This window comes from Phoenix dactylifera, chromosome 6, assembly GCF_009389715.1.
Source record: "Phoenix dactylifera cultivar Barhee BC4 chromosome 6, palm_55x_up_171113_PBpolish2nd_filt_p, whole genome shotgun sequence".
In the NCBI taxonomy this organism is placed as follows: Eukaryota; Viridiplantae; Streptophyta; class Magnoliopsida; order Arecales; family Arecaceae; genus Phoenix; species Phoenix dactylifera.
In genome coordinates, this window is record NC_052397.1 from 8,704,671 (window position 1) to 8,776,759 (window position 72,089).

A 72,089-nucleotide genomic window follows, 5' to 3' on the forward strand; every position below is an offset into this window, starting at 1 on the left:
CTTATCTCAATATGTTTAGTTCTTGAATGCTGAATTGGATTTTTAGTTAGATTAATGGCACTTGTATTATCACAATTAATGGGAATTTTATCTTGTTTAATGCCATAATCTTCCAATTGTTGTTTGATCCACATGATTTGAGCACAACAACTTCCGGCTGCAACATATTCAGCTTCAGCTGTAGATAATGCAACCGAGTTTTGTTTCTTGCTAAACCATGAGATTAAGTTTTCTCCTAGGAATTGACATGACCCGCTGGTGCTTTTTCTATCAAGTTTACGTCCAGCAAAGTCTGAATCTGTGTATCCTATTAAGTTCAGGCTAGATTCTTTAGAATACCATAGACCTATATTTTTTGTTCCTATTAGGTATTTAAAGATTCTCTTGACTGCAATTAGATGAGATTCCTTAGGATTAGACTGATATCTAGCACACATGCATACACTAAACATGATATCAGGTCTACTTGCAGTGAGATACAATAAAGATCCTATCATACCTCTATACATCTTTTGATCTACAGATTTACCTGATTCATCTTGGTCTAGTTTGCATGATGAGCTCATGGGTGTGCTGATTGACTTGTTTCCCTCCATATCAAACTTCTTAAGCATCTCCTTGATGTATTTAGCTTGATTGATGAAGATCCCTTCTTTTGATTGTTTGATTTGAAGCCCGAGAAAATAGTTCAGCTCTCCCATCATGCTCATTTCAAACTCACTCTGCATCAAGTCAGCAAATTCTTCGCAGAGGCGATTGTTAGTAGCACCGAAAATAATATCATCAACATAAATCTGCACTAATAACATATCTTTGTTTTTCTTCTTCAAAAATAGTGTTGTATCTACATTTCCCCTAGAGAATTCATGATCTAGCAGAAATTTGCTAAGTCTTTCATACCATGCTCTAGGTGCTTGTTTCAAACCATAAAGTGCTTTGTTCAGTTTATACACATGATTAGGGTATTGATGATTTTCAAAACCAGGAGGTTGTTCTACATACACCTCCTCATTAATATACCCATTTAGAAAAGCACTTTTTACATCCATTTGAAATAGTTTAAAATCCTTAGAGCATGCAAATGCTAGTAGCAGTCTAATTGCCTCAAGTCTAGCTACAGGAGCAAAGGTTTCATCAAAATCTATACCTTTTTCTTGATTATACCCCTTTGCTACTAATCTAGCCTTATTCCTAATTACAATTCTATTTTCATCAAGTTTATTTTTATATATCCATTTGGTACCTATAATTGAATATTCAGAGGGTCGTTCAACTAGGTTCCATACCTTGTTCCTAGTAAATTGGTTTAATTCTTCTTGCATTGCATTTATCCAATTTACATCTTTTTCAGCTTCTTCTATGTGTTTGGGTTCAAAATGTGAAACAAAAGCTAGATGATTGTTTAGGTTCCTAAGAGATGCTCTAGTCCTAACAGGTTGAGATGGATCATCTAAAATTAATTTCTTAGGATGCCCGTGAGCATACCTCCAAGCCTTAGTTAGCCCATGATCCACAATAGCCTCTTGACTTGATGATGCATTTCCAAGTAATTTTTGTTCATTATCTTGTAATGTCATCTCATCAATCTTTTCTTCAAGAATTTCAGCATCATCATCAAGATTAACTTTCTTACTAGAAGAGGTATCACTAGAATCATCAAAAACAACATGTATAGATTCTTCTATAACTAGGGTTCTTTTATTGAAACTCTATAGGCTTTACTAGTTGTAGAGTACCCCAAAAATATACCCTCATCAGATTTGGAGTCAAATTTTCCTAAATTATCTTTCCCATTATTATGAACAAAACACCTACATCCAAAGACATGAAAATAGTTCACTTTTGGTTTTCTGTTTTTCCAAAGTTCATAAGGTGTTTTCTTTATAATGGGTCTCAATAAAACTCTATTTAATATATGACAAGAGGTATTGATGGCTTCTCCCCAAAAGTACTTAGGGAGGTTACTTTCACATAACATGGTTCTAGCCATTTCCTCTAGAGTTCTATTTTTTCTTTCCACAACTCCATTTTGTTGTGGTGTCCTAGGTGCAAAAAAGTTATGAGTTATCCCCTTTTTACTATAAAACTCATCAAATAAGTGATTTTCAAATTTAGTTCCATGGTCACTTCTAATAGCTATGACTGAAGTATCTCTAGCATTTGTTACTTCCTTATAAAATTTCTTAAAGACTGAAAATGCTTGATCTTTATGAGCTAAGAACATGACCCAAGTGTATCTAGAATAATCATCTACAATAACTAGACCATATTTATTTCTACCTAGACTTGTGGTTCTAGTTGGTCCGAATAGATCCATGTGTAGTAGTTCTAGAGGTCTAGAGGTAGAGACACAACTTATTGATTTAAAGGAGTTCCTTGATTGTTTGCCATATTGACAAGCTCCACATATTTTATTCTTTTCAAACTTTAGTTTTGGCAAACCTATCACGGAATCTCTTTTAACTAGCTTTGATATTGTGTCCATGCTTGCATGACCTAACTTACGGTGCCATAACCAACTAGCATCATTATCCTTAGTTTCATTAACAACTAAACATGGGTTATGTTTGGCAAGATCCTCAAGGTCTACTACATACACATTCCCACGTCTTATTCCTTTAAAAACTAAACTATTGTCATTTGAGTTGGTTATGATGCATAAGGTTGGTTTGAACAAAACATCAAAACCTCTATCACATAATTGACTAATGCTAAGTAGATTATGCTTAAGACCATCAACATATCGAACATTATCAATAAAGATTGAAGGAGTAATTTGTACTTTACCTATACCAATGATGTGACCTTGGTTATTGTCTCCAAATGTCACAGCACCTCCCTTCTTAGGCTCAAAGGTGAAGAATTGATCCTTGTCACCCGTCATGTGTCTTGAGCAGCCACTATCCAAGTACCAACAATTTTTATCGACCTTGGCTGCAAGACACTCCTACACAAGCAAATCATACAATTTTAGGTACCCAAGTTTTCTTGGGTCCTTCATGGTTAGTAATGTTGGTTCCTTTTGGAACCCAAACCCTTTTAATTCTTCTTTTAGTTTTTCTTTTTCTATAATCACACACATTTGCTTTATGTCCTAATGTTCCACAGCAAAAACATGTTATTTTCTTAGTTTTACTTTCGCCAGCTTTAACAAAGAAATTACTAAGGAGTTTTTGCTTATTTTAAGGTTTATACCCTAAACCAGCTCTATTGAATACAGCTCGTTGACTATTAAGTATCATCTTTAATTTTTTTGAGCTATATGTAAATTTTTCTACAAAAAATTTGTACTTTTCAAGTTCTAGTGTCAATTTTTGTTTTTCTGTTTTTAGATTATTTAGGTCTTTTGTGAGACTCTCTTTTATAATATGATTATTATTTTTAAGTTCTAATATTTCTTTGTTCAGCCTATCGTTATCTTTAGTTAAGGTATTAGTCTTTTGAATTAAGATTTGATTGTTTGTCTTAAGTTCTGAATTTTCTTTAACAATAATATCTTTTTCCTTAACTAATGTATCATACTTACGGAGGTGAGTTTGGTTAGTTAGTTTTAATTCTTTGTTTTTAAGGTTTATTGTCTTGTACTCATCCATTAATTCATTGAAGGCATCATATAATTCATCGAAAGTAAACTCTAAATGTGTTCCGGATGTTACCTCATTGTCGTTAGCCATAAAACACAGATTGGCCTTTTCTTCTTGTTCTTCATCCGATGATGATGATGATGTGTCGGAGTCCGATAGGGTGGAGACGAGGACTTTCTTCTTCTTGTACTTGCTCCCCTTCTTCAGCAAAGGACACTCAGTTCTGAAGTGCCCCGGCTTTTTACACTCATAACATCCAATCCCCTTATTTTCTCTTTCCTTACCTTTATCCTTGTAATAGAAATTTGAGGGGCCTCTCCTTTGATGTGAGGACTTCTTTCGGTTGATGAATCTTCTGAACTTACGCACGAGAAGAGCCTCATCATCATCTCCCTCATGTCTTCCTCTTCACTGTTGCTGCTGCAAGATAAGTCTTTATTAGTAGAAATAGATTTGAGGGCTATTACCTTTTTCTTGTGGGAGGACTCTTCTTCGCTGTGTTGTTTCATTGTGAGCTCGTGCGTCATTAGAGATCCAAGAAGCTCCTAAAGTGGAGCTTGTTGAAGTCCTTGGCTTCTTGGATTGCCGTCACCTTGGCTTCCCATGACCTTGGTAGACAGCGAAGAATCTTCCTGACAAGCTCACTGTTAGTATAATTTTTGCCAAGGCTTTTTAGGCCATTGACAATATCAGTAAATCTAGTGAACATGCAAGTGATTGTTTCATTAGAATCCATCTTAAATAATTCATACTTATGAACTAATATATTTATTTTGGATTCTTTGACTTGATTCGTGCCCTCATGGGTCACTTCAAGTCTATCCCAAATCTCTTTTGCAGAATTGCAAGTAGAGACTCTATTGAATTCATTTCTATCTAATGCACAGTAAAGCACATTCATTGCTTTGGCATTGAGTTGTGCCTTCCTAAAGTCATTGTCATCCCAATCCTTTTCAAGTTTGGGTACAGTGACACCCTCTACATAGATGGACGGGATGTATGGTCCATTTAGTATAATGGTCCACATCTCATAGTCTTGGGCTTGGATAAATATTCTCATCCTAGCCTTCCAATATGAGTAGTCGGATCCATTAAAGAACGGAGGTCTTTGGGTAGACTGTCCCTCAATGTGGGAAGATCCAAATGGGGTTGTCATTTTGATCTTTTACTATTTGGGTAAAAGAGTTCAGGCTCTGATACCACTTGTTGCCCAGATAGACAACCCAAGAGGGGGGGTGAATTGGGTTTTAAAATAATTATTATAATTAAATGGTTTGTGAGATACTAATTACTCCTTTTTGCAAGTTGATTAATTAGATGCTATGTGCAGTGAATGAAATGAAAGTAAGAGAGACAAATGCAATCACAAACACAATGATTTTATAGTGGTTCGGAGCTAACCCTTGCTCCTACGTTCACTCTCCAAGCCTCACTTGGGAATTCACTATAACCCCTCGGATTACAGCCGGTTGTTTTACAAGCTCACAACCAAACTTGTTGTTTTACGAGGTCCCAACGAACTCGGTCGGTTTTCCCAGGCTCACCGACTAGAACCACCCCGATTGTTTTTCCGGGATCACAATCGAACCCTTACACGTTGGTTTCAACCTAGGCTCACCAACAAACCTATATACCCTTGATTCAATCCCCTGATTGAATCAAGTAAGAACCAAATGGAAAGAAAGAACAAAGAGAAAAAGTACAGCTTCTAGGAAAGCAGATATTCAGCAATATAAACAATAGAGAAGTTAAGAGCCCTCAAACTATTTTATGACGATGAGGAGGAGGGCTTCTTGAACTCTGGGTCTTCTCTTGAATGTCTTGAAGACTTGAAGGCAGATGGAGACTTCTTTAATGCTGGAAAGAGTTGGTTGAATGGAGTTAATAGCTCTCTTCCTTCTTTTTCGTTGAAATCTCTTTGGCAGATGAAGTTATTGTGTTTTCTTTGAAAGAAATGTTACTTCTCTACCTTGCTACAGTTCTCTATGGCTATTTAAGCCATTCCCATCGGAAACTAGCCGTTAGACACACTTTACTAGCCGTTCTGCACATTCTGCACATCCTGACAATGTGTCCGTTGGGATCGGAGTCGACTCGTGCGATCTAGAGTCGACTCGGCTGTAGCAGGAGTCGACTCATGCTTTTCTGGAGTCGGCTCGGTAACTGTTCCGGATTTGAATTAAAGTGGTCTTCTCGACTGAGAGTCGACTCGACTTATCCTGGAGTCGACTCCCCAAAGTCTGGAGCTGACCTGGCACTTTTGGAGTCGACTCATCCCAAGGAATCCATAGATGTATTCTTCAACTTGGCTCACTCGAGTCGACTCGTGAATTCTGGGAGTCGACTCGGCGCTCAGAGCCCGAACTCCCGATCTTCTGTCTTTTGGCTCGTGCAGTCTTGGAGTCGACTCGAACTGTTCCAGAGTCGACTCGGCTCTCAGTATCCGAAAAACAGTCTTCTATCTTTTTGGAGTAGCGCTGCCTTGGAGTCGACTCGAACTTTCTTGGAGTCGACTCGCGTCTCAGAGACAAAAATACTGTCTTCTGTCTTTTTGGGGTCGCGCTGTCTCGGAGTCGACTCGGCCTTTGCGGGAGTCGACTCGGCCCTCAGTGTCCGAAAGTTGCTCTCTGACTTTTGCCTTGTATTACACTGAGAGTCGACTCTTGCTTCCTTTGGAGTCGACCTGCCAACCATCGGAGTCGACTCGCGTTTCTCAGGAGTCGACTCGGCTCTCAGGGTCTAAAATACCTTCTCTGACTTTCTGTCTGTGACTCCCTGGAGTCGACTCATACTAGCCTGGAGTCGACTCGGCAAGCATCGAAGTCGACTCGCGCTCTTCAGGAGTCGACTCGCTGACAGGTTTTGAGTTGTACCTTTCTGTTCGTCTGTTTGTTCTCAGTCGGAGTCGACTCGTAATGCATAGGAGTCGACTCGAGCCTGTGCCAGTGCCTCTAATACGCTTGGAGTCGACTCGTAATATCCCTGAGTCAACTCGAGTCTCAGACTTTGGTTCATATAGGCTTCTTAACTTATCCAAATTGTCTTGAACCAAATTTAGAGACACTTGACCATAAATTTACTAAGATGTCACTGAAACACTAGATTGAATTCATTAGTAAACATAAGATATACTCAAATGCTTTGAGCTCATCAAAATCAAATAGGGTTATGATCAATCACTCCACAAGGATGAACAGGTTAAGTAAAAAGGGAATCCTCAATGTTAATGATTGTGAATCATTCACAACCTGTGAGTCATGTCTTCTTGGTAAGATGACCAAATCACCTTTTACCGGAAAAGGTGAACGAGCCAGTGACTTATTGACCCTTGTACATTCTGATGTATGTGGGCCAATGAGCACAAATGCTAGATGTGGGTATTCATATTTCATTACGTTTACAGACGACCTTTCTAGGTATGGTTATGTCTATTTAATGAGACATAAATCTGAATCATTTGAAATGTTTAAATTATATCATAATGAAGTAGAAAAACAAACTGGAAAGAGTATTAAAACTCTTCGATCAGATCGAGGAGATGAATACCTCACCAGTGAGTTTTTGACATATCTAGGAGAAAATGGGATTCTCTCTCAATGGACTCCTCCTGGTACACCACAGTATAACGGTGTATCAGAAAGGAGAAATCGAACTCTGTTAGACATGGTTCGATCCATGATGGGGTTTGCGAGTCTGCCCATATCCTTTTGGGGATATGCACTTGAGTCAGCCTGCTACATTCTAAATAAGGTTCCAAGTAAGTCTGTAAATAAAACACCACATGAGATGTGGACTGGACGTAAGCCAATGCTCTCTCACCTTAGGGTTTGGGGGTGTCCGGCATATGTCAAATGTTTGAAAACAGACAAACTTGAACCCAAGTCTGACAGATGTTTCTTTGTTGGTTATCCTAAAGAAACTAAAGGATATTACAAAAGTTTGCTGAAGAACAAAAGTAGTTCGTAAGCAATAGAGCTGTTTTCTTAGAGAAAGAATTCCTTAGTGAAGGAACTAAAAGCTCTAATGTTGAGCTTAGGAAAGTTCAACATGTAAAAGACCTGACACCATCCACTAAACCAATTGAGTCGGATTTGATTAGATCAGATCCAGAACCCATCTTAGATGCACCATTAAGGCGATCAGGTAGAGTACCACGTCAGCCGAACAGATACTACGGTTTCTTGGTCCGGGATGGAGATCCTGTCGAACTTGATGAAAATGATGAGGATCCGATCACCTATATGGATGCTATGCAGAGGCATGACTCTGATGCATGGCTTGGAGCCATGCAATCCGAAATGGAATCCATGAAGGTCAATGATGTATGGACATTAGTTGACCCACCCGAAGGGATTAAACCCATAGGGTGTAAGTGGATTTTCAAAAGAAAACGAAGCGCAGACGGAAAAGTAGAGACCTATAAAGCCCGTCTGGTTGCCAAGGGATATCGTCAACGTTATGGTATTGACTATGACGAGACGTTTTCTCCTGTGGCAATGCTCAAATTCATTCGGATTATGCTTGCAATAGCAGCACACTTAGATTATGAGATCTGGCAGATGGATGTTAAAACCGCTTTTCTAAATGGAGATTTAGAAGAGGAGGTGTATATGATGCAACCTGAAGGTTTTATATCTGCAGATGAGTCTAAGGTGTGCAAGCTCCAAAAATCCATTTATGGATTAAAGCAAGCTTCACGGAGTTGGAACATACGATTTGATAAGGTGATCAAATCATATGGCTTCATTAAGAATGAAGAGGAACCTTGCATTTATAAATGGGCAAATGATTCAGTTATCATATTTCTTGTTTTGTATGTGGATGACATTCTTTTAATCGAGAATAACATTCCTGCATTACAAGGAATAAAGGTTTGGCTATCATCTCAATTTGCTATGAAGAATTTGGGAGAAGCATCTTACATCCTAGGGATGAAGATCTATAGAGATAGATCTAGAAGATTGCTTGGATTATCCCAATCCACATACATTGATGCTATACTGAAGAGGTTCAGTATGATTAATTCCAAGAAATGCTATCTTCCAATAGGCCATGGAATTAACCTCTCTAAAAGGGATTGTCCGACAACCTCTCAAGAAAGAGAGAGTATGGATAGAATTCCATATGCTTCGGCAGTGGGATCTATAATGTATGCCATGACATGTACTAGACCAGATGTGGCATACTCACTAGGAGTAGTGAGTAGATACCAGTTTGATCCAGGTAGCAACCACTGGAAGGTTGTAAAAACCATCCTTAAGTATTTGAGAAATACTAAAGATCAGTGGCTTGTCTACGGTGATTCTGACTTAAAACTTGAGGGATATACCGATTCAAGTTTTCAGTCAGATCAAGATGATAGCAAGAGCGTGTCGGGATATATCTTCACTCTTAAGGGTGGGGCCATCTGCTGGAAGAGTTCCAAGCAGCATACAGTGGCAGATTCTACATGTGAAGCAGAATACATTGCAGCATCTGATGCAGCCAAGGAAGCCGTATGGTTGCGCTAGTTCATCACCGAGCTGGGAGTGGCACCTTCCATTGATGGTCCAGTTCCTATATTTTGTGATAACACTGGAGCCATAGCTCAGGCAAAGGAACCTAAAGCACATCAGTGGACCAAGCATATTCTGCGACGCTATCATCTGGTTCGAGAGATTATAGAACGAGGTGATATTGATCTTCAGAAGATTGACACAAAAAAAAATCTGGCTGACCCATTTACCAAAGTCCTCGGCATTAAAGAGTTCAACGAACACAAGTCGAAGATGGGTATTAGATACTGTGCCGATTGGCTTTAGGCTAAGTGGGAGTTGTTGAGAATTGTATCCTAAATGTCAATCGTCAGCATATTGATGATAGAATTTTATAAATGAATTGACAAATCAATAAAGTATTTTTTGGCATTATTCATCATTTTACATCTTCAAATGAACTCTTATATGATGAAGTCCTTAGGACTTATTAATGATAAAGGAGGATTTATCTTCGAGTCCTTAAACTAGTTCGCGACCAAATGATATGTTGTTACAAGGACGACAGCATTATCAAGATTAGGTTGTTGTGTGACATATACGTTGGTTGTCCTCTTAACCAAGAAGTGTGGAGACACTGGTATGCCACACAGGTGAAGTGTAGGAGTATATTTCACTGAACGTGATCAATTCCGGAATGCTCTACTGTCAAGAGATGTTCCGAGTGGATATGGGTATAAGTTTGGCCCTCTGATCTGAGACCGCAACTTGTGACTAGCAAGCAACTCATTGTACTTTGGTACTGGACTACCTGGATTTCTAATTCAGTGACGGAAGGTCACTGGGTGCAGTCAAGTACTTACGTAGTCAGTTGTGAGTCGAGATGGAATTGACCCCTCCTGGAAACAGGAGATAATGTCTTGTGATTAATTTAGCAAAACCTTGGCCAGGGTAATCCCAGTGAGGAGTCACGGGATATCTAAAGTTAATCACATAATGGATGTACTAATTATAGGGTTGATAGTGAGCTCTAAGTCATCCTGGCATTAGGAGTCAAAGGGATTGAATTATACAGTAACCATAGTCCAAGGTTCCAGAATATTTGCTTCGCATATATTCGGCCTATCCGGACGTCGGGTACCATTGCTAGATGGTCACATCGATTAGTGTAGGAAGTCGTTCCTATACTACCGGCTTAGGTTCGAACCTATGAGGTCACACGCATAGAAGATTCCTGATTGATCAAGAAGGCTGATGAATGATTAAGAATCATTCAGGGATAATTTGGTCAATTTGATTGGCAAATTATCTTATAAAATAATTAAAGTAATTATCGGAGGATTAATTAGTAATTAGATTGCTAATATAACTCAATTGGATTGAGTAATTAGACTAAGGATGAGCCAAATTGAATTAGATTCAATTCTGGGCTCAATCAGGGTTTTTGACCTGATTGGATTAGGTCTGAATCAAGAGGACTTAGGTTGACCAAATTAAATTAGATTAAATTTGTGCTTAATTAAGGATTGACCTAATTGGATTAGGTTCAACCCATGGTAATTGGATCATTCTAATTGTTAGGATTTAATTAAATTAAATGGGTTCGATCTGAAACTGTTCGGATCTTGAATTCCACTTGTCACATATCCATGCATGGCGCCATAAATTGATTTTTAATATGATTAAAAATTAATTTAATTTATTTAATGGTGCCATGGGACACTTGGCAACATCAGAGACCTCTTTCATCATTAGATGGGTCGAAATAAAGAAATAAATTTATAAAAAGAATTGGATAAGATCAAATTCTCTCTCTTCATGACATATGTCATCCTTATCTTTATCTCACTTCTAATTAAGGTTGAATTTCGAATTTAATCATCACAAAATCACCACGTGACCCTCTAATCTGTTTGGGGGCATGGGAATTTCGAAATTGAAAGAAGAAAGTGACAACATGATGAATGGTTTAGATTAGATCAAGCTTCATCATGTAATGGCACATGAACTTGAATTTTGAATTCAAAATTCAAAACCCCACAAAATCCTCCACAAATATGGGATGGTTGGCATGAAGTTAGGTAGGAGAGCAACATTAAAAGGACCTCCATCATCTGGTGGTCGAATTCAAAGAAAAAAAGAGAGAAAAAGAAGAAGAAAAAAGGGAAAAGAAAAGAGAGGAACCCTAGTTCATGCATGGAAAAATTCTGCATTCAATCTAGCTAAATTCTTCCTCCTCTAAGTCCATCGCGCCATTAGTGTTAGGGGTCCCTGATAAGAGTCTTTAGATCAGATCTAAGTCCTCTTCAATCCCTTTAAACCTTTCCTCCAAGTTCTTCCAAGAAGGCGGATCAAAAGTTGATAGCGTTTGGAAGATCAAATTTCAGCCTCAAGAAATTCTGCGCAAGCTAGCACTTCCGCAGGATTGGATCTCTTCAGGAATTTCGCGTGGACTTCTCGTAGAGGCCATTCGTGTGCGTGGCTGCGAAGTCGAGGATCAGATCCACAAGTTTCATCCATCATAAAAGGTATTATCCTACATTAATCTTTTATTATGGTGTCAAGATCTAGGTCTGATTCCCCGAGGTTTTACCCTCTTTTGGGGCTCCTCACGGAGATATCTCCAGAATCCATTCAATGGATATTCGGAGATTAATCGGAATAGAGTTCTTAAGTTTCAGATCTGATAGTTAATCATGCATGAAAGTTTTAGCATAATTGTTTAAACGATTCCGGCATAATCCTATGTGTTCTTAATGTGCTGATTTCTAGATTTGATCTTGTAAGCATGCATGAATTAAATTGTTTGATTCATTTTTCCGCTGCATTTTTGAAACTTAAAAAGAACTACGTATGGCTTGATCCCCCTTATGAAGGGGTACGTAGGCAACCCGATCAGGTTCAGCCATGGTTTTCAAAAAAAAAAAAAAACAGCATGCTTAACACCGAAGAACCTAGGATTCACTATCAATGCCAAATCGTGAAAATATATTTTCTTTCAGAAATTTCAAAACAGGTTTGTGATCATTGGTTCTACAGGCGACAGCTTCTACCTATTTATACACATACTCAACACCAACTAAAATATACTCATATCCAAAAGATGGTGGAAATGGTCCCATGAAATCGATGCCCCAACAATCGAAAATTTCCATAATAGTAATGGGTTAAAGAGGCATCATTTGCCTACGAGTTAGACTTCCAATACGTTGACATGGATCACATGTCCTACAAAACTTGTGGGCATCTTTAAACATTGTAGGCCAATAGAAACCACATTGCAATACCTTTGCAGTAGTTTTCTTAGAGGCAAAGTGTCCACCATAAGCATCAGTGTGGCAGAAAGAGAGTATGCTTTGTATATCATAATCCGATATGCATCGTCTAAAGATTTAATCATTGCAATATTTAAACAAATAGGGTTCATCATAGTAATAATTTCTCACTTCGCGCAAAAATATTTTTCTATCTGTCGACCCCCAATGCTCTGGAATCCAGTTCTTAACAAAAAATTTACAATGTCAGCATACCATGGCACAGTAGAGAGTGCAAACAACTGCTCTTCAAGGAATGAATCCTTGATAGAAAACTATGGCACCGAATCATGAAAAACTAGCCATGATAAATGGTCAGCAACCACATTCTCTACTCTCTTTTTATCTTTGATAGTCATGTCAAATTCTTAGAGTAGAAGTATCTATCGTATTAAGCATGGTTTGGATTCTTTCTTATCCAGCAGATATTTTAGTGCTGCATGGTCCGTGAAGATAATAATAGGAGCATCAAGGATATAAGAACGAAATTTGTCTAATGCAAATACTACTGCAAGCAATTCCTTTTCGGTAGTGGTGTAATTCATTTGAGCTTCGTTTAAGATTTTGCTTGCATAGTAAATGACATATGGCTTATTATCCTTGCGTTGTCCTAGGACAGCTCCTATCGCATAGTCACTAGCGTCGCACATGATCTCAAAAGGTGGGTGCGGTGCTAAGCATAGACTTTAATTTTTCGAATGCAACTTAATAGGTTTCAGTCCAATTGAACGGGGTATCAAGGGATAGGAGGTTACACAATGGTCGAGCTATGACACTAAAGTCCTTGATGAACCTCCTATAAAATCCGGCGTGACCCAAAAATGATTTAACATCTCTAACCGTCTTGGGTGCAAGTAGCTTAGCGATTAAATCGATCTTAGCTCTATCTACTTACATGCCCTTCGATGAAACAATATGTCCTAGGATAATTTTCTTTGGCACCATGAAGTGGCATTTCTCCCAATTCAGAATCAAATTCTTTTCTATACATCGAGCTAAGACTGCCTGTAAATGTGACAGGCAATCATCAAATGAGTCGCCAAAGACAGAGAAGTCATCCATGAACACTTCCAAAAACTTCTCGTTCATGTCATCAAAGATGCTGAGCATGCATCTTTGGAATGTTGCAGGTGCATTACACAATCCGAATGGCATCCGACGAAAAAAAAATGTGCCAAAAGGACAAGTAAAGGTAGTCTTCTCTTGATCTTCTGGTGAAATCTCGATTTGGTAATATCCAGAATAGCCATCGAGAAAATAATAGAAATCGTGCCCCGCAACTCTCTCCAACACTTAGTCTAGGAAGGCTAGAGGGAAGTGATCTTTTCTTATGACCAAATTCAGCTTTCGGTAGTCGACACACATGCGCCAACTCGTCGGAACACGAGTTGGGACTAGTTCACCTTGTTCATTTTCTATTACCGTCAAAACTGATTTCTTAGGAACGACTTGAGTAGGGCTTACCCACTTGCTGTCGGAAATTGTTGGGAACCCGCCCATGACGCAGAAAATTAAATAAAATTTCAGATGGCAGCGAAAGTGGCATGCGCGGGATCAACGTTCATCTCATGAACGTTATTCAAAAACCGTTCGTAACTAGATTAGGATTAAAAACTTTTTAAATAATTATGAAGATCAGATCTTCACCTTGTGCGGGTAGATGATCACCGCAAGCTGATGATCATGATTTTGGAAGAAGGCTCGCTTGAAGCCGCACACGCATCCGGCCTCTACGGATATCCACACGAAGCAAAAACTGATCCAAGCTTCTTTGTCTCCCCGGGGTGCTAGCTCCCTTGCAGAGACAACTTTAATGGCTGATGTCCTCCCTTTGAATCAACCTTTGATTGTGCTTGGGAGAAGAAAGAAGAAGGATGAAGAGAAGAAGAATCAAAGCACTTTGCAGCCCTTTTCTTTCCCTTGCGTTGGATGAAGCAAAGGAGGAGGGAGGAGGCCGCCAAGCTTCTTTCTTTTCCTCTTCTTGTTTGCGGCTGAACCAAGGAAAGGGGAGAGGGAGGCATACGGCCACAAGGAGGAGGACTTCCATTGAATGCCCTAGGTGCCTCCCATACCCCTTTATAAAGCAAGTGGAGCTCCTAACTTTTAGGAGCTCCTTGATTGATTTCCAAGGGGGGCGCCGGCCCCTCTTGTCTTGCCGCACCAAAGAAGAGAAGGAGGAGGGGGCGTACGGCCCTCCTCTTGGTTAGCCCTAGTCCTCCTCTAAGGAGGATTAGGGGGCCTCCTAATGGCTAAGTCCTAATCTAATTAGGCTTAGTCTAAGGGTGAACCAATTGGGTTTAATCTAGGTAAGTCCTAATCCAATTAGAACTCAATGAATCATGCCTCAATTGAAACCTTCAATCCTAATCTAATTAGGAGTCATCTTGATTCATTAGATTAATAATTAATTTGGGACTTAAGAAATCCTAATCCAATTAGGACTTATTTAATTTTAGTCCTAATCCAATTAGGACTCTAATTTGAATCCGAAGTCCTAATCTAATTAGGACTTCTAGGAATCCTATTCTGATGACCCAAAGATTGATTCATAGATTGATTTTGATGATCACAACACCTTGAAGTATAGATACTAATGTTTATGTTGCAAGGAGAAAGATATTTATTTTGCAAGGAACATAGCAAGTTGGAAGAACACAAGAAGGCCTCCAAAAGCACTCAAGAAAAGTTAGAAGAAAGCTACAATTCATTGGCCCAACTTTAAAGTTCAAAAGATTCAAATTGGAGGAGCAAATTCAAAGGAAAATTCAAAAGAATAGTCTTCGAGTCGACTCCTGAGGAATTCGAGTCGACTCCAATGGTTGCCGGGTCGACTCCAAAGAAAGCGAGAGTCGACTCTCAGTGGTACACAAGGGAAAACTCAGAGAAGCAGTTTTTGGACACTGAGATTCGAGTCGACTCCCACAAAGTCCGAGTTGACTCCAAAGACAGCGCAACCCCAAGACAGAAGACGGTATTTTCGTCTCTGAGAGGCGAGTCGACTCCAAGACAAGTCGAGTCGACTCCAAGGCAGCGCGGCTCCAAAATACAGAGGATCAGTTTTCCGACTCTGAGATTCGAGTCGACTCCCAGACAGCTCGAGTCGACTCCAAGGCAGCGCTACACTAAGATGGCAGAAGACCAACTTTCGGAAACTGAGAGCCGAGTCGACTCCAAGGAAGTTCGAGTCGACTCCAAGACTGGATGAGCCAAAAGACAGAGAATCGGAAGTTCGGGCTCTGAGATTCGAGTCGACTCCCAGGACAGTCGAGTCGACTCGAGTGGACAAAATTCAAATTTGGATCCACGGACTACAGAGGATGAGCCGACTCCAAAATTGCCAGGTCAGCGCCAGAAGTTGGCGAGTCGACTCCGGGTTAAGTCGAGTCGACTCCCAGTCAAGACGGCAACTTTAATTCAAACTTGGAACAGTTGCCGAGTCGACTCCGGAAAAGCTCGAGTCGACTCCTGCTACAGCCGAGCCGACTCCTGATCGCGCGAGTCGACTCCAAACCCAACGGTCATATTGTCAGGAGCTGCAGACTGGTTCCAACGGCTCTATTTTTGGCTCTAACGGCTATATTCTTGTTTCCACGTTATCAAAAGCTATAAAAACAAGAAGAGAGCTAGGAGAGAATGTATGGAAGTGGGAGAGATCATCTAGGAAAGAGATCTCAAAGAGATTGCAAAGGAAAATCTCCCACAAGCACAAAAGGGCCATCCAAAACGAAATAGAGAGAAGAAGAGCATCCAAGTGAATCCGAAAGCTTCCTCTCCATCCGTGTGCTGCCTCGGGGATCCTCTACTTCATGCCAAATCAGAGGAGGATCAAGTAAAGAAGAAGCCGAGCTCCTCCATCTTCAAAACTCGTTTGAGGGCTTCTCTTTACTCTATTTGTTTATATTGTCACATCTGCTTGCTTAAGAAGCTTTGATTTGTTTTTATTCTTTGTTTTAATATCTGGTAACTTGATTCAATCAAGGAATTGAATCAAGAGGTTAAAGGTTTGTTGGTGAGCCAAAGGGAAAACCAACGGTGTAAGGTTTGTTGGTGAGCCAAAGGGAAAACCAACGGGATTAAGGTTTGTTGGTGAGCCGAGGGTAAAACCAACGTGTAAGGGTTTGATTGTGAGCCCGGGAAAACAATCGGGGTTGGTTCTAGTCGGTGAGCCTGGGAAAACCGACCGAGTTCATTGTGCGCTCGTAAAACAACAAGTTGGGTTGTGAGCTTGTAAAACAACCGACTGTAATCTGTAGGATTATAGTGAAATTCCCAAGAAGTCTTGGGGAGTGGATGTAGGTGCTGGGGTGCACCGAACCACTATATGTTTGCTGTGTTTGTAATGTTTTTTTGTCATTATCTAACTCACACACTTACTCACTTAGATAAATTGCTTGCTTAACTATTATCCGCGAATTCTTTAGTTGCAAGCATACTCAATCAAGTCACATTCTATACATCAAACTGTCGCTAAGTTCAACTTTCACTGCGCATATATACAACTTAGCATAATTAATCAAAAAGTGCTAGAAGTAGCTTAAAAGTTTTAAAAGACCCAATTCACCCCCCCTCTTGGGTTGTATCTACTGGGCAACAAGTGGTATCAGAGCAGGTGCTCAAATATTATTTGTAGTCTTAACCGACTAGAGCCAAAGATCATGACAACTCAAATAGATAGTTTTCTAGGAGAAGGACAATCAATTGATACACCTCCACTGTTTAATGGTATAAACTACCCACATTGGAAAATACGCATGCGCATTTTCATTCAATCACAAAACTACTATCTATGGAAAATCATAATAAATGACCTTCACACACTCTCTCATATTAATGAGAAGGACTTAGCACAATTAAATGCTAATGCTATGAACATATTATATTGTGCTATTCAAGAAACAAAGTTTAATGAAATTTCTGCATGCTTATCTGCTAAGGAGATCTGGGATACTTTAGAAAATATTTATGATAAATCTCAGATTAGCTCTCATATGCTTCAATTATATACTAACAATGAGACTGCAGAAAAGGGTGATGAATCTTCCTCAATCGAGTCGACTCCAAGTAGCTCAGAGTCGACTCCCAAGTTAGTCGAGTCGACTCCAATAAGGTCCGAGTCGACTCCGAGGCAAATCAGCTTCCTAAAGACAAAGAAAAAGAGGAAGCAAGAAGAAAGGAAGAAAGAGATAAAAAGGAAGAAAGCCTTGACCAAGAAAGAGTCAAGCCAAAAAATAAAGGTTAGGAGCAACAATGATGATATTAGCTCCAAGAAACTACAAGAGGTAACTGACTTGTGCTTTATGGCACAAGAAGACAAGGTAAAATCTGAATCTACTCTTACCTCAAATGATTTTCAAGAAGAATTCTCTTATGATGAATTATTAAATGCTTTTCATGAGTTGTATAGTGATTGTAGAAAATTATCTGTAAAGAATAAAAATCTTAAGAAACTAAATTCTGAAAATGAAAGCTTAAGGTCATTTTCAGAAGAATTGATTCAGAAAAATCATAGCTTAATTAAAGAAAATCAAAACTTAAGTAAAGAAATTAACCAATTAAGATGTTTTATTAACAAATTCACTGTGAGTTCAGAAAGATTAAAAATGATGTTTGAAAGCCAACATGCTGATTTTGATAAATCAAAATTTAGCTTGACTCCTTCACTTAGCCATAAATCTTTAGATAAAAGGGTTATCAATTCACCAAGCAAACCCTTAAATAAGATAACCTATTTCAAATATGAAAAGAATGGGCATAACAACTTTTCCCATCATTCTAACACAATTAAATCAAATGGTAAAGTTATTAGAATTAAACAAATTTGGGTTCCAAAAGGAACCTTATGTCCTAACTCTCAAGGACCCAAGCAAGCTTGGGTACCCAAAATGAAAATATGAGGATGTAGACATAGGTGTGCCAAGATACCCATGGACCAAATAGATTCATACAAATGGGTGTTCTAGACACATTGAAACTCAAAAAAAAATATAGTCTTTTAGTAAACGTAATAATAATAAGAATAAGGAAATTAGTAATTCTTGCATCTCATCATTATTCTTGTTCTAGTATTTGATTAAAGTATGAATTGCATGTGTTTTGTGATATAGAAAATATTTTTGGAAAATATAACCAAATCACTTCACATTATAAGATACTTTACTCACCATTGGATAAAGTTGCTAAATGATTAATCATTATTAAAGATAACTCTATGAATTCTCTATATGCTTGATTAAGAATTATTATCCACGGCATTATCCTTATTGACAATAAACACGAGAATGTGTACTTGGTGTACCTTTTGAATACATGTGCTTAAATACTAAGATCAAAGAATTCTTTTTGGCATGAAAACTTACCTTATGCTAGTATGGACCTAATTTCAAAAGACTTTGTCATAGGCTTACTTAGATTATATTCTGATAGGTCAAAGTTTGCTATGCATGATAACTAAGGAAACAAACAAAAATCATTTCTAAATCTAAAGATGTTGTTTCCATCTCTAAGTTTTTCAAAAGCTTACATTGGATTTATTCTTGGAAAAATAAAACTGAAGTAATTTTCTGTATTTACTAAATCTTGTAAAAGTGTTTCAAATAATAAAGGTTTCCAAACTGTGAAGATAAAGAGTATCATGGCACAGTGTTGAAAACCAAAATCCTGATAAAAGTTATACAGAAAATAATATTAAATCCAATGATTTCAGCACCAAGGACACCATAAGTAAAATAGAATTAATAGAATTCTTGAAGAAATAAAAAAGACAATTATGTATGATAGTCATCTACTCAAACAATTTTTTAAAAGACTATCATCACTGCTTGTCATACATATGACTTCTATTAAATCTATTTTTGATGAAAATTTTGATCTTCTGAAAAATGGAAAATGAACCATTGCATATCCTTTTCAGTCGTACATGTTATGCTTAATATGCTCTTATGAAAATAATGCCAAATCTGATAAAGATATTTCTATCCTTGGATATCATTCATCAAGCAATGCATATAGAGCATTCATGAAAAGATTCTAGTTGTAGAAGTATCAATTCATTTTGATTCTTTATGAGACTAGTGATTTATTATCAAGATACTAAAATTATATGGTTAATCTTTTACATATAACAATCTGAAAAACTTGTTAATAATTAGAACCAAATTGGATTTTTCAGATATGCTCTTAATAAAAAAAAATTTTGACTATTAAAAGACTAAATTAAGAAAAGATAAAATAGATCTTGATAAGATTCTTGCATAATTAGAAGTAAAAATCACCTTTATCATTTATTTGCTTTACGAGCGTTATTTTCTATCAAATGAATGTGTAGAACACACTCTTGTGTGGTTATTTCATTAAAAAGGAGATCTATGTAAAATAACCACCATACTTAAAAATACACATTACATATATGATAAAGCAGTATGAGATTTGATACAAGCATCAAAAACTTAATATATAAAAGCTTAAGTAAACTTTTTGATAGAAAGCAATAGTGATAAATCTATGGATCAAAAAGAAGAATTTGTAATATTTTATTTGCTCAAAGAATACATTGATGACATCAGTTTTGGTTCTACTAATGAAGAGTTATATGAAGATTTTACTTAGCTCATGTAAGGTGAGTTTGAAATATGTGTGATGAATGAATTAACATCTTCTCTCAAACTCCAAATTAAGACAAACAGGAAAGGGGATCTTCATTGACCAACGTTAGTCCACAAGAAAACTCTTATAGAAGATTGGCATGAAGAAGGTATATCTATGACCCCATCTTGTAGAATTTGAAAAGGATGAGCAAAGTAGATCTATTGTGTTAAAGCTGTATTGAAGCATGATAGAATAATTATTTTATCATACAGCTAGTAGACCAGATTGTATGCTCATTATGTGACCGTGTGCAAGACTTCAATCTAACTTTAATTAATCATATTTTATTGATATCAAATAAATCATAATCTGAATTTTGATAGAAACAAATGTTTAAGATAAATTGATTAAAACATAGTTAACATATCTTATTGATAATTATCTTAAGCAAATAGAATCTAAACTAAATTGACTTGAACTATCTTGGTTAATGAATCTATCTCTTTAGTTCAAATGATATGTGCTTGCTTATATTTAGGCAATCTCTTGAGTAAAGTGACTCAACATGCAACTATTGTCATATCTCATATTGAGTCATCTAATTAAAAAATATATATATGTTGGATGAATGCTTTGTATCTTAAAGAAACTAATGACCTTCCTTCAAGAAAGAAAAATGAGAAATTTCAACTTGAAGGATATCTTCATGTAAGATACACTAAACATTCACATGCAAACAAGAGAGAGGATCCTCTTCAGCCAAAAGTTCACACATAAGAAATCTAGTTTGGCTTGAAGAACATATAATGAATAGGTAATTTTAGATACCTTTCTCACAAATTAATTGAGCAAAGTCAATAACTTAAATCCTATTATGGCATGATTAAATTCTTTAATTATTAATTTTTGATATCATGTCTATATGTGTATTGACTGACTTATACTTTTAGAAATTATTTCATGGTTTGCCCAAACTAAAATATATCTTTGCCTATGTCATAACCATGAAATACACAAGTATATGCTTAAAATTTTGATGTAAAATAACTTGTGAGAAGTTATGAATCCTTGAGCATAATGAAAATGTTGTTTGCATAATATACATCTATATGATACATAAGATTATCTCTTTATTCTACTCTTTCTTGTAAATTACTTGAGAATGACAAAAAGGGAGAGAGATAAAGAAAAGAAAATGGACATTGTTCAAGAGATGAAAAATCTGAGTAAAGGCAAATACTCCAATCTTAAGGAAAAGCAAAACAAACATAGTATACTCGGAACATTTGTGAGACGTTTGGAAGAGATAAAATCTGTAACTAATTACACTCAAACAGGAAAAGTTAGAAGTGAACATTTTAACCTTTCTATATTGCTCATCATAGGGATGGTGCCAATGGGGAGGCTAGTGGTAGTACCCGGCACTATTTGACCCAACTATTCGGTGTAGGGCATATTAGGGACGGCACAAGAGGGAGGCTAGTGGTAGTACCTCGTGCCCCTTCCCAACTCCACCGGATAGGGAGCAAATAGAGTATAGAGCATAAGAAAGTAAAAATGAAAAACAAAGTAAATGAAAGTATACAAGAAAGAATCAATTCAAATTTTTAGTCACATTGAAACACACTTTAAGGATGAAATCAGTGCAAAATTATATTTAAATAGGGGGAGTTTATTTGAAAAGAATTGATTTTGATACTTGACATGCTTGTTCTTAATATTAATGTATGACTTAACACACACTATATTTTGCATGTGGCATGATATTTTAAATTATGGGTTCTCAATATCTTTTGTAGTACTCCATACTTGGACAACTTGATTGAATGTTTGAAATACTACATAACATTTTTTGCTTAGTTTTATTGAAAAGAAATTTCAGATTTATTGTTAGCAATCATCTCTAAAATCTGAAAGTTGAATAAAGAAGAAGAGAAGGATATCTCTATTTAGGGAAAATAAACTTTATTCTATCCTTCAACTTGCCTAAATTTGGTATATAATGTTCAAATTCGTACCAAAACTCAACATTTAATACAAAGATTCTGAATATGCTCTTATATGTTTGAAATATGTATTTTCAATCGTAATCATTTAAGATGAGCTATAATGTGGAAGATACATATCTCAAAGTATGAGCTTGAGAGCCTCTATTGAAAATCCTATGTAATTCAGAATCTGATTTTGTATAAAAACTTAAACTAAATGTGATTTTTAAATAAAGTCTTACTTTACGAAAAACAGAATTAATTTTCTTTGGTGATTGCTCCGATACGCATCCGAAACATATCATTTCTTACCTTCAAAGTATACTAATTTTGATTCAAATGATGTGTCTTACGATGATCTTGATTGCAAGTAAATATTTTTAAAATATATGACTTTATTTTAATATTTAAAAAATTTATTGAGCTTCATGTATACATTGCTGAAGAACTGTGATTAAGAAATTGAGTTCTATAAATACACATACCTCAATGATCATCTATATGTTTTTCTCTCCTACATTCTTAGAAACTATCATCAGAATATATATATATAGAGTGAATACTATAAATTTTGAATAATTCTAGATCACTCTACATTCTCGATAACATAGAATTTCAGTTTTATTCACGTTTATTATTAAATTCTGAAATTCAACCAAAGAAAAGAATGATTAAAGAAGAATGCATCTTTTAAGGGGGAGCTTTAGATATTCAGTATCTTATCCTAAAGTCACTTCAATTTGATGCATACCTTGCACTTTATGGATTGATTTTGATGAACCTCCTTATATTGCAAGACATGCTTTAATTACCTTGAGATGAGTTCTATAAAGGTTGTCTTATCTCAAACCTTGAGTCTTGTGAAAATAAGCTGAAACTTATAGAAAATATATTTTTGAGATTGACGATTTTATTGAACATTATCTTCAAATTTTAAAACTCTTAGATGGAATGATCAATTGAGGGGGAGAAAGAAAATTTCAGAAGGAGAGGTCTGATGGAACTTAATTGCATAAATTTATAAAGGAGAGAGAAAGAATACTAAATGAAAAGTGATCCTAATACTCTCCAATATGTATCATCTGAAATTTAAATCTGAAAACCTTTATGATACACCTTGAGGCGTGTTATTTGGTTAGTATATCTTATGCATAAATCATGAACCAAATTGCAAGTTGATCTTAAGAGCCTTTAACTTAATGACAAAGGGGGAGAATAACGTGTTGAATGGTCTTGAGTATCTCTTAGAAAATTTATTTTGAAATTCACTAATAAGTCCTAATTAGCTTGCTCTTTAGAACGTCAATTCTGTGCCAATTCATATTTTTATATATGTATCAAATTGTGCTTATTTTCTAAAGGAATAAAAGAACTTTGAAGACATTAAAAATTAATGATCCAACATGATGATATGTCTCTCAAATATATAAGTTTTGATCTTTTACTCTGAAAATTAACTAAAATTGCTCTCATGTTTGATAAAATACTTAATAGATTGGGCAAAAGGTCTTAAATGAACAAGCTTTCATACTTATTATTGAAGAGAGGTTAGATTTCCACTCGTGTTTTTTTTGAATATCATTTGTAGTACTTCTTGGATTAACCTAAGGAAGATTCCACCTACACTTGAATAGAAAACTATCTGTGGTATCAAATTAGAAAACTTCTTGAAATCACATTTAATGTGTTCTGTTCTGAAATTATCTTAATTGGCTCTGATCTGTGCTCATTAATCTGATTCCAATATTATTGCCTTGAGTTATATGATTCATATCCTTGCAATAATTTAACATTCAAATCAGAGTACAATAAGGAAAAGAAATATATGAGTATTCTGATCTTTGTGCTTAATGTTTTCCTATCTTTTTGATGTTGTCAAAAAGGGGGAGAAATATCTAAGTATATGCTCATAATGCTTTATGTTTTGAATTGAATACAAATCAGCTGGAATTGACATATATTGATTATCTTAAGTGAGCATAATGCTTTATGTTTTGAATTGAATACAAATCAGCTGGAATTGACATATATTGATTATCTTAAGTTGATTAAATCTAAAGCATTATCATGAAGTATGTTTTTTAAATATATATGTTGTCTACTTCATGCAACTTTGCTATGTATTACTTCTAGAAAACAATATCTTTTATATTGCATATACTCCAAGTTTTGTCATCATCAAAAAGGGGGAGATTGATGACCCAAAGATTGATTCATAGATTGATTTTGATGATCACAACACCTTGAAGTATAGATACTAATGTTTATGTTGCAAGGAGAAAGATATTTATTTTGCAAGGAACATAGCAAGTTGGAAGAACACAAGAAGGCCTCCAAAAGCACTCAAGAAAAGTTAGAAGAAAGCTACAATTCATTGGCCCAACTTTAAAGTTCAAAAGATTCAAATTGGAGGAGCAAATTCAAAGGAAAATTCAAAAGAATAGTCTTCGAGTCGACTCCTGAGGAATTCGAGTCGACTCTAATGGTTGCCGGGTCGACTCCAAAGAAAGCGAGAGTCGACTCTCAGTGGTACACAAGGGAAAACTCAGAGAAGCAGTTTTTGGACACTGAGATTCGAGTCGACTCCCACAAAGTCCGAGTCGACTCCAAAGACAGCGCAACCCCAAGACAGAAGACGGTATTTTCGTCTCTGAGAGGCGAGTCGACTCCAAGACAAGTCGAGTCGACTCCAAGGCAGCGCGGCTCCAAAATACAGAGGATCAGTTTTCCGACTCTGAGATTCGAGTCGACTCCCAGACAGCTCGAGTCGACTCCAAGGCAGCGCTACACTAAGATGGCAGAAGACCAACTTTCGGAAACTGAGAGCCGAGTCGACTCCAAGGAAGTTCGAGTCGACTCCAAGACTGGATGAGCCAAAAGACAGAGAATCGGGAGTTCGGGCTCTGAGATTCGAGTCGACTCCCAGGACAGTCGAGTCGACTCGAGTGGACAAAATTCAAATTTGGATCCACGGACTACAGAGGATGAGCCGACTCCAAAATTGCCAGGTCAGCGCCAGAAGTTGGCGAGTCGACTCCGGGTTAAGTCGAGTCGACTCCCAGTCAAGACGGCAACTTTAATTCAAACTTGGAACAGTTGCCGAGTCGACTCCGGAAAAGCTCGAGTCGACTCCTGCTACAGCCGAGCCGACTCCTGATCGCGCGAGTCGACTCCAAACCCAACGGTCATATTGTCAGGAGCTGCAGACTGGTTCCAACGGCTCTATTTTTGGCTCTAACGGCTATATTCTTGTTTCCACGTTATCAAAAGCTATAAAAACAAGAAGAGAGCTAGGAGAGAATGTATGGAAGTGGGAGAGATCATCTAGGAAAGAGATCTCAAAGAGATTGCAAAGGAAATCTCCCACAAGCACAAAAGGGCCATCCAAAACGAAATAGAGAGAAGAAGAGCATCCAAGTGAATCCGAAAGCTTCCTCTCCATCCGTGTGCTGCCTCGGGGATCCTCTACTTCATGCCAAATCAGAGGAGGATCAAGTAAAGAAGAAGCCGAGCTCCTCCATCTTCAAAACTCGTTTGAGGGCTTCTCTTTACTCTATTTGTTTATATTGTCACATCTGCTTGCTTAAGAAGCTTTGATTTGTTTTTATTCTTTGTTTTAATATCTGGTAACTTGATTCAATCAAGGGATTGAATCAAGGGGTTAAAGGTTTGTTGGTGAGCCAAAGGGAAAACCAACGGTGTAAGGTTTGTTGGTGAGCCAAAGGGAAAACCAACGGGATTAAGGTTTGTTGGTGAGCCGAGGGTAAAACCAACATGTAAGGGTTTGATTGTGAGCCCGGGAAAACAATCGGGGTTGGTTCTAGTCGGTGAGCCTGGAAAAACCGACCGAGTTCGTTGTGCGCTCGTAAAACAACAAGTTGGGTTGTGAGCTTGTAAAACAACCGACTGTAATCTGTAGGATTATAGTGAAATTCCCAAGAAGTCTTGGGAAGTGGATGTAGGTGCTGGGGTGCACCGAACCACTATATGTTTGCTGTGTTTGTAATGTTTTTTTGTCATTATCTAACTCACACACTTACTCACTTAGATAAATTGCTTGCTTAACTATTATCCGCGAATTCTTTAGTTGCAAGCATACTCAATCAAGTCACATTCTATACATCAAACTGTCGCTAAATTCAACTTTCACTGCGCATATATACAACTTAGCATAATTAATCAAAAAGTGCTAGAAGTAGCTTAAAAGTTTTAAAAGACCCAATTCACCCCCCCCCCCTCTTGGGTTGTATCTACTGGGCAACATATTCTAAGTAGGAATCCATATTGAAATCAAAATCCTAATCTAATTAGGATTGTAGGAATCCTACTCCAAGTAGGACTCCCAGTCCTACTCCAAGTAGGACTCCCAGTCCTAATCCAATTAGGACTCTAAAAATCCTACTCCAAGTAGGATTTGTGTTTAAATCCAATTAATTAATTCTCATTATTTCTTCTTTAACTGATTATCAATCGGATTGATTACTCGTGATTCATAATCACATTTCAACCATCGGATCGGTCAATATCTCTTGTGTGTGTGCCCCATAGGTTCTATTCTGACTGGTAGTGAGATATATTGCGATCTCTATCACAATATCATTGAAAACTCCTTTCAATGGGTTGGAATGATTCCAAACTCAACTTATTAGGATTTATCGATCATCGAGATATTCCCTGTGAGTCTCACCATCCACCAGTGACACCTAGCAGAATGTAGTGGCCACCCAGTAGAATAGAATGATGAATCTCTAGGTGCAGTTATCGTATGATACAGTCCTATTATCGTGGATCCCTACAGGACGGAGGTCATGGACAACTCTTCAAACCCCATCGTCTGTCATATGTCAAGATTTATTCGACTTAAGTTCGAAAGTGGAAAACTCTTTCTCCACTATGCATACTGCCCCGGCTAAGGTCTTACGAACTCAGTCTTATAAATCACATAGGATCTCTCCTTATCTACCAAGGTCGATAGATTCCATATAGGTGCATACCCTACTCCTACAGTGAACCTATTGTTAGATGTATGCCCTAGAAGCCAATCTGGCTGACACATTGTTAATTTTAGGGACATAATTTTGTACTTGACTATTTATTATTGAATAAATAAAAGGCATCTTTTTATTCATATCGTTTATGTGTCTATGAATCGTCCAAGAATTAATAAGATGATGATGCATATTCTTAAGAGTTAAGAATTTGAGCTATGCATCATTGGTGATTAATTTCTGAATGCTCCTGATCAATGGATCATCACGAGGATCGTGATCGATCCGATCAGTGCACACATTGCTTTCCTTATGGATGGACGAGACTCGAGTCCACAGTGTGGCGACACTGAAGTAATAGTGCATGTGCTTGTTAAGAACAAGGGTATTGAGCATGACCAAAACAAGAAGTCACTTGGATGTTTATCGACTCGTCAGTGACTTGCTTGATGTTGCAGTAGTGTGATTGGTTCTTTGACCTGCGATGCTTCGGCTACTCACAGTGAGGTTATTGTAGTTTGACTAGACATATACATGGTCTCTAGCCATATGGGTCCATGCAGTGTAGATTGGCTGCAGTAGGTTCACTGTAGGAGTAGGGTATGCACCTATAAGGAATCTATCGACCTTGATAGATAAGGAGAGATCCTATATGATTTATAAGACTGAGTTCGTAAGACCTCGGCATGGGCAGATTGTATAGTGGAGAAAGAGTTTTCCACTCTAGAGCTTAAGTCGCTTGACATATGACAGACGATGGGGTTTGACGAGTTGTCCATGACCTCCGTCCTGTAGGGATCCACGATAGTAGGACTGTATCATACAATAACTGTACCTAGAGGTTCATCATTCTATTCTGCTGGATAGCCACTACATGCTGCTAGGTGTCACTGGTGGATGGTGAGACTCACAGGGATTATTTCGATGATCGACAAAACCTAATGAGTAGAGTTGGAATCGTTCCGACCCATTGAAAGGAGTTTTCAATGACATTGTGATAGAGATCACAATATATCTCACTACCAATCAGAATAGAACCTATGGGGTCACACACACTAGAAGTATTGACCGATCCGATGGTTGAAAAGTGATTATGAATCACGAGTAATCAATTCGATTGATAATAAATTGAAGAAGGAACAATGGGAATTAATTAATTGGACTTAAACACGAAACCTACTTGGAGTAGGATTCCTGGAGTCCTAATTGGATTAGGACTGGGAGTCCTACTTGGAGTAGGACTGAGATTCCTACTTGGAGTAGGATTCCTGCAATCCTAATTAGATTAGAATTTTGAATTCAATTTGGATTCCTACTTAGAATAGGATTCCTAGAAGTTCTAATCGGATTAGGATTTCGGATTCAAATTAGAGTCCTAATTGGATTAGGACTAAAATTGAATAAATCCTAATTGGATTAGGATTTCTTAAGTCCTAATTAATTATTAATCTAATGAATTAACAAGACTCCTAATTGGATTAGGATTGAAGAGTTCAATTGAGTCAAAATTGATTTAAGTTCTAATTGGATTAGGACTTACCTAGATTAGACCCAAAATTGGTTTACCCTTGGACTAAGCCTAATTAGATTAGGGCTTAGCCACATTAGGGCATCCCAATCCTCCTTAGAGGAGGATTAGGGCTAACCAAGAGGGAGGGGCGCAAGTGCGGCAAGAAAAGAGGGGCCGGCGCCCCTCTTGGAAATAAGTCAAGGGCTCCTAACTTGTAGGAGCCCTTCATGCCTTTAAAAGGTGAAGTGGTTGGCACCCTAAGGGCATTCATTGAAGCCCTATTCCTCTTCAATTCATGGCCCCCTTCCTCCCTTTGGTCTTCAGCCGCAAGCAAGGAAGAACAATAAGAAGGCCTTGGCGGCCTCCTCCCCTTCCCTTCCTTCTTCCAACGCAGGGAAAAGAAAAGGCTGTGTCTAGCCTTTGGTTCTTCTTCAAAGATCCTTTCTTCTTCTTCCTCCTTCCAAGCATAATCAAAAGTTGATTAAAAGAAAAGAAATCAGCCATCAAAAGAAGTCTCTGCAAGGAAGCTAGCACCCCGGGGAGACAAGAAAACATTGATCGGTCCTCTACTTCGTATGGATACCCGTAGAGGCCGGACGCTTGTACGGCTTCAAGCGAACTCTCTTCCAAAACCACGATCATCAGGTTGCGGTGATCACCTACCTGCACAAAGGTGAAGATCTGATCTTCCTAACGTTTCAAAAGTATTTAATCCTTATCTAACTACGAACGATTTTTGAACAACGTTCATGCGATGAACGGTTGATCCCGCACATGCCTCTTCCGCTGCGCCTGAATTTTTAAAAAATTTTCTGCAGCATGGGCGGGTTCCAACACCTATTGCAGCCAATCTACACTGCATGGATCTATATGTCTAGAGACCATGTATACGTGTAGTCAAACTACAATAACCTCACTGTGAGTAGCCGAAGCACCGCAGGTCAAAGGACTAGTCACACTACTGCAACATCAAGCAAGTCACTAACGAGTGGATAGATATCAAAGTGACTTCTTGTCTTGGTCATGCTTAGTACCCTTGTTCTTAACAAGCACATGCACTATTACTTCAGTGTCGCCACACCGTGCACTCGAGTCTCGTCCATCCATAAAGAAAGCAATGTGTGCACTGATCTCATTGGATCGATCACCGTCCTCGTGATGATCCATTGATCAGAAGCATTCAAAAATTAATCACCAATGATGCATGGCTCAAATTCTTAACTCTTAAGAATATGCATCATCATCTTATTAATTCTTGGACGATTCATAGACACATAAACAATATGAATGAAAAAGATGCCTGTTATTTATTCAATAATAAATAATCAAGTATAAAATTATGTCCTAGAATTAATAATGTGTCAGCGAGATTGGCTTCTAGGGCATACATCTAACAAAAATTGGGTAAATAATACCTACGCCAAGCAACTTGAGGACTTTTGCTTTAACCACATCTCTCATCGTAGGATTCAACCTTTATTGCATTTGTCTTATGGTTTCGGCATTGTCCTCCAAATATATCCGGTGCGTGCAAATTAAGGAGCTAATCCCCTTCAAGTCGGCAATAGACCATCCTAAGGCTCCTTTATGATTCTTTAGAACACCAAGTAATTTTTTTTCTTGGGCATGATCAAGATCTGACGAGATGATTATAGAGAAAGTGTCCTCAGGTCCAAGAAAGGCATACTTGAGTTCCTTCGGTAAAAGTTTCAACTCGAGCTTAGGTGCTTGTTCGTGGGATGGTACTATCTTTGCCTCTCGAGGTGGCAGCTATTCAAAATCTTCTACTTTTGGTCTCCACCCATTGATCATCATGGCATTCGAACAGTCCACGCTAGGTGTGACCAACAAATCATCTTCATCGGAGCCATTGGAACACCAATCAATTAAGCCATCGTCGGATGGGTTGTTAAATATTTCAGCTAACAAATATTCTTCTACGATGGTTTCAACCCAATCAATCTCCTTATTCTCTTCATGATCATTGGGTTGCTTGCACACATTAAAAATGTTCAGTTCCAGGGTCATGTTACCAAAGGAAAGCTTCATGACGCCATTCCTACAATTAATCAATGCATTAGAAGTTGCAAGAAATGGACGTCCTAAAATGACCAAAATCTGAGATTGTGAGTTCAAAGCCGGATGTGTATCCAATACGATAAAGTCGACAGAAAAGTAGAACTTGTCTACTTGAACCAATACATCCTCAATAATTCCCCTCAAAATCTTGATTGGCCTGTCAGCTAATTGCAAAGTGACGGAGGTTGGCTTCAACTCACCTAAACCAAGCTGCTCATAGACAGAATATGGCAACAAATTCACAGTCACCCCTAAATCTAATAATGCTCGCTCTATCCTAAAGTCGCCTATGATGCATGAGATGGTTGGGCGACCTGGATCTTTATATTTACGAAGAATGTTGTGCTGCAAAATAGCACTCATATTTTCAGTTAAAAATGCCTTCTTCTTAACATTTAATCGGCGCTTGACAGTACACAAGTTCTTCAAAAATTTAGCATATGAGGGTACTTGTTTGATTGCATCAAGAAGAGGTATGTTGATCTTTACTTGCTTAAAAAGCTCAAAAATTTTAGAATTAGGTTCGAGCTTTTGCAACGGCTTTAACCATTGTGGAAAAGGTGGAGGAAAAGGGCATTCAACTTTCTCGGTAGAAGTTGGGACCTCAACTTCTTCTTTGTCCTTTTCATCAGTTTTGGGCACATCAGAATTAGACATGATCTGTGGTCTCAATGGGATGGTCTGATTAATGACTTTCCCATTACGCAATATCATGATGCTCTTTGCATGCTCTGTATGCGAACTAGAAGGAGCCGTATTATTACTACCATGCACTTGTGGGTTAGGTTGGGGTTGAGCTGGAAGCTTACCCTTCTCCTAGGTACTTAGGACGGTAGTCATCATTGACAATTGGTTCCTTATATCTTCAAAATTTCGAGTATTTTGAGTATGATATTGGCTTGACCTTGTAGAAAAGATTGTATAGATTGCAAGGTATCCTCGATATTCGGCTTCTGAGAGGGTGGTGATGCAAAGTAGGATGTGCAGGTGGAGGAGCTGGATGGTATGACTGTTGAGGATGATCGTTTCTCCACCTAAAATTCGGATGATTCTTGATGAGAGCACAAAAGTGCGACCTACATGTCACCAAAATTAGTGTTTTTGCTAACCGATAATAATAAATTCACTTAAATAATATTATATTTGGGTTTGACACAGGTTAGTATAAATTAAAGTTTAAATGCGCATTTGGTAGGGTTTAGAGGGATGCATCATAGCCCCAAACCGCGCGGGCTCAATCCTGTCATGATCTGATCAAGCACATTTGCATCCAAACATCCGAACCCACGTGCGATCTCCCAGTGATCCTCGCGTTCCCTCCTTTCCGGATTAGCATCCGCACTCTTCCGAAATAAAGATTCCCACTCTCACTTCATCACAAAGAAAAAGAACTTTTTAATCTCCAATCCCATGAAGAATAGCTAAAAATAATATTCATTCCTGAAATTACTATTCATGCTGAAATCACTGTTCATATGAACAGTGTTCCGAGATGATACTGTTCATATGAACAGTGTTCCGTGAAAACACTGTTCATATGAACAGTGTTACGTAAAAACACTGTTCATATGAACAGGGTTATGGGATTTTTTTTTTCTACTTCACTGTTCTTCTTCCTCCCAGCAGCGTCTACAGCTCATTCCATTCCCGCATCCAAGTATCCGGCAGCACTCTTCAGCCTCCCACGTCCATCCCGTGATGCATCCCACGCTTCCGTGGTCCAAAGAAGGAATTCCGAGTCAGTTCCCAGCATCCCGTGATGCTTTCCAGTGATCCTGCAGCTTCCTCTTTTCCGGATCAATGTTTCCAGCTCCTCCCAAATAATCACGCGTCAAGCTCTTCTTCTTCCGCAATGATCCCAGCATCGAAATCCTAGCCAAATTCTTCCGGATTCGAAATCCCAGCGTCCCAGCCGTGATGCAAGCTCGTGATCCAGCCGTTTCCTTCCACGCCTTCCTCCCGTTTCCAATCCGGCGTCCACGAAGCTTCCGCCCGCGATCCAGCTCCTTCCGTCCGACTGCAAGCAGCTCTCTTCCGATTCGAAATTCCCAGCAATCCCGTCCGCATTCATCAATTCCGTCCGCAATCAGCTCGTGATCCAGCCATTCTCCCACGGATTCACGTCCTTCCGCGATCTTCCCTCCCGCATCACGCCCCGGAATCCTAGCAGCCCGTGATCCATTCTGCCATTCCAGATGAAGCATCCCAGACGATCCTCTCCATCATTGGCCATAAAGGGGATGGTTGATCTATAAAAGGAGCTGGGGCGATCGGCTAGAGGGGTGGTGGCCGGGGGAGCTCGGCTCTCGGCTGGGTGGGGGCCGGCTGGTCCAAGGGAAGAGAAGGGAGCTCGGCTGGTTCGCAGGAGAAGGAACAGGGGAGCCTTGTTTTCCGAGAAGAAGAAGAAGAAGAAAAAAAATAATAATAATATTTTATTTGTTTTAGGGGCTCCACCAGGAGAGAGGAGCTTCTTGTTTCATTTTCTTAGGCTTCCAATCTCCATTTTTATTTGTAATCAATTTTCTTTTATGAAATCTAGCGATTTTCTTTCATGCAATCCCTGTTCTAGGTTCAAGTTAATTTTTGTTTTCTTTTTATGAAATCTTTTAATTTTTCTTTTTATGCAATACATTAAATCTTCCTTTATGCAATTTGTTTTCACTTCAATCTTCTTATTTTCATCCATTTTAATCTATGCCAAAGCTTTTCTTTGATTAGTTAAACATATAAATGCTTTTCGAATTTAAATACCTGTCTTTTAGTTAATTTCAATTAAAAAATATTCTCCGGTAGACTAGAGAATCCATCAACATCCTCAAAGTAATGTTTTTCTTTTGTTATTCAAAAATCGATTTTGAATCCAAGTGAACGTTCTAATTTTTATGCAACTCCAATCGCCTCCCTGTGGATCGACCTCTTACAACCACTATTCTTCGGGTAGAACAGGTAAGAGTAAATTAAATTTAAACTTTGTTTGTCGGTTCTAACAACGATCTGTTTAGCATATTTTTAGTTAGACAGGAACCGGACGAATAATTCTTCCAACAAGGGTTATAGGTATTCGAGAATGGATCATTATAAGGCTTCTGGTAGGAGTTCATAGCATTTGCTTGATCGTGCAAGACTTCCTTGAATGCTGGTATGGTGGGACAATCTGTAGTGGTATGACCAGACATATCGTAGATCCCACAACACTCGTTTCTGAGTTCTATGGTCTTGACGGGCTCAACTTTCCTAAGTTCAATTTCTTCTACCTTCCTAGTAAGGGCTGCCATTTTAGCATGAAGATCATCCTCAGTTTTGAGGTTGTAAAGGCCTCCCTGTCCAGAGCTGGAAGGCTTGGGCAAAGACTTATTGTTTCTATCCCCGTTATCCCAAAGTTGGGCAGTCTCAGCAAGGAAATCCAAATACTCCCATGCCTCATCAGGTTATTTTTCCAAAAATCTACCATTGTACATGGTCTCTACAAACTGTTTTAACTGTGGAGACAAACCTTCATAGAAGAAGCTAATAGTTCTCTAAGTTTCGAACCCGTGATGAGGGCATGAGAGAAGGTCTTTAAATCTCTCCCAACATTCATAAAAAGTTTCATTATCTTTTTGTTGGAAATTGCTGATATGCCTTTTTAGAAAGTTGGTCCTTTGTGCGGGAAAGAACTTTTTCAAAAATTCTCTCTGCATATCTTGCCAAGTTCTTATTGATCTAGGTCGCAAGAAGTTTAGCCATATTTTGGCTTTATCCTTTAGAGAGAAAGGGAACAACGTCAGCTTGAGGACATCCTCGGTGACGTTCGGCACTCTAAATGTAATGCTCAATTCTTCAAAGTCTTTTAGATGAAGATAAGGACTCTCAGACTCTAAATCATGAAATTTTGGTAGTAATTGAATTACCCCTAGTTTGATATCAAAATGTCCTACATTATCAGGAAAAATCATGCATGAAGGCTGACTAGTTCTAGTGGGTTGTAGATATTGTCTCAAAGTCATAACAGGGGGTTCACGTTCCCAATCGTGGTGACTCCCCGCATCTTCATTTAAATCAGCCATCTCACAGGGTGTGAAATACTGTGAAGAAATTTCAAGATTGTGTCCCAAGGAATTGTCACAAAATGAATGACTCAATCGACCGGTGTCGTCCCTATTCCACTTTAGCATGCAAATTTTTTTAAAAAAAATATTTATTATTTTATTATTTTATTATTATTATTATTATTTTAAAAAAACTGAAACTTTCTGCTATATCCTTAATAGCGGGTTGGTTACATCTACAACCCAAATGGAAACCAAGTATTTCATGCTTCAAAAATGCCGAATTTCGTCTCAATCATCATTTGTCAAGACTTTTCGGAATAAGTTCCTTGGCTTGGGCAGGACATTTAGTTCATATCGCTATTCCCGGATCTAGGGGAGAGTACGTCAGATGAAATAATTTTTTACCTAAACTAAATCTCTAATTAAATCTGAAAATATACTAATAATTCAGCCATTCGCCAGCAACGGCGCCAAAAACTTGATGTGTTTATAAAACTGCTCTCCCAAGTACAGGAGATCGCACAAGTAGTAAAACTCGGGAGTTCGAGGTCGAATCCTCAGGGAATGGTATATGTATTATTAGCGTAATTTCAGATGTAATTTCATATGGTTTTCAAAATTAAAAAATAAGGTATATTATGTAAATAAACAAAGTTCAATGAAATAAACATGGTTAGGAATCTGGAATCCCTCTTGACAATAGTACATTCAAGATATAAACTCTACGGTTTCTGATTTAAAAGTTCAAATGTAGGATAGATCTAATCATGGAATATATTATTTGAACACACAAACTCAATTTCTAAACATTCTGTTGGGAACCCACCCATGCCGCAGAAAATTCAAAAAATTCAGATGCAGCGAAAGAGGCATGTGCGGGATCAACCGTTCATCGCATGAATGTTGTTTAAAAACCGTTCGTAGATAGATAAGGATTAAAAACTTTTAAATAGCATTAGAAGATCAGATCTTCACCTTTGTGCGGGTAGATGATCACCGCAAACTGATGATCGTGGTTTAGGATGAAGGTTCGCTTGAAGCCATTCAAGTGCCCGGCCTCTACGGGTATCCACACGAAGCAGAAAACCGATCCAAGCTTTCTATCTCCCGAGGTGCTAGCTCACTTGCAGAGATAACTTTGATGGCTGATATCCTCCCCTTCAATCAATCCTTGATTGTGCTTGGGAGGAGGAAGAAGAAGGATGAAGAGAAGAAGAGGAACGAAGCCCTGCAGCCTTCTTTTTCTTCCTTGCGTTGGAACCAAACGGTGGAGGAAGAAGGAGGCCACCAAGATCCTTTTCTTCCCTTTGTTGTTGGTGGCTGAAAAGAGAGGAGAGGAGGGTGGCCACGTGATGGAGAGGAGGAGGGCTTCACTTATCATTAGGGCACCTCCTTTCAAAGCCTTATAAAGGCATCTAGGGCTCCTATTTGGTTTAGTCCAAATCATGAATCAATTGGGTTCAATCTATGCTAGTCCTAATCCAATTAGAACTTGAATGAACCATGACTCAATTGAACTTTTCAATCCTAATCCAATTAGGAGTCATGTTGATTCATTAGATTAATAATTAATTAGGACTTAAGAAATTCTAATCCAATTAGGACTTGTTTAATTCTAGTCCTAATCCAATTAGGACTCTAATTTGAATTCGAAGTCCTAATCCGATTAGGACTCTAGGAATCCTACTCCAAGTAGGAATCCAAATTTAATTCAAAACTCCTAATCTAATTAGGATTGTAGGAATCCTACTCCAAGTAGGAATCCCAGTCCTACTCCAAATAGAATTCCCAGTCCAAGTAGGAATCCCAGTCCAAGTAGGAATCTCAGTCCAAGTGGGATTCCTAGTCCTAATCCAATTAGGACTCTAGGAATCCTACTCCAAGTAGGACTCTTGTTTTAAGTCCAATTAATTAATTCTCTTTGTTCCTTCTTCAGCTTATTATCAATCGAATTGATTACTTGTGATTCCTAATCACGATTAATTGGACTTAAGTAGTGAGATATATTGTGATCTCTATCACAATATCATTGAAAACTCCTTTCAATGGGTCGGAACGATTCCAACTTTACTCATTAGGGCTTATCGATCATCGAGATAATCCCTATGAGTCCCACCATCCACCAATGACACCTAGCAGCATGTAGTGGCTACCCAACAGAATAGAATCATGAACCTCTAGGTGCAGTTATCATGTGATACAGTCCTTCTATCGTGGATTCCTACAGGACGGAGGTCATGGATAACTCGTCAAACCCCTTCGTCTGTCATATGTCAAGATTTATTTGACTCGAGTTCGATAGTGGAAAACTCTTTCTCCACTTTATATTACTGCCCTGGCCAAGGTCTTAGAACTCAGTCTAACAAATCACATAGGATCACTCCTCTTCTATCAAGGTCGATAGATTCCATATAAGTGCATACCCTACTCCTACAGTGAACTTACTGCAGCCAATCTACACTACAAGGACCCATATGACTAGAGACCATGTATACGTATAGTCAAACTACAATAACCTCACTATGAGTAGCCGAAGCACCGCAGGTCAAAGGACCAGTGATACTACTGCAACATCAAGCAAGTCACTGACGAGTGGATAGACGTCCAAGTAACTTCTTGTCTTGGTCACGCTCAGTACCCTTGTTCTCTAACAAGCACCTGCACTATCACTTCAGTGTCCCAACACTGTGGACTCAAGTCTCGTTCATCCAGAAGGAAAGTGATCTGTGCACTGATCGGATCGATCACCGTCCTCGTGATGATCCATTGATCAGGAGCATTTAGAAATTAATCACCAATGATACATGGCTCAAATTCTCAACTCTTGAGAATATGCATCATCATCTTATTAATTTCTTGGACGATTCATAGACACATAACTAATATGAATGAAAAGATGCCTTTTATTTATTCAATAATAAATAGTCAAGTACAAAATTATGTTCCTAGAATTAACAATGTGTCAGCCAGATTGGCTTCTAGGGCATACATCTAACAATCTCCCACTTGCACTAAAGCCAATCAGTCATATATCTAAGCCCCATCTTCTCAAGGTGGGCTTCAGTCTTTTGCTGACTTAGCTGCTTAGTGAACGGGTCTGCCATGTTATCCGCAGAGTCTACTCTCTGCACCTCTACATATTTCTTCTCAATATAGTCGCGTATGAGGTGGAAGCGCCGCTCTATGTGCTTAGACTTCTGATGAGACCTTGGCTCCATAGCTAGTGGTATGGTGCCAATGTTATCTTAGTAAAGTGTTATGACATCTAATGACATTACACCTAACTCTGCAATGAACTTTTAACTAAAAGGTTTCCACTGCACCCTTAGATACGGCTTAACATTCAGCTTCTAAGGTAGAATCTATAATGATTGGTTGTTTGGAACTCTTCCAACTTACTGAACCACCATTGCACATATCTTGATGTAGACTTTCTATCATCAATATGTGTGCATCCTTCTACCTTCAACTCTGATCTTCTTCCAAAGACCAAGAACATGTCCTTAGTTCTTCTCAAGTACTTAGGACTGTTCTTCACAGCTATCCAGTGCTTTTTGCCTGGATCTGATTGACATATGCTCGTGACACTCACAGCATGTACTATATCAAGTCATGAACATAGCATGGCATACATGAGGCTCCCTATTGCTGATGCATAGGGGATCTTGCTCATGCGTTGAATCTCTTCAGATGTGTTGGGGCACATCTTCTTGGAGAGATTAATTCCATGCCTTAGGGGTAAGAGACCCCTTTTAGAGTTTTCCATGCTGAACCTTTTCAGCACTTCCTCTATGTACATCTTCTGTGATAGGCCAAGCATCCTTTTAGATCTATCTCTATAGACCTTTATTCCCAAAATATAGGATGCTTCCCCAAGGTCTTTCATGGAGAACCTTTTTGACAACCTGACCTTGACCGAGGTTAGCATGGGAATATTATTCCCTATCAGGAGGATGTCGTCCACGTACAGTACGAGAAATACAACAGCACTCCCACTAACCCTTTTGTAAACACATGGTTCCTCTTTGTTTTTGATGAAATCAAACGTTTTGATTGCGTCATCGAAACAAGTGTTCTAACTCCAAGATGCTTGCTTTAGTCCATAGATGGACTTTTGCAGCTTGCAGACCTTGTGATCTCCATCACTGGAAGTGAAACCCAAAGGCTGTTCCATATAGATGTCTTCATCAAGATATCCATTCAGGAAAGCTATTTTCACATCCATCTGCCAGATTTCATAATCATGAAATGCTGCAATGGCAAGCAATATTCGGATGGATTTCAGCATGGCTACACGTGAAAAGGTCTCCTGATAGTCAATGCCCTCCCGCTGACTATACCCTTTCGCCACAAGCTTTGCCTTATAGGTCTCTACCTCTCCATCCGAACCTATCTTCCTTTTGTAGATCCATTTGCATCCAATAGGTACAATACCTTCTGGTGGATCTACTAAGGTCCAAACTTGGTTGGAATGCATGGAGTCTAACTCCAATTATTTCTCGGAATCGATATCAGATATCGCCTCGTCGTAGGTTTTGGGATCCTGCATGTGATCCCTACCTCCCACTAGGAACATTTCCTCGGTATCCTCTTCTAGTATACCTAAGTATCTATCGGGAGGATGGGAGACCCTACTTAATCTGCGAGGTGGTTGAGGGACATCGTGTACTGGCTCTGTATTAATGGGTTCGATAGGATCCATGACTCGTTGCTTTTCAGAGACTTTCTCTTCAAGCTCAATTTTTCTCCCACTGCCTCTATCAAGGATAAACTGGTTTTCCAAGAAGATGGCATGACGGCTCACAAATACATTGTGATCCTCTGAGACGTAAAAATTGTATCCTAATGACTCTTTAGGATATCCTATAAGACGAGCACTTATGGTCCTAGCCTCTAGTTTGTCCGCCTGTAGTCTTTTGACGTGGGCCGGACATCCCCAAATCTTGAGATAACCAAGACTTGGTTTCTTACCATGCTATATCTCATACGGTGTGGTAGGAACGGATTTAGAGGGAACTCTATTCAACAAGTAAATAGCTGAAAATAGGGCATCTATCTAAAGAAACAAGGGTAAATCAGTGAAGCTCATCATGGACTGGACCATATCAATAGAGTCTGATTCCTCCTCTCTGACACTCCATTGAGCTTGAGGTGTACCAGGAGGAGTCCATTATGAAACTATACCATTCTCCTTGAGATAATCACGGAACTCTCCATTAAGGTATTTACTTCCTCGATCTGATCGAAGAACCTTAATGAGTTTTTGTGCTTATTTTTCTACTTCATATCTAAGCTTTTTGAACCTTTCAAAAGTTTCATATTTGTGTCTCATACACATATCCATACCGTGAGTAATCATCGGTAAAATGAAGTAAAAAATTACAACCCCTAGCCTGCACATCGAATGGGCCACACACATCAGTGTGTACTAGGGTAAGTATTTTAGTAGACCTCCCTGTGTCCTACAAAAGATAATTTGGCCATCTTTCTTTGAAGGCAGAATTCACAAATCAAATATGACTCGAAAGTCAATGAGCCCAAAAGCTCATGTTTCTCCAATTTGTTTATTCTGTCTTCTCCTATATGGCCAAGCCTGAGGTGCCACAAATACTTTAGATTTATCTCATTTTTGGATCTATTAGATCCTATGGTATTCACTGTTTGCTCAGATATATTCACAGATACATCCATATGTATGTGATAGAGATTGTCAATCATAAAACCATGTTGAATCAATTTATTTTTCAAATAAAAATCTTTCTGTGCTAAATAAAATACAGAAATCAAATTTCTGCTAGCAATAGGTAACAGTCCCTAAGTATCCTGAGCATTGCTGACATACCTTCTGAAGGTCTGTCACCCTTTATGTTCTTTATGCTTTCCCATGTATGTAGGACAGTTCCTCTTCCAATGGCCGTCCATGATGCAATGGAAACATTTTTCCTTGCAATTGGCCTTTTCTTGGAACTTCCTCATTTGGCATTTTCTCGGTCTTCTGTTTCTTCGCAGGCTTTTTCTTCTTCCAAATAGACTCTTTCTTGGAAGTAGAAATCAACTCAACAGTGAGAACGATGCCCCTTGAACTCTTCAGCGTCCCTAAGGTAGTTACCAATTTTTTTAACAATTCTGTTTTGGTGCATACAATCTTGTTCATATGGTAATTTACTATAAATTGTTCATATGAAGCTAGAAGGGATTACGGGATCAAATCCATTTGCAGTTCTTTGTGCATGGTCATGCCGGGCTTCTCAAGCTTCTTTAAGTCCTTTATCATGGTCAAACCATGATCATGGACATACTGCCCATCGTGCATCTTAGCTTTGAAGAGCCTCTTGGACACTTCAAACCGAGCTGCGTGACTCTGATCACCATACAACTCTTGCAGGTGATTTAATATGTCCCTAGCAGTCTTCATGTTCTCATGCTGGCATTGTAATGCATTGGACATGGATGCCATTGTGCAGCACCTAACTTTATTGTCATTGTTCGTCCACTTAACAAGCGTCTTACGCTGATCAGTGATCGGACGGATTGGTAACACGGGGATTCCATGGTCTAGCATGTACCCGAATTTCTCATAATTCAAAATGATTTTTTTTTTTTTGAAATTTGCTGAGCCAATCTTTATAATTGAGTTTGGTCAAACGGTTGTTCTATAGGATATGAGTTAAGAGTCTAGAAGCTGACTTTATAATCCTCAAAGAGTAAAGATTCTAGTTAGACTTTTGTACTTGATCCTAATCTGTTCTAAGGTCTTTTAGAACAAATTTAACTCCCACTATTTTCTCGAATTTCTCACACTCCCCTGGTAGGAAAACGGAAATCTCACACGACTAGGGTTTCTAGTGGGTACTGCGGTCCCACCGATTTACATGCCACCTCACCTAACAGTTATTGGTGACACATAGATTGATGAATGTACAACTCTTGTACAATGCTTCTCAAGCATGTTGCAGTGTAACTTGGTCTCTAAGCCATGAAAACCTCACCTAATAGTTATTGGTCTCATTTCTTAGTTAAGTCAGACCCACCGTATAACCGTAGGAATAAAGTCGTCATTGGGTCCTCACCTAACAGTTATTGGTGCCCAACCCCACCTTTACCCTACAACATCTCATGTCTATAGAGAGGTCCAGCCCCCCGATGCAACTTGACCACTGTATCCAGCCGAGACAAATCAACATCAGAAAGGCCTTAGCAGCTCTACTACAGTGGAAGACCTATTGACTTAATATTGGTTAATCAGGTCTTAGTGTTTGCAACTTGAGCTCTTCATAAGAGGTAATCGAATAATTGGCCAGGTAAGCAGGTGGGAGGCTCCCCTTACTTAGAGAGTCAGGTCCTAATTAAGTAACCACCTTTCATGCTTTTCTAGACACCAATTAGATCAATTAATCTAATATGACTCGCTCATGTCGGTTCACTCTCGACTTGATTGAGGAGATTTTAATTTAGGTCTCAATTGGGTTTGCTACATCACATGTAAACCTATCTACCCCGTTCTCATTCACATCACATGCAAACGGCACATCACAGGCAGTTATAATCGCAGCATCAAAATAAAGCTAAACATTAAATAGGTGATGATCATGGATTCTAATTAGGTCGTATTACAAGCACATGCACGTCAATCGATCAATTGGTCTTCAACTCTTGAATTGGTTCCAAGCCTCCTTGATTCGATCCTTGACCAACTCTTGATCCAATCGCCATCAACCGCTTAGACCCCTGTTCATCTCATGCCTTGTCTTCAACTTGACCGTTGACGTACATTACATCACAGAAATACAACCAGATGTAAAATAAAAATAATAATAAATTACATCTTCTTTTAGGAGGCACGCAGGCCTCTCAAAACATCAAATAAGATGCATGCAAGCATCTGAAAAATTACATGACATTGCAGATCCCATCGCAGGTCTTTACATTTAATACCAAAAGGGTTTGAATCCTATGATCATCACCACATGCAGCAATTATAATTTTCAGATCTGAAAACTAACTGATTATCTCATGACATAGGTTGCTGATCATGCTAATCATGATTCTAAACTTTGTAATCTCATTAACAATGCAATTAGAATCATCATCTTATCATATAAAAATCAGCATGCAAAAATCAGCATCCTAGAAAAAAATCTGCATGCAGAAAATTTTCAGCATGCATAATCTTTCAATTTTCAGTTCTAATAAGCCTATTAATAATTAATCCTTACCTTAATCTACGAAGCCTAAGCTCTGATACCACTGTTGGGAACCCGCCCATGCCGCAGAAAATTCAAAAAATTCAGATGCAGCGAAAGAGGCATGTGCGGGATCAACCGTTCATCGCATGAACGTTGTTTAAAAACCGTTCGTAGATAGATAAGGATTAAAAACTTTTAAATAGCATTAGAAGATCAGATCTTCACCTTTGTGCGGGTAGATGATCACCGCAAACTGATGATCGTGGTTTAGGATGAAGGTTCGCTTGAAGCCGTTCAAGTGCTCGGCCTCTACGGGTATCCACACGAAGCAGAAAACCGATCCAAGCTTTCTATCTCCCCGGGGTGCTAGCTCACTTGCAGAGATAATTTTGATGGCTGATATCCTCCCTTTCAATCAATCCTTGATTGTGCTTGGGAGGAGGAAGAAGAAGGATGAAGAGAAGAAGAGGAACGAAGCCCTGCAGCCTTCTTTTTCTTCCTTGCGTTGGAACCAAACGGTGGAGGAAGAAGGAGGCCACCAAGATCCTTTTCTTCCCTTTGTTGTTGGTGGCTGAAAAGAGAGGAGAGGAGGGTGGCCACATGATAGAGAGGAGGAGGGCTTCACTTATCATTAGGGCACCTCCTTTCAAAGCCTTATAAAGGCATCTAGGGCTCCTATTTGGTTTAGTCCAAATCATGAATCAATTGGGTTCAATCTATGCTAGTCCTAATCCAATTAGAACTTGAATGAACCATGACTCAATTGAACTCTTCAATCCTAATCCAATTAGGAGTCATGTTGATTCATTAGATTAATAATTAATTAGGACTTAAGAAATCCTAATCCAATTAGGACTTGTTTAATTCTAGTCCTAATCCAATTAGGACTCTAATTTGAATTCGAAGTCCTAATCCGATTAGGACTCTAGGAATCCTACTCCAAGTAGGAATCCAAATTTAATTCAAAACTCCTAATCTAATTAGGATTGTAGGAATCCTACTCCAAGTAGGAATCCCAGTCCTACTCCAAATAGGATTCCCAGTCCAAGTAGGAATCCCAGTCCAAGTAGGAATCTCAGTCCAAGTGGGATTCCTAGTCCTAATCCAATTAGGACTCTAGGAATCCTACTCTAAGTAGGACTCTTGTTTTAAGTCCAATTAATTAATTCTCTTTGTTCCTTCTTCAGCTTATTATCAATTGAATTGATTACTTGTGATTCCTAATCACGATTCAACCATCGGATCGGTCAATGCCTCTAGTGTGTGTGACCCCATAGGTTCTACTCTGACTGATAGTGAGATATATTGTGATCTCTATCACAATATCATTGAAAACTCCTTTCAATGGGTCGGAACGATTCCAACTCTACTCATTAGGGCTTATCGATCATCGAGATAATCCCTATGAGTCCCACCATCCACCAGTGACACCTAGCAGCATGTAGTGGCTACCCAGCAGAATAGAATGATGAACCTCTAGGTGCAGTTATCATGTGATACAGTCCTTCTATCGTGGATCCCTACAGGACGGAGGTCATAGATAACTCGTCAAACCCTTAAGTCTGTCATATGTCAAGATTTATTTGACTCGAGTTCGATAGTGGAAAACTCTTTCTCCACTTTATATTACTGCCCTGGCCAAGGTCTTAGAACTCAGTCTAACAAATCACATAGGATCACTCCTCTTCTATCAAGGTCGATAGATTCCATATAAGTGCATACCCTACTCCTACAGTGAACTTACTGCAGCCAATCTACACTACAAGGACCCATATGACTAGAGACCATGTATACGTGTAGTCAAACTACAATAACCTCACTGTGAGTAGCCGAAGCACCGCAGGTCAAAGGACCAGTCATACTACTGCAACATCAAGCAAGTCACTGACGAGTGGATAGACGTCCAAGTAACTTCTTGTCTTGGTCACGCTCAGTACCCTTGTTCTCTAACAAACACCTGCACTATCACTTCAGTGTCCCTACACTGTGGACTCAAGTCTCGTTCATCCAGAAGGAAAGTGATCTGTGCACTGATCGAATCGATCACCGTCCTCGTGATGATCCAGTGATCAGGAGCATTTAGAAATTAATCACCAATGATACATGGCTCAAATTCTCAACTCTTGAGAATATGCATCATCATCTTATTAATTTCTTGGACGATTCATAGACACATAATTAATATGAATGAAAAGATGCCTTTTATTTATTCAATAATAAATAGTCAAGTACAAAATTATGTTCTTAGAATTAACAATGTGTCAGCCAGATTGGCTTCTAGGGCATACATCTAACACATTCATCATGCCGGTTACGTCTACGACAAATCAAATAATAAAGTAATCCATACATTAATAGATATAAACTATTAAAGAACTATCTACAACTTAGGCAAGCAAGAAACCAAAACATATCCATAGATCTAAATTGAATAGAACAATAGTTCAGAGTTTACTTAAAGAAAGTAACAAGTCAAGGGTTCTTCCATCACCCTTGACCAAGGGAGTTAGCCGGCCATTGACATGAAAATCTCCCCAGTTCCTCTTCCCTTTTTTTTCTTTTCGGAAGCAGAGCCTCCCCTGTTTTTTTTCTGAGTGGGAAGGAAAACAACGTGAGAGAGGTAAGATCCTTGGCTCGCTGACTCCCTTCCTATTTATTCAAGGAAAACCTCTCCAAATTTCAAATAAACTTCCTAACAAATCAAAACGGATGCTGGAATTTTGCTGGGAGTGGGCGGTCGTTCCAAATGCACCTCCTGGCGAGGGAAGAGGCGGACGGCTGGGAATGGAAAAGGTAGCTGATTGCGAATCCAGAAGACGTGCGGTGAGAGCCGAGATGCTCGCGAATGGGAGATTTCACGCGGATGGCTAGAATCTGGATGAGATGCGGGACCTGCGGGAGGAGCGGATGTTGATCACGGGATCTGGGATGCATCGTGGGATGCTGGGAGTCGCATGAGACGGGCGGAAGAAGAGAATTACACGCGAACGGCCGAAATTCAGGAAGTGAATCACGGACGCGGGCGCTTGGGATCAATCCGGAATGTTGAGACGAAATTGCTGGGATTTGGAAGCTAGAAACGCTGCTTCTGATTTCTTTCTTTGGCCACGGAAAGCTGGGAACGCTGGGATGTGGATGCTTGGCATGAATCACGATCTTCTTCAAATGGATGCACAGAGACGCTCGAGAGTTGATCGCGGATGCTGGAATCATGGACTCGGAAGCTTTGAAACGGGGAAAGAGGCTAATGCGGGATGCTGGGAGATCACACGCCGGCTCGGACGGATGCGTGGAATGCAAGGAAAAATGCGTAAGAAAGCTGGGACGCTGGAACACAGACCCCCCCCCCCGTGTTTTCGCATAGCTCACGGTTGATCTTCCATGCGGCTAAGCTTAGCCTCCTTCTGGTGTGCAACTGGAGCTGACCCATGTGGTTGGGTCTTCTCTGATTTGGTCGAGCTAAGCCTGTTATATCCTTTTTGTGCCATGGTCTGATCCAGGTGCGCTGCAGCTGGCTTACGGTGATGCATCTTTCTAGACCCAATACATATTTTAGCTTTAATTTACGATCATCTGTATCCAACAAAAATATAATATTAATTCAGCACTTTTATCATTATTTGTTAACAATAATACTAATTTAAGTGATGTGTAGATTGCACTTTTGTGCTCTCATCACATATTTCCCCATTATTTCTGCATATTAATTGGTGTAAATACCTCCTATTAGTGTTTAGATTATTGGTGCATGTAAATCATTTCCATTGACTACTAAATCATCATACTATGTTTCACCCCTTCTCTATGAAGTTAAATGAGTGATCTTTGCAATCTCACGTGCTTGTAACCATTGTTGTACATTTATTTCTACCGAAATTGTTCTGCTATGTAGAATACATGATGGTGTTTAGGGTCATCAAAATTTAACGTATCTATCCTCATCAATGGATATTAGTTTGGCAAAAGTGGGAGACCTTAATGATGGTGACATAAAGCTTATTATTTTGAAAAAGATGACACAAGTTTTAATAATAATGGTAAAAATCTAATAAAGTTTACATATAAGCAAAGGTGAAGCTATCCTTAAAAAGGTTTAGGCGCCTAATTTTGTATATCCAAATTTTTTCTCTAACTACAAATATGAAAATCAGGTTACTTATTTTTGCAAACAAAAAAATTATACTTCATAAACACTCTCAAAGAAAATGATGGTAAAGGTGGGAGACGTCATAAAAATAACCTATAACACATGAACCACATGCTAATTCTTGTAACTAGAAAGACAAGCGAATATTGGCCAACATGTTTGGTTCTCTTCACTTCTGGAGCATCCTTCAAATGAAAATAAAGAAAGGATTAAGATTTCAACTTTAGGATTTAAGTTGATACTTCATAATACACTCTCAAGGAACTATCCATTGTCAAAAAATGGACCTTAAGCCTAACCTAGTCAATGCTCGAGGAGAAACTCTAAGAGAGGAGAAAAGCAAGTCTGATTGATGATTCAATGATAGTATTAGGCACTACAACAATAAAAACTATTTAAATCACCAAAAGCGTAAATACAGTGATCCGAGATACTTCAACATGAAACTTACGAATTATTAGAGATGATAAATTTTTTCAAAATATATTAAATATTGTCACAAAAATTCCCTCCATATGGAGGTAATTGGCGCCAGATATCTTGTGGCATAATTGTATGACAAAAATATTTTCCATCATGTAAAAAAATTGCTAGCTCTATTAGTATGACAAAAGCTAATTTTCATCGCCAAAATTATATTTTGTTGATGAATTTTGTCATCAAAGTTTGTCACTAATAATCTTTTCGGTTATAGGTAGGATTGTGGACTATGTCTTGTTCATCAACAGGCATGTGGTTGAAAAATAATAACCGTTAGATCACATGTACAAAATGCACATAATATGTCATAAACTAATTTATTCTAAAATGATGTAGGGTGGAATGGACATAAAATAATAATAGCATAAAAATATATGATTTTGAGGAAGCAAAACAATAAACTAATATGAAGGATAACTAAAAGAGCCGCCTCTTTCTCTTGTTGGTGTGCAACATGTCCCCTAGGGGTGCTCTGGACGATAGGGGCACCAGTCGTAAGTTTGGCCCCTTATTTTCTAGATGCGGCCCATTTGGGTACTAAAAATAATGGAGATGGTGGCCACCTACACTAATTGGCTGCCTTCAATCTAGTCCAAATGGCCTAAGACTGACCCAGATCTAGTCATACTTGACTTAACCTAGCGTCATTCCTATATTTGGACTATTTCTCTAGTCCAATCTTTTCTTCAATTAAATTAATTTTTTATTTGATCCAAACTATGAGAGAACAATTAATTGGAGTCTCATTCAATTGATCTGTAGATAGATGGCGCATTCTGGATGTATTATTGGATAGGCCATTTCAAGTCCTCTCTCACCAAAGACCGATCCTTTAGGATCGCTTAGTTATATTTTAGTTGTATAATCTGATATGTGGATGTGGAGCCTATATTGAATTACTAAATCTTTTAGTGGATAGGATGAAGCCGGTTGATTTTCCTATTCCTGCACAAGCCATGTCCTATAATTCAGTCCCCCATCAATCCGGTGTCTCTGTATGATCAATGAGCATTGTTAGACCTTTAGTCATGCAGTTCATAGCCCATTAGAATCCTAGATCAGGTTAGACATCTTTCTATAAAAATTGTTCATGTGAATCCTTTCCAAAAATAATTAATTATTAACTTTAATAATTTTGAAAATATTTACTTTTAAATTCCTTCAAGTTATTGTTATGCAAGGTCTGATGTATATCTGGCCACATTCCTATTCTAATATATAATTTCGGATAGTCTAACCTCACTCATATCTAAGTCTAGCTAGTAAACCACTATATTATTTCTATCAAGGTAAAGTCCAAGATGACATGGTCAATACTTAGGTTTGGCCATAAAGTTACTAGCCTCCGGAATACAAAAATATATCCCATCCTTTAAAGGGATCACTTGCAAGCTTGTATATCTAGTTTACAACTCTACCCTAACAGTAATTTGTGAGGTGGATTGCCAATGTTGATTACTCAATATGATGACACATCCAGGAATTAGTATGAGATCTCAACTTGATGAATAAGGAACTTTGTGCCAATGCCTGCCCTGGTAACCTTGTAAGTTCAATGTCTAATATCATCTATAATTATGAGCAAATTTTAAGTACTAAGTAGGAATATTCTTCCATTTCGATAGACCCCTGTATTGCTCCAACATTTTTCTGGTTTTATTACTAATGTGTGACATATGTCCTATACTATATGTGATTGTGGAATTGAAGACAGGCATGATTTTTCAACTATTCTTGATGTTAAATATGCAAATATGTTTTAGGATAACCTTACTTCCAACACAACCAATATATTCAGCCTATCAATTTGGCAAGATGTAGCTATGTGTTAAAATATTTACTTTGATAATTAGAAAAATATTGCCACCATTATAGTTATTATTTTAGTTTGGCATATATATAAACAAATTTTCTCACTCTCATATTTAACTATATTACATTTCTTTTGGTAAATCGGATAAAATTAAACCAATCTAGAATATGTACACTTATAAAAATCAGAAAATAAAATATTTAAAAACTGATAAAGAAAATTAATTGTAGATTCTATAATATAGTTCTGGTATGATTAGCCACATATATCACCATCTAACCAGATGCACTATTAGCTTTCTTATAGATATATCAAGCTTCATAAGAGATCAATGAATGCTTCACGCAGCAATTATATAGTAGGGGATGGGATTTGACCTTCACAGGTGATGAATTTGAAATATATCTAATATCCATCTTAGAATCCCCCTCTATGTAAATGTGGGAAGCCTCTCCAAATAAATTTTAACTCTATCACATTAAAAATATAAAGTTTTAGTTTTCACTTGATTATTCCAATTAAACCAGCCTCTTACGATGTAACTAGTTTTCTAGCTTATAAAATGGTAAATTTGATACATAAAATTTGGACCCACCAACCATGGAACAACACTTAAACCGAGTCTGTCGGATCTGATTTGGAGCAGCCAATCTCATAGCAGAGCACCCCTCTCTCTCTCTCTCGCTCTCTTTTTTTTTTTTTTCTTCTGAAAACGGGTTATCATACACTACGTGTATGAATACATCCAATAAAGTTAAAAAACACTAGCTGACGGAGTGCCAATGGCATCTCCACCTCTTCCATCCAAAGGATGTATCCTGAATGATGAGTTTCTTTCTTTCTTTCTTTTTTATAGAGGGAAGAGCTCAAGAGGTGCCTCCTATATTTAAAGTCTTTAAGTGTTTGGGCTGTACTACATGTAAGTGGCAATTATGACGGCAAAAAATCTATCAAACCAACCCTGAGTTCTCAGTCGGGGTAACTATGCAGAGACTATGCACCGACCTCCTTGACTCCAACAAAAAGGTGAACAGTAAGGCAATCATGCGAGAGGTGGAGAGGTGCGGCATTACCGTCCAACTTGGGGCAACCGTTTATTTCCAAATGATATTGATACTAGACCCTTCCTGATAGGAATCTTTAAGAGCAAGAAGTAGGCTCTATCAGACCACCCATTAGGCCAGGGAACCAGTGTATGCCCCTTTCAGGCTGGACCAACTTGCTAGAGAATATTTCCGGACCCCAGTCGACATTTGCTTTAATCGGCCTTCTTCATTGGCACATGGAAGGACATCGTTATCCAATCCCCCGCAATCGTCATGGCTGTCGTCATCCTCATCCCAATTTACATCCGCTGCTCATCTTTCGAGATCAATCCAATTCCATATGATCTTCCAATGGAGCAATCTTTTGAAAAGTATGACATGAAGAGCATCTTAGTCAAGATTGTGTTAAGAGTATAATTTGAAGTCAGATCATTACAATTAGCATTGATGTCTAGTAATTTCACCAACTAAATCAGTTGGCACCTTGAACATAACATCAAAATTTTTGATATTATGAAAATAACTATTATATCGGCTATATTTTCAAAAAACATATCACTCTAAATATTGATTTCAACATTCATGAATTGATATATTCATTGAGGATGATGAAAAAGAGAATATAAATCACAGTTAGTATATTGCTATTATATTGACCAATATCTTGAAATATTGCATAAGAAAATATTAGAATGTATCGGTTTATATTCAGTTATGGTGAATAGGACTAGATAGGTGAATGTTCTCCAATTGGATTGGAGAAGTAATCAAACAAATGGGACCGACCACCCACCGCCTTCAACCCGGGAATGGAATGTCACTTGTGTTAGTACTACGTGCTTGGCGGGGCCCACGTCTCATTATCCGGGCGACTGCGACCACGCCCAGTGCGGAGTTGGATGGCATCATGGAACAAACGCTCGGAGGATTTTGCCTCCAACTTGTTCTTAAAGTGCAGGAGATGGACTGATGGAATTGGCTATTCAAGTAAAAGAGAGACCGTCCGGAGAGGAGAAAGCAAGGACTGGAGCTTGGAACCAGGTCCAGCAATTTGTAAAAGCAAGAAATATACCAGTTGAAGAGAAATTCAAAAAAAAAATTGATGATCCTTATCGTGCAAGTGGGGGCCCCCAACGACCTCTTTAGCTTTTGAGACTTGGACCAATTTACTCCCTTCCTCCATTCTCCAACAAAGATGGCAACATGCCCTAAGCATAGATTGATCCTCTCCCGTGCACAGTTTGCACTATAGAATATTATAAAACTCTCCATACCTTCCATCAAAAGATATACGTCAATTAAATGAGATGATCTAATATACCATCATAATTATCCATTTTTTTATAGCAACCATCAAGTGTGGCACAGCATCATACTATACAAATCGTGCCTCACAACATCGCTATGGTGTATGATGCAATCATAAAGAAAAGTTAAAAATTTCGCTTATATTAATTTGTATTACTCGTCAGAAATGCCAAGAGCTCCACTCGCTATATCAAAAGTCAATCCAAGTTTACCCTCAATCCATGTGGCAAGATAATTGAGAGGATTTTTTGTTTTTAGGTTTTCCCCAAAAGTTAGCCATCCATAGAGATATCTCAAACATGCACAGTGCAAGGTTCAAACACATGCACCCGTAGTCTAATAATTCTAGGTCTCCATGAGTTGGCCCTACTGGGTGCAACTTCAGCATAATGAGTCAACTATAGCTTTTTCAAGTTCAAGAAAATGACTGACCAGTTTCAAAGCTAACCAAATCTTTGTTAAAGGAGCAAGGGACATAGCAGTGCTCATGCCATGTTAATCATTGATAGTTTTCTATCTATTTCACTCACCATTGACTTGGAAAGTCTAACGCCGACTGTGGAATTTCTTCTAACTACTAAGTTTCTTTTTTATCGAATATCCAAAGAAAAATTGACTGATGATAAAAAGCAATCATTATACAAAAAATTACAGTAATGGAAATTCAGGGATCCATACGAAGATCTTGTACAAATTTGATTAAGGGCAAATTTAGCTAAAAAGTGCGCTATAAAATTATGCAATCGCTGCTTAAAGTTATTAACACAGTACTGGCACATCAACCAAATTACTTTTTGTTTTTGAAGCAGGTGATTTTTAAGGTATGTTGCAATTTGTTGTTTGACTCTATCTATGAGATCTGCCAGAGATACGGGAGCAAGTGTAATAGACAATAAATAGGCTTCGTGAAAAGGTGCAGTACTCAACATGGAGCAGAAGTAATATCATTGTTGGTTCCATTGGTGATATAAGTATTAATTGGCTGTATGCTCAACAACTTGATGAATCTGGGTTACGTACATGTAAGACCTCCTTCTAAGTTCTAATATATGAAATGAATTTTTGGTGACAATATATGAAATGATTTAGAAGAAGAAAATAAAGGGAAAAATGCATGGGGTAGTTTGACACGTTTCATCATTGAGGTTAACTGTCAATTTTCCTGGTCAAAAGCATTTAGGCAGAGCTATCATTTATTAGTAACCAAAACAAAATTGCCTAATCTAGTGCAAGAAGTCCCAAATTTATAACCAGAGAAGTGGTATCTAGCATGCATCATCCATGTGGGGCCATATGCAGCGTAGTGGGGAAGTCGCATTCCATCTATGATTGGGGTTTTGCAGAAAATCAAAGGGATTTTAGTTCGTTTTAGTTCCACTAGAAATTCTTTTCATCTCACAAAGAGTACTTCAAGCTAGGGTTCGACACATGTATAAAGTTCCGATGTTACCAAGTATGGGTAATGCCTATGGCAAGTTAACCTATCAAGCATCAACAAGAATTAAGTAGGATAGGATTCCAAGAGCAATATTATACGGCAAATGTGTTGGTTTGAGAAAGTGCCATATACAAAGTGTTCCCGGAGTGCATTTCAATTAACAAACGGATGGGAAGAAAGTCCAAAAATAGCAGTCTTGATTAGTTCCTATATAGAAAATTCGGACTTCGGTCAAGGTTCAATCTAGGATTCATATCTTTATATGATGACCTAAATACATCACCTGCATTTGTAGCTTTGATTCTCACTTATCCTGTAGACCTGACACCCTGAACAAAATGGTATCTGCAGGAGATGGTTTCATCATCATTGAGGTTGAATCCTCTCCAATTTGTGTTTCTTTCAGTCCATTTCAATGAACCAATTTCCCATTCATCTGAATTTTACTAAATAATGATTGGTAAAACAATAGATGGTAAGGCATCGTTCTGTCTTGTTCAATCACCAATTTGCTTATTGGCGCAATTCATCTAAATGGTTAGGTCGGTCACTGTTAATTGATGAGCCTCAACTAAAAGGATGGCTGGTGATTTAATTGAAGCACTAGAAGAAGGAAATTAGAAGTAACAAGGATCTTAACTGTTAACCAAGGCTACGTGGACATTAGATCGACCACTCACATAGCTTCTTTCTAAGAGCACATCCAGAATTTCTCCAAAGCCATACAAATCTTTATAGAAAGTTGGAAGCCACCAAGATGGTAAACGCATGGTAAAGAGGCTTGGATTCCAACTGAGTTGTCCGGATTCGAAACGCACGAACGTCGATTAAATCAGGAGACCGCATGCCTCATGTCTGGATGACTCTGTGTGGATATGCTTTCCTTCCATCAGTATTGAGGTGGCGCTGGGGTGACATACTCACACGTAGATGGCCCAGTAGGATTTTCTACGGGTTGGAGAGGGCACGCGAAAACTTGCGACCCGTATCGAACATTCTCTGGTGGAAGAAGGGCCCAGAGGGAGCCGCTACATGGGTACAGTCCCCCCCTCCCCCCCCCCCCCCCCAAATTACCAAAAAAAAGAAAAAAAAGTTGGAAATGCAGTTGACGGATTCCGTAATAAGGACGTACACAAAATTACGAAAACGGAGTCCCCTTTCCTCTTTCTTCAGCTATAAAAGGCTCTCTTCCCCCCTCCCCAACCAAGCCAAAGCCAAGCCTAACTTGGCATCTCAATTCCCTAGAACAACTCTTCCTCGCTATCCACAAAGAGAGACAGTGAGAAGAGAAGACCATGCAAGAGGACAGGAGGATGAAGGTGAAGAAGGGTTGGCTGGCCGTGAGGGTGGGGCTCGAGGATGACGAAGCTGGCTTTCGGAGGTTCGTGATACCAATATCTTACCTCTACCATCCCCTGTTCAAGAGGCTTCTTGAGTCGGCTCAAGAAGTTTATGGTTTCCACTCGTCGGGGCCGCTGAAGCTGCCGTGCTCCGTCGATGACTTCCTCCATCTCCGGTGGCTCATCGAGCGCGAGTCGCAGCACTCCCATAACAACCACCACCACCATTCCTTCTCCCTGCACTCTTGTTGAGTTCCAGGAGAGAGTCGTCTTTGCATCTGATGATGTTCATATATTTATCTCTATCGTAGTTTTCTCGTAGTGTTTTTTGTAGTTGAATATTACAAGATGAGATGTAATACCTTCAACCTTCAACAAAGTTTTCAAAAGATGGTAAAGCTTAAAGAAAGGGCTACTTGCCTCAGTTTCCAAGATCAAATGAGTTGCAATTTTGGATCCGTTCAGATTTCAAAGCTAAGATCTTATTTCAATTACCTCTTACGTTCTTACTCCTTGGTCAAGCCTATACAGGTAATATGAGTGCTCCGATATTTCCTTCCCTCCCTCTCTCTCGGGGTGGGGGGGGGGGGGGGGGGGGCGCGAGGCTGACCAAACCCAAAAGTACACTAGTACCTATGGATTTTAATGCAATTGATTCAATTACTCCCCGAACTACATCTGATAACAAATTGATAGTAGCTTCTTCTCTTTCTAATCATACTCTTAGATCCCAAAATTCTTGCTAAGCAACAATTGGTTTGATAGGTAGGTGGTATTAAACATTTTTTTGGTGAGGATTGATCTGAAAGGGCTTTAATTCTTCAGGCATCGGAGAACTAAGATTTCCTTTTGGTAAGATCTTTAAAATCTGATTATCGCAAAAAAGTAGAATTTGTTGGGCATTTTTCTTACCAGGCTAGAAGTTGTTTTTGAATATTTTTAATTAAATTTTCTTTGCAATGAGGATAGTAACGCCCTGGAGGCATGGCTGTACAGCTGCAAGCTTGTTGATGTAAAGCTGGCACATCACTACATGGTTCCACATAATTCATTCAGATTGTCCAAAACATCAATGGCCTATGCTTATCTGGTTGTGTTGCAGCAAATACACAGAGAATCTTTTTTTTTTTATGTGAAAAAGGTTAAAGGAGTTTATCAGGCCCCAAAAAGGATGGAGAGAGACAGCCAGTGAGAGCCTCCCGCATAAAGTGAACATATAAATGAACAAAGCAGAGGAAGTGATATACTTCTAAACGAATACGTGACCTTAATTAAGAAACTTTAAAGGATACGTGTTGCATGGCAGTCAAAGAAGACATCGTACTTCTGAGTACGTTGCAAGTTTCGTCAAGCAGTAAACTAGAAAGGTTAACGCTACATAAAAATATTTCCAAAGAATTTAATATTATATATGACTTCCACTGAAAAAGGTTCTACAGTTTCTAAGTAAAATGAACTGGCAAACAATATACAAAGGTTTTATACATCAAATAGCTTAATTAGCAAATTTCAGTTGAGTATGGGATAGAGATAGGATAAAACTAAACGAACCAAAACAATCTTCAAATGTTATTCTTATAGAAGTTAAATTTGAAAATGCATCATAATATTTTCTATCTTCCTTTAGTCTGTACGGTTTTCAGCTCATGCAAATTACAACATGCATACGGAAGCAAGATGATCACCCGATGTACGATAAAAGTTTGCCTCTGATGTGTTAGAATATCAAAAGCCAGGTGGACCGGCTCACTTTCTTCAGAGAAGAAAATGATCATATAAGATGATAACTTAAAGGCAGATAGACCCCATAAATTTACAGAATAGTAAGTGGCCAGAATAGTGAGTGAGGCGAAGGTTGTGAAATTGAAAAAATGAATTTAATTGCATTTCTAAACCATCTGAAAAGTAAATTCAAAATCCTTCTATTTACGATGATGCAAATGTTGGAATTTCTCATAATGATGGACTTCGATTGATTAAAGAGCGGTTTTATTGTTTTATTATATTATACAAGCTAAGTTATTGACTAAATAAATATTTAAAGAACTCAAAATTAATTTATGATTATCTTGTTAATTTGGACTCTATTATCTAAATTATATAGTGTAGTGAGTATTTGTGTAGGTCTGAATTAGTTAATGGGCTCTATAGTGGGTAGACCCATTGACATTATATTATTTAGGCAGGTCCTCACTCCACACCTATATTTATCCGTCTAATATGAAACCCTAGGGCATCCGAACACCTATGTCATGAGGAGGCGGACATCAAAAAGAGGAGGAGAGGATGATCTACCTATTCTTGCATTTTCTTCTTCCAAAAATCTCACCACAATGATAATCAAGAGCTTTTTAGGAATTTCAAGGTATGCTTCGATTTTTTTGACTATTTTTATATGATTTTTGTGTTCTAATCTCGGGCTAGTTGTCTATAAAAAATTCCCATATCTAGTATAAAGCTGGATCTTGTAGGCCTTTAGAATCAATATATATATATATATATATATATATATATATATATATATATCAAAAAAGGAAAAGGAGGCGTAAGAAAAGGAAGGAGAAGAAGCACGACTCCAGCTGTTGCACCATCCATCTCCAATTGTGGTCGCAGGGCGCACATCCGGCAGCCACCTAGACAAGCTGATGGTGAGCCCCATTGGTGCGGACACGAATACTGGACTGATTATTTTGCGGGATTATGGTCGTCGCAGGAAGACGGTCCAGCCACTTTCATTGTGGCTGGATTGATTGATGTTTTTCTTTTATTATTATTTATTTTGATAGGATTAGTTTGCATATTGTCTTGTGAGGACCTCTTTCGAATTGTTTTTTTTTATTGGGACTTATTTGTTATTTGGTGGCCCTATATATATATAGGGCATGCATTTGTTATTTTTTTTTAATGAATTATTGCATGAAAATTAATCTTCTTCTTCCTCCTCTCCTCTCCTCTTTCTCTTCTTCTTCCCCTCTTTCTCTCCTCTTTCTCTCTGCATTCCAATCCCTACATCCGTCCTGCGTCAGCTTTGGTATCAGAGCAGGGCTGACTTTGCCTCTGTTGCTGAAGTCGAAGGATCCAGTTTATGGACGGACCCCCGCCGATTCCTTTTCGGCCTTTTCCTCACCTGTATTTTGCTAGATCATTTGCACCGCAAACGCCGGAACGCACGGAAGGTCGTCGCACGGCACGCGTCCCGAAGAAGAAGGGTCACTCCATTTCTTCATTATTTTCTTCCCTGTTCATCACCTCACCCACCGAGAAAAAAGAAAAAGCAAAACCCTCCCGTCGGTCGACTGTCTTCCGGCGTCAATCCACAGATCGCCTTCGCCCCCCCACCGCCGCCGCCTCCACCACCGTCTCCTTTCCCTCTCCCTTCCCTCTCGGTCCCTGCACAGAAGGGGAAGACCCCGTCGCCGGCTACCCCCACAGTGGCCCGAGCGGCGAATAAGCCGCTTTCTCCCTCTTTTTTTCCTCCCCCCCCCTCTCGCCGTTTTCCCTTCCGGCCGCCGCTACACAGGCGCCAACCACCGCCTTCACCTTGCAGCGCCGCCGAATCACCATTGGAAGCCACCGCCCGTGACCGAAGCTCGGAGAAGGACGCCACCCCGTTCACTGCCGCACCAGCACCCCGCTCCACCGGCGCAACGTCTTCCCGCACCCACCGCCGCAAAATCAGGCGAGATCCGGCGGAAGCGGACGGACGGTCGAAGGTGGAAGACGATCCACAGTACGGGTACGATTTCGACTCGTTAACCCTTAACCCATTAGCCCGAACCAATTCAAAAAAAAAAAAAAATTCAAAATTCAAATTTCAATATTGCGGATCGGACTACCTTAACGGGTTGGGTCTGTTAACCCGATAACCCGAATCCATTTGGGTTATCACAAAAAAAAAAAAAAAAAGCGCTGCACGTGCCGCGTAAGTCACGCACGTGCCGCGGTTTATTTCTCTTTTCCCCTCTTCTTTATTTCCCGATCTTCTTCTTCATCTCCGATCACCGCCTCCCGCCGCCTCACACCGTCCGACCACCAACATTCCCGCGGCCTTCCACTGCTCTCTGCGCCACCGCCCTTGTCCCACCGCCGCTGCCATCCTCGCTGCTCGCACCACCGCGCCGCGCGCCGCTCACGCCTCCTCTGTACCGCTGCTTGCCGCTGCTAATTACTGCCGCACCGCTGCGCCGTCGGGTTGCTCCCACCGCCGCGCCGCCGCGTTGCCGTCGCCGCCGTCGACTGCTGCACCGCCACTGTCAGTTCTGACAGCCATCACCGCAGACCGCCACTGTCGCTTCCCCTGCCAACAGTTGCTCCCACCTCCACCACCGTATCCCGCCCTCCCACCACCGCAACTTTCTGCCTTCCACTGCTGACAGCGCTCCCCGCTCGCTCCCCACCGCCGCTGCCACGCCTGCTGCTGCACCACCGCGCTGCGCGCCGCCCCTGCCCTTCTTTACTGCCGCTCGCCGCTGCTAAGTCGCCGCCGCGCCGCTGCTACAACTCGCCATCGCCGGTCCCCGCGCCATCAGCCATCACAAACTGTCCCGACCAAAGCCGCCATCAGTTTCTCTGATCACCTTTCAGGGAGGTCTCAGTGATCCCTTCTCTGCCACCAGTCGTCATCGAGCTTCTGTTCTACATCTCTGTAGACCACGTCTCTTCTGCGCGCACGAGTCTCTCTCCAGACCAGGTCAGCGCTGTTCTCCCATTTCCTGCAGATTCAATTTGCTCAATTAAGTGGCATTAATTTTCTTAATTTGTGCGTGGTACTGCGTCTACAATTCCAAAATACACGCGTTCACACACGTTCACAAGACAAACAGAAACCCTAGTAGCAGCACTTTTAATATTAACTGTGGAGCTAGCTCAATTCGGGGAAACATACGTGGCTCCGTACCATCTTGCATAGTCCGAAAACTTAGTACTACTGGACTGCATTACTTGTTGGCCTGCGCTTCATAGTAATTTACAGTTTGCTATGACTATTTGCTAGGGAGTAGTTTTAGTTTATATTGAGCATCTACTTTGCAATTGTGAATTCATTTCATGCATTAGGTCTACTTAGGAACCTTTATAGTTGGTTGGCTACTACATTTTGTCATTCATTTTATGCATCTACGTAGTGGTCGTGTCGCATCTAATCTTGAGTTCCTCCTAGACATGGATTCCAAAATTGAAGCCCTATTAAAAGCTATCCATGACACTAATATTCAAGTCCAAAATACGAATGCCCAAGTCCAAGCAAACAACGCCAAATTCATGACCTAACCACAATGTCCACCCAGGTTAATGCTCGACTCGATTCAATTGAGGCTTCAATTCAAAGGGTTATTGAATCCCAAAAGGTTAGTACTCCCCATTTACCGGGTCTTGATGAGGATGATACCCTAGAACAAATCCTAGAACAACAAGGTTCGGTTCGGCAGGGCAACTTTGATCATAGGTCTGTTCCAGGTCACCATTATGCCTACCCTCGCCCTAGAGGACCTGGTCCCATTCCTCCTGTTGATAGAGGTCACCGACATACCGTAGAATCTAGAGAGCCTCGTGACCCTGATGAAGATGTAATGCGAGGCATTAGGGTTGAAGCCCCCACTTTCGATGGTCGTCTTGATCCGAAGGTCTTCTCCGATTGGCTACACGAAATGGATCACTTCTTTGAGTGGTACAATCTGTCGGAGGAGAAAAAGGTCCGATTCGCTAGAATGAAACTCCTTGGTCGAGCCAAGTTGTTTTGGCAAAACACCGAACAACTGTTAGCCAGGAGACATCAACCTGCTATTACCGATTGGGTAGAGATGAAAGAAAAATTAAAAGAAAAATACCTTCCATTAAGTTATCAATCTGACCTCTTAGATCGATGGAACAATTTAAGACAAGGTAGTCGCACAGCTACTGAATACATCGCCCAATTTGATGAATTTATGATGCGTAGTAATGTAGCTGAAGATGAACGTACGATCTTGAGCCGATTTCGACGAGGCCTAAATGATGAGCTTAGGAAAGAACTTGTCCTTCGTGAAGTGTCCACCTTAGACCAAGCCTATACATTTGTGCAAAATTATGAACAATTCTCCAAATCTATGTTTGCTAGGCGCCCTGACACCAGGCGGGTCCCCACTAGTGCCCAACCATCTGGACCCAGACCCCCAGTCGATTCTGTCCCTCCTAAACCCTTTTCTTCTCCACCTATCCAAAACCGAGATATTAAAGGCAAAGGAATTTTAGGTGAACCTCCAAAACCAAGCTCACGAATTCAGTGCTTTAAATGCCAAGGGTTTGGTCATGTTGCCTCCCAATGTGCAAATCCGACCCTAGTTATTGACACACATGAACAGAAGGATGACATAGATAATTTGGATGAACAAATTTATGAGCCTAATTTAGATGATATTCACGATGTCGAAGACGAAACTGAGAAAGAATCACACACTTTAGGTTGTATCCGACCTACTCCCCAGATAATTGCCCACGAACCTGACCGATCCACTGTGAATGTAGTACGGTGTGCAATTACCCAGCCTAAAGAGACTGATGACTGGAGACGAACCTCAATTTTCCACACTTACATTAAATGCGGCGAAAAAGACTGTAAAGTTATCATTGATAGCGGGAGCTGCATTAATGCGATATCTTCCAGCATTGTCGCCCGCTTGGGTCTGACTCCTGTGTCCCAACCTCACCCTTATAAGGTCTCCTGGATCGACACGTCGTCCATTCACATTAAGGAACGGTGTCTTGTACCTATTCAAATCCTCTCTTATAAAGACACTGTCTGGTGTGACGTACTCCCAATGGACGTAGGTCATCTGATATTAGGTAGGCCTTGGTTGTTCGATCTCGATGTCACCATCTACGGTCGAACTAACTCTTGCTCCTTTGTATTCCAGGGTAAAAAGATTAAGCTTAATCCTTTACGGCCCAAAACGCTAAATAAGAGTACAGACAAGAGTAAATCAAAGGGGAAGGAACTGCATATCCTTAACCCCACGGAATTTGAGAGGAACGTCTTTAAGGACTCTCCGGTGTTTGCCCTGCTAGTTAAAGAACTTCAGCCACATCTTAAAAGCACATTATCGGCTGAATCCCTCGCTATTCTCGAGGAGTTCAAAGAAGTTTTTCCGGAAGACCTTCCAGATCATTTACCCCCTTTGCGTGATATTCAGCACGCCATTGACCTAGTCCCGGGAGCTACCCTTCCTAACCTGCCCCATTATCGGATGAACCCTTCTGATCATGCAGAGCTCCTAAAGCAAATTAACGAGCTTTTACAAAAGGGATTTATTCGAGAGAGTCTAAGTCCTTGTGCCGTACCTGCCCTTCTTACTCCAAAAAAAGATGGGACTTGGCGAATGTGTGTAGACAGTCGGGCTATTAATAGAATCACGGTCAAATACCGTTTTCCTATTCCCCGGCTCGACGATATGCTGGATATGATGGCAGGTGCCTCGATTTTCTCCAAGATTGACTTAAAAAGTGGCTACCATCAAATCCGGATTCGTCCAGGAGATGAATGGAAGACAGCCTTCAAAACAAAAGATGGCCTCTATGAGTGGCTGGTAATGCCTTTCGGCCTCTCAAACGCTCCAAGTACATTTATGCGAGTGATGACTCAAGTACTCCGACCTTTTATGGGCAAATTTTTAGTCGTGTACTTTGACGATATCCTTATTTATAGTCAAACTAAGGAGCAACATTTAGGCCATTTAAGGCAAGTTTGTACGACTTTACGCAACGAGAGCCTCTATGCTAACCTTAAGAAGTGTTCATTTTTCACTACTCATGTAAACTTCTTAGGGTATATAGTCTCCTCTGAAGGTTTATCTGCTGATCCTGCGAAAATCACCGCAATTGTTGAATGGCCTGAACCTAAGAATATTACTGACATCCGTAGTTTTCACGGCCTAGCCACATTTTACCGTCGTTTCATTAAGGGCTTCAGTACACTTATGTCACCTATCACTGATTGTCTTAAACGAGGTGATTTTCAGTGGACACGCGCAGCCGCTAACGCATTTAATAACATTAAGAAAAAAATGACGGAAGCGCCAGTTATGCGACTCCCTGATTTTAACAAAGTTTTTGAGGTGGAATGTGATGCGTCTGGCTTAGGAATAGGTGGTGTGCTTAGTCAAGAACGTCATCCTATAGCCTATTTTAGTGAAAAGCTGAATGAGGCTAGACAAAGATATTCCACCTATGACAAGGAATTTTATGCCATAGTCCAGGCCCTACGGTATTGGCGACATTATCTCCTTCCTAATGAATTTGTTCTCTATTCTGACCATGAAGCACTTCGTTTTCTTAATTCCCAGAAAAAACTTAATCATCGACATGCCAAGTGGGTTCAGTTCCTCCAGGATTACACTTTTGTCCTCAAGCATATGTCCGGTGCTGCGAACAAAGCTGCTGATGCGTTAAGTCGTCGAGTAACTCTGTTGTCCGCCATGTCTGTTTCCATCACCGGTTTTGATAGACTTAAGCTCGATTACTTGTCTTGCCCAGATTTTGGCCAACTCTATAATGCCCTTGCTGATGGACAAGGACTTTTGATTGATGGTGTTTATCTACAAGACGGGTACTTGTTCAAAGCTTCCAAGCTCTGCATTCCGCGCACTTCCGTGCGCGATTTCTTGATATGGGAAGTACATGCCGGTGGTCTCTCTGGACATTTTGGCCGTGATAAGACCATAGAAGAAGTTGAACGTCAATTTTTTTGGCCAAGTTTGAAACGGGATGTTGCTAAAATTGTGGGACAGTGTCGCACGTGTCAACTAGCTAAGCACAAAAAACAAAATACTGGCCTATACACTCCGTTACCTGTCCCAGATCGCCCTTGGCTTGACCTTAGTATCGACTTCGTACTCGGCCTTCCTCGCACATTTCGGAAACATGACTCCATTTTTGTGGTTGTGGATCGTTTTTCTAAAATGGCCCACTTCCTTCCTTGTTCCAAAACTTCTGATGCCTCTCGAGTAGCCAAGATATTTTTTGATGAGATTGTTAAGTTATACGGTTTACCAAAAACCATTGTCTCCGATAGGGATGTCCGTTTCATGAGCTATTTTTGGAAAACCTTGTGGCATCTGGTTGGCACCAAACTTAAATTTTCTATGGCTTATCATCCTCAAACCGATGGCCAAACCGAAGTCGTCAACCGAAGTCTAGGTAACCTTCTGCGTAGTCTAGTCGGGGATCACAATCGTAACTGGGATTCTATTCTGCCTGTCGCCCAATTTGCATATAATTCATCAGTCAATAGATCTATCGGGATGAGTCCATTCGAAGTGGTCCATGGTTATAAAGCTCGCAAACCTGTAGATCTCCTACCTATGTCCCCCCATATTCGCATTTCTGAGTCTGCACATGCATTTGCACAGCACATTCATAATCTGCATCAGGAAATTAGCAAGCGCATTCATATGAGTAATGCTCAATATAAGCTACAAGCTGATTCTCATAAGCGAGATAAATCATTTCAAACTGGGGATTATGTGATGATACGTATTCGGCCTGAGCGGTTTCCATCTGGAACCGTCAAGAAACTGCAGGCTCGTAGTGCTGGGCCCTTTCGGGTATTGCAACGCGTGGGTACTAATGCTTACGTTCTTGATCTTCCCTCTGATTTTGGTATTAGCTCCACTTTTAATATTGAGGATTTGGTTGCTTACAAGGGCCCCCTTTCTATTCCTACTGACCCTTTCGCTCCGCCATCACTTGAGCTTGAGGATACTCCTCTTCTTGATTCCATCCCATCCCCGACCAATCTAGCTTTACCACCAGCACAAAAAGAACATATTGATGCCATTTTAGATGAGCAGACTGTTTCTACCAGTGATGGGGGTGTTCAGCGTTTTCTGGTTCGTTGGCGAGGACGCCCGGAGTCTGATACTACATGGATTACCCGTGCGGAGTTACAGCGCATTGACCCAGATCTTTTGGAGTACTACCAGAGTCATTCGTCGGGGTCGACTTCTTCTTACCCGGGGGGAGTTGGTGCGGACACGAATACTGGACTGATTATTTTGCGGGATTATGGTCGTCGCAGGAAGACGGTCCAGCCACTTTCATTGTGGCTGGATTGATTGATGTTTTTCTTTTATTATTATTTATTTTGATAGGATTAGTTTGCATATTGTCTTGTGAGCTTATTTGTTATTTGGTGGCCCTATATATATAGGGCATGCATTTGTTATTTTTTTTAATGAATTATTGCATGAAAATTAATCTTCTTCTTCCTCCTCTCCTCTCCTCTTTCTCTTCTTCTTCCCCTCTTTCTCTCCTCTTTCTCTCTGCATTCCAATCCCTACATCCGTCCTGCGTCACCCATTAAGCCATAATGTTGAATGGTCACTCTCCCTAGTTGCCATCTTGATTCAAGAACAAAAAATTGCAGCCCTCCAATCCCGACAGCGGTAGCCAACAGTGCCAACATCAGGCTCAAAGGGCCGGCCATAGGCAGTATCCTGTTGATTAAAGCCCTAATGACCCATCATTTTCTATTAAAGAGAACTGCTGGGTCTTGTTCACAAATGGTTACACTCTCAATCGCCGGGAAGCCAACTATTGGCATGCGGAGGTGAACCTGGCGGTCCATCGATTGAAGGACCCCAGGGCGCCCACTGTGATTTGGTGAGGAGGCGCTGTTGAATTCAACCTCATCCTCCGCCTGACCGAGAAAAAAAGAGGGTCGTGGGTTTCAGCTTTTAGATTTCAACCCAAAATCCGAACCCGGTTAGCCCAAAATAATAATAGAAAGTAACTAAATAAACTAAAAAGAAAGGGTAAACTACTATGTAGTCCCTATAATCAAGTTTTATTCCATGACGGTCCTCCTATAATCAACATTTGGTCCCATAATAGGTCATTATTATAGCAAGGTCTCTGGATAATTACTTTTCATCCCTATAATAAAGTATGCTTGAGAGAGTACCCTATGTGGGTTATTTTCGAAGAAAATTTGTGGCATTGCACTAGAGATATTATTGGGATAATGCTTATAAGCATTTCCAAGTATATCAGTTGCCCATATTTGTTTATTAGTAACTATATTAAGGTTGTTTCACAGTTGGCAACTTTACCGTGAATAAGACTATTGCTCCCATTAGGATTTTGACTGAAACAAAACACAAAAGGTGGAAACATGATAGTAAGCTAGTGTTTTGTTAATTCGTTTGGATATTTCACAGCATGATGATCCTCCATCTCGACTCATAAGTGAGAGTATTGCAGAATGGAAGACTGGCTACGAAATGTGGGAGAGAGTGAATTGTCTTAGCTTGATGATCATGAAAAGGTTCTTATCAGAGTTCATTTAGATACAGTACCTAATAATGAAAATTCTAAATAATTTTTTGATGTCGTAAGTAAGAGGTGTGTAGAATCTCATAAGGCAGAGGCTAGAGAGCTAATGGAGAAATTAATTAATATGAAGTGTGATGGGTGATATGGCTTGAATTCACCATACCTAAAATCTTGCTTGATAGCTCAACTCGCCAACCAGATGATGGCATGCATCAAGCAGAATCACCGATCAACTAAATCTCCAAACAATCAACATGATCAGTTACAACTCAGCAATATCATAATGTGCCTGAAAAGGAATATCATAATTGATCAGATTGATAGATAAGAAAAGTGCCCGATCATGACATGCCTAAAAAGGAATATCCTAATCACCTCAATCCGCGAATATGGAAACTGCCTAACTACTCATCCGCGAATCATACAATCCTAACCATGCTCTCATACTTCTATCTCTCTTTTATCTCACATATTTTCTCTCGAAACTATGCCTGACTGAAGCACCAGAGGGTCCCCAGTTAGGCACGTTCTGACCCCCTGATCATTTTTTGTGGTTGCAGAATAGTTTCAACTCCATGTGATGCACCAACAGCCCCATGGATTAGAGCAGCTCATCTATCTGTCAAGTTGGATTTTAGCAGCAACAGACTAGCGCTAGAGAAAGGGCCCTCCGCTTTTGATGCTTTTCTAGAGATTTAAGAGAGATGAAGTTCAGACGAGAGAATTGAAAAAATATTCCAAAATGGGTTCCAACACGAGAGATTCATATTCCTCCAACCGGCAAGGCTCTACAAGAGAGATGCTGACCTCGATAGAAAGATTGAGAAAATGAATAACAAAATCAAAGCCATGAGAGAAAGGCACGTTGACTAACTAGAGGATTTGGAGTTGCAATCGACCCACCATTCTCCAAGGCAATCATGGAGAAACCGGTGCTGAAAAGATTTGATATGCCCCAGTTTGAGGTGTACGATGGCACCTCAGACTTGACAGTCCATCTTAAGGCTCTCTTGATGTTACAAGGAGCAACTGATGCTATTCTGTGACAAGCTTGTCTAGTATTTTGGTCTGTAACTAGAACCTATTCTTTCTTTCGATCAACTCGACTGCTATTTTTTTCTTTTTTTTTGCTAAAGCGGGCGATTCATACATAGCGGGTACGAATACACCCTATAGAGTCAGAATACAAAAGGTCTGTTGCCCAGAGATGGTCACCCAAGAGGGGGGTGAATTGGGTGTTTTAAAACTTTTTAGCTAATTTAAAAATAAAACACACAAATATATGAACTAAAGCAAAGATAAAGCGATAAGAAGAGACAACCACAAACACACGGTTTTATAGTGGTTCGGAGCCTTCACCGCTCCTACATCCACTCCCCAAAGCGCCTTTGGGAATTTCCACTATAATCCAAGATTACAGTACGGTAGTTTTGCGAGTTCACTACCCAACTCGTTGTTTTACACCGGGCTCACAACAAACCCAAAACCCCCAATTTCTCTTAGGCTTGGGACGCCCTTTCCCTTGTTCCAAGTCCCTTGACTGGAACAAGCACCACAATAAAAGAGTGTACAAAAGGATATAAAAGCTCTAGAAAGCAAATATAGCACTTATGAACAATGAAACCCGGAAGAATCTTTTTGCCGTTGGAAGCGTGGGAGATGTTGATTCTTCCGATGTGGGACGCGTAGGGTTGGGTGTGAGCTTTGAATCCCGAGCACACGAGGGTGGTTGAGCTTGAAATCGCTTGGGAGACTTGAAAGCACTTGATTTCCTTTCTTGAATGCACTCACTCCCTTGAGCTTTTCTTTCTAACTTCTCTCTTGAATGATTTTGCTTTTGGTTGGTGAAGAGTTGTTGAGAAGCACTTAAGAGCTCCCTTTTATAGCCCAAAAAGCAAATATAACCGTTAGAGATAAAGTAGAGAAGATTTGAAATTCAAATCAAACCTGAAAAGCTGTCAGTCGCGTCCCAGGCGCTCCGAGGACGTCTCCGCTACAATGAGAGACATCTCGCCTGTAGAATTTTACTTTTTACTTTATCTGGGGTCGACTCGGCACTTTACGGGGACGTCTCGGCGTGTTAGCGCTTTTTGAGTGGGGACGACTCCGCTGCTTTGGGGACGACTCTGCTTCTTTATCTCCGAAAATCATATCCTCTGGAATTCCCTGAGAGAGTCGACTCCGCTCTTTCAGGGGACGTCTCCGCTTGTCTGCACTTTATGCGTGGGGACGACTCCGCTTTCTCAGGGTCGACTCCGCTTCCTTATCACCGAAAAAACCATTCTCTGGAAAACCCTGAGAGAGCCGTCTCCGCCATCTTGGGGACGACTCGGGAAGTCTCCTTTTTGCTTGCGGGGACGACTCCGCGTACAGCGGGGACGTCTCGCGCATATCCCTTGAAAAGCGTCTTTCTGCCGCCACTGAGAGAGTCGACTCCGCTACTGAGAGAGTCGACTCCGCTAACGCGGGGACGACTCGACAGGAGCCGGGGACGTCTCCAAGTGTGCCAGTTCTTCCTGTTTGTGCCAGAGACGTCTCTGAAACTATCAGGAGACGTCTCGGCTGTCCCTGAACTTTTTCTTTAGCTCAAAATATTCTTCAATAAATTCATAAAAATTATGGGAACTTGCCTAGACATTTCTTAACAATATTCTAAATAAAACACATGAATTTCTCAATTGAATTGTTAAGATATAATGGAATTTTACTCTAGTGTTTTGTATTCATCAAAATCCATTAGGGGGTTAACAATCTCCCCCTTTTTGATGATGACAAAACACTGAGTATATGCAAAATTTGAAATTTAAACATATACACAGTATTGATCAGATATACAAGTATAATGTTTTGATTTGAACTAGATACAATGTGCATCACTCAAAATATTCAATTTTCAGTTCTTTCCTTGTGCATAAGATTGATCTTTATAGTTCTTAAATGATTTTATCATATGAACTGAATTTGAATCAAGTTAGAATGAAATATTGATGCTGAAGATAATTGAAAGCTAGATTCTTTTTGACTCCCCCTTTCTTTTCCAGAAGGGCAATTATCTTAAAATCAATATTCTTCAATTTTATCTTTTCTAAATCAACTTTGGAGTATGATTAAAAAATTTGCATTCCATATTCAATATCCATGTCTACTCCCCCTTTCAATATACAATATCTAATTTCTACTCCCCCTTTCAATATACAAATATCTACTGTTTAAAAAATTTGCATTCCATATTCAATATCCATGTCTACTCCCCCTTTCAATATACAAATATCTACTCCCCCTTTTTGTCATCAACATGAAGGGGACAAATTATCCTTTTTAGTAAAATTCAGCATATTCAAGGTGTGCTCCCCCTGTTTTATGTGCATTGTTTCTTTGTATCAAATTTGAATACTCAAGATATGTGGTAGGATTTTTATGGCCTATCACACAATCACATACACAATCACAGAAACACATACACAGAATTGGCAATGTACACAAGGTTTTCAAAAGAAATTGTATTCATTCATATGTCATTGTAGAGCTTTGAAGTCAGTACATAGTCAAAAGAAGAAATCATTACAAGTATTGATTTCTAATACAAAAGTGTTTCAAAATGGCCTAGGATTTACAAAAAGAAGATCCTACAGGATATCCATCATCGGCGTCGTTGCTCATGGGGCCTACCAGTTGTACTTTGTGCATAAGCCTTACAGGCTGCATCTATGAAACCATTGATAGAATCCATGAGGGTCTTAAAGTGATCTCCCTGTGACTTGTGGAAACCTGCCACAAGTGCTTCAAACTCTAAGGTTGCCATCTCAATTCTGCCTCTAAGTTGGGCAACTAAGGTGCCCACATTGCCATCTGGCTTTGTCAACTCTTTGAGGCTCTTGGAAATGGCCTTCAAGCTGTCCTTGAGCTCTAATGATCTGCAGGTTTGGGTGGCACCCACCTCAACTATTTGTTGCTCTTGGGCTTCAATTTGAGCCTTAATTTCCTGCAGCTCTTGTCTGATGGGGGCCAGCTCTGCAGACATCATGGATCTCATCTCCTCCCTCATCTGCTGACAAATAACAGATGCTAAGGTGTGCATCTGCTCCTCTGATAGGAAGGAGGGCCCACTGACTGGAGGAGGTGGTGGCATGGATGTGGAAGGTCCAGCTGAGCTGGAGGGAATATCAGGGATGTCCATGTTGCTAGGTGGAGGAGAGTGATGGTCAGACTCATGATGTGGGATCTCAGCCTCTATGGTTTGTGCTTTTCTTTTTGGAACCTTGACCCAAGACCCATCTATCTTGTGAAATTCCATTCTTCTCATTGAGCCCTCATTGTAATAGTCGGTGTTTCTTAAGGGCTTTGCAGGTTCATTTGATGGAATGGAAACCTTGAAGTGTTTGAAGATTAAGGTAAAGATCATGCCATAGGGTATACTAAATCTAGAATACCTATGACATAGGGCAATGTAATTTAGCATGAGTCTAGGAAGGTTTAGAGGGATCCCTAGTAGGATGTGATGCATTATAACTAAGTCTCGCTCCGAAACAAAATCGAAGTGACCGGTTTTAGGAAAATAGGACCCGGTTGACAATGCTTAAAAGGAGTCTCATCTCTGCATTTAGGTCCTGGGAGTTGACAACATCAAGAGGGCCGCAGTCCTCTCTTCCTAAAATTAAGTTTAGAGCTACTTCCCTTTGGGGATGTGAGGTTGGAGCCTCGCCGTCCCTAGGGATTTGCAAAACAGTGGATAAGATGTCCTCATTAATTTCTACTAATGTCCCTCGGACATGGCGGTGAACCCTAAGTCCCCTAAAGCCATATCACTAAACATTTCTCTAACAAGGCCGGGGTAGGTCGAGGTATTGAGGGTGCAAAGATGCTCCCACCCTTGGGCTCGGAGTCTCTCTCCAATAGAGAACCCCTCATGATCTAAAAATGCAAAATCTATGTACCTACCGGTTGTGACTGTGCGATTTGCACAGGAAATCGTTGTGGTTGGCGGAGCAACCGGAGGAGAAGGTGCGGAGGGTTCTTCCCGCCGTTCCTCACCGTCGCCCGCTACTCTAGGTCGCTTCCCACGGGTCGTCCTAGCTTTCTTTGGTGCCATGGATGCTAGGGTTTGTGATTTAGGGCAAATGGAGGCTAGGGTTTGTGATTTAGGGCAAATGGAGGCTAGGGTTTGTGATTTAGGGCAAATGGAGGCTAGGGCTTTCCGTTTTGGTCGGGAATGAGGGAGAAAGCTCGAGTCGGCTCGAGCGATTTCGACCTATTTAAAAAGGCCTCATTCGGTCCCCGAGACGTCTCCGCGACTAAGGTGAGACGTCTCCGCTTGGGGGGACGTCTCTGCGATTTGCCAGAGACATCTCCGGCACTGAAAAATTTCAGACTGTATTCTATCTTCTCCCCTTTTTTTGTTTAATCACCCCAATCAATATGATCTCTTTTGATAAGCTTAGAGTGAATTTGTTTGTGATCCTCCCCCTCAATGATACATCCTATAAAAATTTGATAATGATTTTTGAATTAATAATATTGAAATGAGGAACGTTTGACCAAATTTCGAATACCTATGAAATAGGCTTTGAAAATATCTCCATGAAGAGTCCAAGGGAGGGTAACCATCCTCCGGAAAGTCAACCAGTTCGTCATTTAGTTTAGATGAATTCATGCTTTCACTAATGTTTGCCTTGAGGTGGATTACTAGTTCGAGTAGCAAAGCAATGCAATACAAGTTCAATTCATTTGCTAGGATCATACAAGCTCAAAGCATTCCTTAAGAAATTGAATCTGTCTTTACAAAGGGGCTTTGTAAAGATATCAGCTAATTGATTTTCAGTACATACATATTCAATCATCACATCATTTTTCAGCACATGATCCCTAATAAAATGATGCCTAATCTCTATATGCTTTGACTTAGAGTGTTGGACAGGATTTTTTGTTAAGTTGATTGCACTTGTATTATCACACTTAATTGGTATATTGTCCATTTTAATACCGAAGTCTTCAAGTTGTTGCTTGACCCAGAGAACTTGGGCACAACAGCTTCCAGCTGCAATGTACTCAGCCTCAGCTGTGGACAAGGCAACTGATTTTTGTTTCTTGCTAAACCAAGAAACCAAATTGGCACCCAAGAATTGACAAGTGCCACTTGTGCTTTTTCTGTCGAGTTTGCACCCAGCAAAATCAGCATCAGAATAAGCAGTTAAATTTATATCAGATTGTTTAGAATACCATAAGCCTACATTAGATGTCCCTACTAGATATCTAAAAATTCTTTTAATAGCTTGCAAGTGTGATTCCTTAGGACATGCTTGGTATCTAGCACACACACAAACACTGAATAATATATCTGGTCTACTAGCAGTAAGGTAAAGTAGAGAGCCTATCATACCTCTGTACAATTTGCAGTCTATACTTTTACCTTTTTCATCTTTGTCAAGCTTGCAACTTGAGCCCATGGGTGTGTTGATTTCCTTTGCATCCTTCATCT

At 39.7% G+C, this 72,089-nt stretch overlaps 1 protein-coding gene, 1 long non-coding RNA gene and 1 other non-coding gene across 3 annotated transcripts; 2 read left to right on the forward strand and 1 right to left on the reverse strand.

The window, feature by feature from the left end:
• Positions 1-22,439: 22,439 nt before the first annotated feature.
• LOC120111225 lies at positions 22,440-35,092 on the reverse strand. Its single transcript, XR_005512305.1, has 4 exons — positions 34,751-35,092; positions 33,647-33,649; positions 22,864-22,868; positions 22,440-22,455 (listed from the first exon to the last, which is right to left on the reverse strand). It is a non-coding gene; the product is annotated as an uncharacterized LOC120111225 (long non-coding RNA).
• On the forward strand, positions 34,050-34,155 carry LOC120111240. Its single transcript, XR_005512318.1, has one exon. It is a non-coding gene; the product is annotated as a small nucleolar RNA R71 (small nucleolar RNA).
• Positions 35,093-54,265: 19,173 nt separating the features above from the next.
• On the forward strand, positions 54,266-54,562 carry LOC120111179 (auxin-responsive protein SAUR32-like). The gene has a single exon (XM_039127738.1). It carries the CDS (start codon positions 54,266-54,268, stop codon positions 54,560-54,562), a length of 297 nt encoding a protein of 98 aa, XP_038983666.1.
• The last annotated feature ends 17,527 nt before the right edge of the window (positions 54,563-72,089 follow it).

Coding starts and splice junctions, on each gene's coding strand:
- LOC120111179 (XM_039127738.1), top strand. CDS start 54,266: ATGCAAGAGGACAGGAGGATGAAGGTGAAGAAGGGTTGGCTGGCCGTG.